Raw genomic sequence first — 72,089 nt, forward strand, 5'->3', positions numbered from 1 at the left:
GATCTTCGAAAGTTAAGGAAAATGGAGACATCAGTCGGAGCACATCACCAATAAAACATAGTGATTCGTGTTTTTTTTTTTTTTTTTTTTTGGTGACCCAGAGAACCCCGTACAGTCGGCAGCCGGTAGCCGCAAATAAACCCTAGGGTGACACTAAGGAAACCACCACCCTGACGCCACAAGTAGTCCACAAATGACGACGCTGGGATTCGAACTTGTTCCCGTCGTGAGAAGGACAAAGCCCGAACCAACGCCGCCGCCACCACATGGGGTGGTGTTATTCGTGTTTCTTGGTCTTTACTTTTTTCATTAATTTCTATATATCAGATTTTTTTTCCTTTCAAACTATGTCCTTATTGTGCCTATGGAATGAACAATTAAGGGTCGAACAGTTTTCTCTAATTATCCTGTCTTATGATTCAGAGCTGAACTCCTGAGGTACATTTACGCCTTATAAATCTCTAAGCAATGTTGGGATTTCTAGCAGTGCTACACTGCTACTATTTGTGTTCCAAGCATGTCTCCTCTAACGTTGATCCTTATGAGATGTCTCATGAGTATTGACCAGGAGGCTGCGAAATTCGTCAATGATCTCCCTATCCTATGGATGTCAGGTTCGATATTGGCTCAAGCTACTAGACCGAGTAAATCGGGGAATTGGCCAAATACCACTGGAACAACTGGCGTGTGAGATGGACAGGGATTAAGCCCAAGCACTTTGGCAGCCCCTGGTGCTTCGTTACGGCTATTGCTGCTTTCGTTCTCTTCGTTTTTAGCATCTTTAAGGCCTTCTTCACCGCTTATGCATATTATCATCCCAAGAACTAACCAATCTCAGGAACTCAATTTCAGAAACATATTTAGAAAAATCGTATCAAACCAATGAAATATGTGACATGCCTGGCTTCATTTCTTAATATTGCTTCGGCTGCTACTTATAATTGGTTTTATATTGCTTAAAACTTGCATCTTCATTGCAGCTAGATCATGGGCTACCACATGAAACTAATCCTTGACAGACGAAGAGCACCATATTGACGCTAGAATTTAACATTTTCAGAAAACTAACAAAATGTTATTGCAGCCAATAGAAATTAGCATACCATATTCTTCATCCAACATGATTGTGGACTTGCGAGTAGCAATAATCAGTGATCAGACCAATGATGAAGTGAACTAGTCAACCAGGTCCAATTTCAAGCACGTGAATAGAGCAAGAATTTGTAAAACTTTCAGGATTGAAATTTTCATACCCAAAAACTCCACGCAGCTTCTTAGAGCTGGGAAGATTGCACCTTTGGTCCTGTTTGGTGGGCAAACGCGTGAAGAATCTTTATTTTTATCTGAACATGAAGAATGTTTTTAATTGGAGGACTTTTTGAGAATAGAGAATTATGGAAAGAAAAGACAATTGAACTTACTCCAACAAAGCATGATGACCAAAGTACACGCGTTAGCTTTTAGTTGACTTGACTAGGGAATGCCACAATTTCGTTTTAATGGACCTCCCCATTCAGTGTTCTATAAAATTCCGTTGACGAAAAAAAAAGCAAATTTTTTCCTGTGGAAGGTAATTATATAACATCGACAAAAATTCAAAATACTGACAATGACATGTAAAAAGTGATCAATATCTAGTTAATTCGATTAGCATTTTGAAATTAGCGATGAAATAACAACTTTATCATTGACAAACTCAATGATATATTACCACTTGTTTTTAGATTTTACAAATGGACTCGTAAGTAAATGTTACAAATGAAGTAACAATTTTATTATCCACAAATATGGTAGTAGACTAATTTTATTTTTATATTTTACAGGCAAATGCATAATTGTTTGTAAGTTACCAATGAAATAACAATCTTACTATCTACAAACCCAATAATAGAAAACCATTTACCATGTTGTGATTAAGTTTTGAGTAGTAAATATATAACTAGAACATTTACGGTTATAAGTCACTAATATTGTTGCAAAATATCATCGTATCATTAACTTCTTAGTCCCTAAGCGCCGCTATCTTAAGCTGACCTGACTTATGAATGCAAATTCATCGTTCCCTGCTTTCTACAGTACAAGTTCCCTTCTAGAGAGCAGATATTAATATCTCCCATTTTATATCTACAAGGTTTATTGTAATCAGGACCCCGTTTTTCTATCTAATGTTCACTATTGGGAAAATAAGGAACTCAAAGATGGAGCTCACGGACTTGGTTTTCCTGTTACATTTGAACTGATCTTTGCGAATTAAGTTAAATGAAGACATCAATCCGAGGAGATCACCAGTAAAACAAAGGTGATCCGCGTTTCTTGGTCATTACGTTTGCATTCTCACACATGTCAGATTTTTCTTCTTTCAAACTAAGGTCAAGCCCTTATTGTGCCTATCAAATTTGCGATTGATTGTCCAACAATTCCTCTAATTATCCTATTTCACGATTCAGAGCTAATATCCTGTACGTTTTAGCCTTTGAGAATATGTAAGCAATATGTTGGGATTTCGAGCAGCAGTGCACTGCCACTGTTACCATTCTGAGCTCATCTCCACTAACGCGATCCTCATGAGGTTGCGAGATTCTTCAATGATCTCCCTAAAAATGTTAGGTTCGACATTGTCTCCACTGTTACCATTCAGAGCTAATCTCCCTAAAAAGGATGATAGGATTTCACCTTTCATACACAACATGATAGTTGACTATATTGGGTCAAGCAAGCACGTGAAAAACATTGAACTTACTCCGATCAAGCCTCAAATCAAAGTACACGCAATAGCATTTAGTTGATTTGACTAGAGAATGCAAAATTATCATTGCCTCCCCCCTCCCTAAAAGATAAAAGCACAAACTACACGTGGTAGCATTTAGTTGACTTTACTAGATAATGCAAAATTATCGTTGCGGTGTTGGGTCCCCCAGGGATGTCCAAATTCCCATTTTTTAATAAAACATAATTGCAGTAGGTACGAAATGTTGGTAATAAATTTGAAATGTCAATGATAACAAACTCAATCGTAGATTATCACTCATTTTTCTTTCTGTGAGTGACTATGTAAATGTTTATAAGTTACCAATAAAATTAAAGTTTTATCATTCACGAACTTAGCAGTAAATTGCCACTTATTTTAGTTTCTACAAGTAGACGCACTACTTTTTGTAGATTGTCAATTGAAATAACATTTCTACCTTCCACACAACCCAATAGCAATTACCACTTATTTTTTAGATTTTACTAGTAGACACGTAACTGTTTGTATGTTACCAATTAGATAATAATTTTATCGTCCACAAATTAAATTGTGAAATTAGCACCTTTTTTTTTTTTTAATATTTTACAAGAAGGCGCATAACTATCTGTCAGTTATCAATGAAATAACTATTTTACCATCCACAAGCTAAACAGTAAATATGTAGCGTAGGTGGTAAGTTATTAGAACATTGACAATCATAAGTTTGCACAAACAAGTCAATTTACTTAATCAATAGGTAGCAAGTTGGAAGATGAACCACCGTTTTATAAAATTTATGGATGGTGCTACAGGTTTATTATTGAATGGAAGCTATTATGTATGGGACGAACAGAATATTAGACATTGTCATGATTTTTAGACGATTCATCACGACCAAGAATAGAGTACATGGTTTCCATGGCATTTTCTTCGGTCCTACTGTACAGGGCAATTTATTTGATAGCCACTTTGCAATCTTCTCTTGTTTAATATTTTCTGGGCTACAAATAGGATCATGTTTTGGACAATTTCGGCCGTGAAACACAATATGGAACGGTATTCCATACTGTCGAATTTTTGTAAGAGTTTGCCATTTTAAGACCCCGATGGTAGCAAAAATTGACCGATGACTTGCTTGGTCTGTACGTTAGTAATGTACAATCACTTCTTCTTCTTTTTTAAAGTACCAGCTTTATTTGATTACTTGAAGTTAATTATAATTCTATAATTTACCAACACTTATTTTCTTAAGCCACTAGCCCGTTAGGCTCTGTTTGGTAACATTTCAAATTTTCAATTTTTCTATTCTTTCGTTCACTTGGAATAGAAAAAGAATCGAAATTCGTTTAGTAAAGTTAGTTAATTTTTTCTATTTCCTAAAATAGAAAAGTGGTTAGAAAATAGATTTGAAATAGAAACAAGAAGTTAAAAAAACTACTTCGTATTCTTGGGAACAGTTTTGGAATAAGTCATTTTCTTTCTTTTCTTTTTCTTTTCCCTTTTCTTCTTCCTTCTCTACTAACTAGTTGCCGTCACCTGCCACTAGTCGTCAGCGACCGCCGCTGATTGTTGGTCTTTGGTCGCCAATTGGTGGTCGCCAGTCGCCAGTTGTCGATCACCGGTCACCATTGCTACCACCAAGAAGAGAGGAAAAAATGAAAAATCTCAAAAATTATTAAAAAATTATTAAAAAATTATTAAAAAATTAAAAGAAATTATATCACAAAAAAAAATTTGTAGATCGTACAAAAGACATTATTTTTTTTCTATTATGGGAATATAAACTTTATATAGTTACCAAATACGTTCTTTTACTCATAAACTGCTCTTGGAATTGGAAATAGAAAAAGACTATTCTTGAAAAAAATGATTCCTAGAAATAGAAATGTTACTAAACGTACCCTTAAAGTTACAAATTTTCTAAACAAAACTACCAACCTTAATTTGAGTCACTTAGCAACATTCTTTTTCCGATTTACCAACCATTTCGATAGTTCATGAAATTTTGTTAAGTCAAATACAAACATGATAAACTTACCTCATAAAAGTTTATTATTCTTCTATAAGAGTTTAGTCGCGTGTAGATTGTAGGTTACTGAGACAGTTGTTGAATGCTAAATAATAAAATAAAGGTCGGTAATTTAGTTAAATAAAGTTAATAATTTCAGAAAAAAAAGTTTGTAAGTTTAAATTCCACTGATAAATTATTGTAATTACCAGAATCGTTGGTAATTTTGAAAAGAGTTGATAATTTCTCTTATATTAAACTAAAAGGAAGAAAAAGGAAAAAAAAAAAGGCAAAAGTAAAACGCTGGAAAATGGGCCTTATCTTTACTTAGAGGTATAAAGGATAGTATAAAGGAAAATAAAAAGAGGGGAAAATCTGGAAAGGTTTAAAATTAAAAGAAAGAAAAATAAAAAGGGAACTGTAGGCGCAGGGAATTGATCCATCTTTGCACATTGCACGCCAGACAAGTACCATGGCCCACCTCTACCGGTCCAAAGGATTATTACCGTACTTTCTCTCCCTTGTGCGACCTTCACCATACATAATGGAAACGCGTGTTGGTTGGTTAAAGGAGCATCCACGTTTCACCCATGACAAATTCTAATACTCACCCCCGGGTTTATTCTTTTTGTATTGCATATTGATATATTTAAAGGATTTCTTCCTTCTTTTTTGTTTCGGAGTGAGTTTTGCTATGTTAAGAGTGGTTTGATAGAATTTTTAAGCTTTTATTATTATTATTATTATTATTATTATTATTATTGATTGAGTAGTCAAGTACCCAGTTAACTTCCAATAAGACTAAAAAACCAAGAACATAAGGAGAGGAGCAAACTCTCTTCCTATCTAAAACAACACCCAATTATTAGATTTTTAATGTAATTAAATTGTCAAAATCTTACATTAACCGGAAGGGATCCTATTGAGTGATACATAAATGAAAATCAACCCTCCAATGAGCACCACATTGCTCTAGCTAATGGAAAGCTCTATCTTCTCTTTTGGTGCAAGATTTCGACAATGTAACAAGAAAAAATAGTTACAATAATATTGACAAGTGCTAAAGAAACATCATAAAGTTGACACCCCTTTTTTAGACAAACTTGATAAACTGAATAGAAATCCAACTTGATTGCGGCACCCTAAACTAAATCACCCCATGGCGCTCTACTTCTAAATGTTTGACTTAAGCGCTCACAATTGCCTAGACATTTGACAGTGACTTCGCGCGTCGATGATGCTCACAATTGAAAGAAAACTAAACACGTCTATGGTACATAAGTGTTGCAAATTGGAGCATTAATGCACCATAGAAAGCTCTATTTTGTGTTTTCCTCATTCGCAATTGAAAAGGACAAAAAAAATATAAAATAGAAATAAAATGAAAAAGAAACTAAGACCAAAACCAACAAAGAATTTTGACGAAATAGCAGAACCAATGACCACGATCAAGAAAGATGCGTGGATGAGTGAAGCTAGAGAAAAAAGAAGCTCGATTTTTTATAAACTTCAGCAGCACAATGATGTTTCCAACATGACTGGTGAGCCTCAGAGAAACGGCAACTTTCTCCAGCGACAAGGAAAAGACCATCGACTTGCAAGATCGGTTACTCTTAGAGAGAACGTGACCATATTTGCGACTATGACAAGCAAATGCATATGGGGCACTCTTGAAGACGATGACTCGAAAATGAAAATGCTGAAATGTTATATCTTTACTTAATAATTTATCTCTATAATGTGTTACAATCGAGGGTTATATATACCCGAAATATATAGGAAAGAAAGTAATCTAATGTAACAACCAAATTAGTTATCTTAATCTAATAAGGAAATTCTAGGAAATAATCAAATGTCAAAGCAATATTCCTAATATCTAATAATATCTGTAATAAAAATCTTTTAATAGGAAATTCTATGATATTCATCAATATAAAGCCCATAAAAATGAGGACATGTGAGAGGCATCCAGGAAATTTTGTTGCGAAATGGGCAATTTCAAGAATAGAGAAATGCAGGGGGGGAGGAAAACAGAGGATGCTTTGGCTTGGAACAAGGAGCAGTCAAAGTAAACGTCTGCTGGTGGGGACGATTCTGTCTAGCGTTAACGTAAGTAGCGGGACTGATGCTGTTACCTGCTCTGTGGACTTATGTGTCGGGACTAGGAGCAGAAATGCGTTTGTCTGTTGACATTTCTTTATTCGTTTGCGGATTCTTTGGTGTCAATTTATGTTACGCTGGCTAGACCAAGAAAAATCGAACTTCAGTGGAGAGGATATGACCAGCTCAGGGAATTGGTATATCAGCTATGGTTAATGGAGAAAATAGAGAGAGTTAAATGGTGGTGAAATCCAAATGGTGGTTTAGTATTAGGATGATTGAGACATTGCCCCCTTAGAAGCATTAGATTTTATGTTAGGTCCATTCTTGTCGCAGCCACTAAAGCCAAGATTGAATTAGAGATAGATATGGTTTTCATGTGAACGGTCCATTTTTTGGATTGGAGATAGTAGACATACAAAAGATTGCTAAAAATTTCACAAGTTCTTTGATAAAAGAAAGTACCTATTGTTCACTTGTTAAAGTTTGATAAATAATAGATAACGAAATTTTTTTCTATTGATTGATGATTGTTCTTTTGTTAATGTGTGCTTGTGTCTACTTAAGTGTTCCAACTATTTTAGTAATCTTGACTAGTAGGCAAATGATTCTTATTAGCAGACTTAATTTAATTATATTGTAATTGTATTGTAATTGTATTGTTTGTCTGCATTGGGAACATAGGCGCTGGGGTTGACCTCCATAGTAGATGTACGGTAATAATCCACGTCCAAATTTTATTTGCTTTACCCCACTAAGTAACGTCATTTTTCACAAAGTCACACCATATGCAAGATTCTCTTTGAATATATGTCCAGTGATGATCGAGACTGATTTCTTAGTGGTGTCGGGAAAAAATTTTAGCATGTACATAAAAGAGGTCTAGTTGATCAAATTGATATTCATATTTGAACTAGACTAGACTAAAAAAAAAAAAGATTAAATACTTGACTCAAACTCAATCTCATAGAAGCTCAACTTTTTCGGATTGAGTTTGACTCGAGATTTTTTTTTTTAAAAATAAACTTGAAATGACTCGGTTCAATTCGACTTGGGTTATTATCAACGAGTTTTTGTGGGAGCTTGATTCAAGCTTGAGATCAAATTCAACTTTCATAAATTTTGAATTGATGAGGTTCGGACTTGACTCAATCTCGCACTTGAATTTGTGAATAATTTAGGCAATTTCGAGTAGCTTGATTGGTTTGCACACGAAGAAGTAATTAAAACCTAATTTCAAAGAAGCAAGTGAGTGCTAGGAAAGCACATAGTCGTTTCAATCTTGAGTGCCGTGTATTTCATTCTAGTTGAGGCTTTTCTTCGAATTGGGTTAAATATATTTTCAATCCTCTAATTCATAATATTTGTGCGATTGTGTCCTTGAGAAGGCAAGCCATTACCACTTCGATGGACAGTCGGAGTACACCATGACTGCTCCTCCGTAAGTCGAGCCCGTGATAAGTTCTTCACATTTTCCAACCATCACCAATTATCGCTGGTGGTGGCTACGCCACGAAATCCTCCATCCGTTCTCACATCCCTCGCTTTTCTACCTTCGTCTTCTACATTTTACTTTCTTATTTTTCCTAAAATAAAACTAGTTTCTTTTTACTTATTTCACTTTGGAAGTTACTGAGAAAAATCACGACGCTGAGCAACAAAATTAATTTATTTAATTAACATAATTTCTCAATTAAAAGAAAAGGCTATGTCTTTTTTTGTAGAAAAAAATAGAGAAATAAAAGAAGTCTGTCTAAGACGTCGAGATTAGAACTTGACAACTATTAAAAATTCTTTCTGCTAATCTTATTTCAACATCATAAAACAATGACATTATGTGAATCAATTTCCTTTTGTACAGTATGGTATCGATGTAGACAATCTGTTAAAGGTAGATAGATACCACAACTTGTCATTGTAACACCAAAATGCATCTATGTCTGATTTTTGTTCATTAAATAAGTAGATGCAAGAAAATAAATAAATTGATATGTATATATTTGAGTGCAACTTCCATACGATTTTACGGAGTTTGTGAGTGAACCCATACAAGGAGGAGCTATGGTCTTATTGGGAGGCAGATGGACATGAACTTCCTTTTATGAGAGTTCAATGGAGCTGTGGTCTATAATTCTTATCACATCGTACCACTAATGCCTTGTCCCTACGCGCAATAATCTTAAGTTGACTTGACTTGCGAATGCGAATTCATTAAATGACTTGGTTGAGCCAGCTGTGGCGTTCATTGAATCTTGACTGTTGACGAAGAAGAGTCCGGAAAGAGAAAAACATCAGCATCTCTTTCCCTTTCTACAATACAAGTCCCTTTCTAGAGAACAGATATTTATCTCGCTCCCATTTTATCTCTACAAGGTTCAATTGCATTTGGACTGAACACCGGAAGTGAAGGAGAATGAGGATATCAGTTGGAGGAAGTGTAAAGAGAGACGGCCAGATGGTTCCCTCCAACAAGTTGTACCTCAAATCTAGTTTTACGAGGTTCGGAACTCCTTCCCATCGTGGGGATAACACGATATGTCTGAGATTCATGGACATATTGAAAGAAGGAATTGAACCCAATTAGATTAATATTATTTAAAGATCAGTCCAAAGTAAGTCAACTCCGAAAGGTTCCCCATTAAGGGGTCGATCCTTTGAAACTGCAAATAAACAATTCTAATCTCGACAAGTTTCTGAGATTACCCATTGAAGCTGGAACACTCCCTGAAATATACGTGTAACTGAAGACCAGAGTCTCAAGATAACCATCCTCCGGAAAATCGGCAAGGAAACCTGAAAATCAGCAATCACCCAGACCAAAATTCTCCATTTTACCCAACTTTCTTATTATTTGTATATTTTGAATGATCTTGGAAATTTTTTAAAAAAATAAAGACATCAGTCGGACGATATCACATGGAAGCCTAATTAGTCTGTGTTTGTTAGTCGTTATTTTTTGCATTCTTTCACATATATTACATAATTCCACTTTCGAACTAATATGAAGTAATTATTGTGCCTATTGAATTTAAATGGTTATTGGTGAAACACGAGAAAATAACCAAACAAGTCTTAAATCTATTGTACTTATATCAATTTAGTCATAAACATGTTAATAAGAGATAAATTTAACAAATTAAAAAAATTATCTATGTCAGGTCATGCGATATAAGATGACTTGTGTTGACTAGACCACTATGTCAGTAATTTTGTCTAATATTGGGCATAATAACTAACTTGACAAATCGTTAAAAGATTTATGATTAAATTATCCAAATTGAAAGGTTAAGGACTAAATTGACACGAATACAATAGGTTTAAGACTTTTTTTTGTAATTTCCAGGTAGAACACATTCTTTGATTATCCTCTCACATGATTTGTATCTAAACTCCTTAGGTACATTTCCACCGTTGAAATATTTAATAGCGATGTTGGCATTTCGAGCAGCACTTTTGTTACTGTTCCAACCTCAACACTTAGTTTCAGAAACATATTTAGAGAAATCTTATCAAACCAATGAAATTAGTGACTTACTGGTTCATTTCTTGACACAGACCTGCTCCATGACATAATTTATGGTACATGAAGAACATTATGTTAAATGCAGGATTTAACAATTCTAGAGAACTTACTAAACGCTAGCGTCGGTGATTAAAATCAGCAGACTTTATTTCTTATACAGCATGATTGTTGACTTCAAAGCAGCAGTAATCACTAATCAGACCATTGATGAAATCAACGAGTCACCCGGGTTCCAATGGCACACACCAAGCTTAAGAATTCCATGTACTTTGTTAGGCTAACCTTCCTAGCAATAGACATACAGGTCTTGAATTTCTTAAGTCCAATCATCTTCTACTAGATGCACATCCTCAGTTCTATTGACAGTTTATAATGCCCAATCATGGAGAGGTAAAACTGTGAACTTACTCTAATCAAGCATAACGACCGAAATTCAGTGAACATGATAACATTGTGAAAGTCTAAAAGTAAGTCATCCCAAAACTGATAATACACGCCTCCACGGCTGGATAAATATCAGCATATGGCAGAAAACCCAGAAGCCAACAACATATCCAAGTGGCATGCTCATGTAAAACGACTTCATGTCAATCCAGCCATTGTCCTCGCGTTATTTGGACCTTTGAGTAGGAACAGCATCTGCTTCTTCAGGGTTGACAGTTGTTGGGCAACTTTTGTCAAGTGCAAACCCACATAGTCCTTTGTTACCTTCAAACGAACCTTCTGAAAATGTGAGAAACTGTTTCCATGCTGGGATCATAACAAGAAGTTGATTATAGGAGAGGTTCAGGAATGAAAGGAAGTTCAGATCTGAAAGCTGCATTGGAATTATCCCATCGAGGTAGTTATGTGACAAGTCTAGGGACTCAAGCTGCTGTATTTTCCTAATGAGGGGGGGATAGGACCTGAAAGCACATTGTGAGACAGGTTGATAAAATAGAGCACTCAGAGATCTCCCAATGCTTCTGGTATTGGACCCTCCAATCTACTGCTTGAGAAGTCAAATGAGGTGAAAACAGTTAGGATCTTCACTAGTTCAATTTGCAGACCTTTGATAGTAATGCTTACGCTGTCCTGATAATAGAGCTTGCTCAACCCAAGAAAACGGATATTAAAGATGGTCAAAGTGAGAATTAACCTTCATGACCTCCCAAGACATCAGGAAATCTTCAGGAAGCATACTGCTGAAATTGTTGAAAGCTAGGTCAACAATTTGAAGCATCTTCCATGTGCCATTAGTGACTGGACAGCCAATTTGCCTGTAGAATATTCTGGAATGCAGAACAAGAATTCTCAGGGTAGATATGTTCTTCAAGTGGCACGGGAATACATCCTTAATCCAATTGTTTCCAATGTCTAGCACCTCTAACGTCGAACATTTTGCCAAAGAAATCGGAAGCTTTCCTGTCAAGAGATTACCATTAACATCCAAAGTCCTCAAAAGGCATGTGCCTTGGAATGCATGTGGAATTCCTCCAGTCAGGTTGTTATTCCTTATGTTCAACACCTATGCATTATCCTTGGCTAATGCCGAGTGCCCCCGAGACACTCCAGCCACTAATCTGAAAGGAAATCTAGCTCATTGGGTAGAGTAACTCTTTTTGGCAGTAGGGACTCAATCGCCGGACATTTCCTCTTTCTCCTGCCTCTGGGCCTAGATTGAAATTGCTCATCTAACTCCTCAAAATCACCCTGAAGCGAAGGAACCAAATTGATAAGTATTAGGATTGTCCAAATCTCATGTAGTAAAAAGCTGGATTTCAAAAGAGCAGTAAAATTGAATTTTAATATTTGAGAGAATGAGAGAATAGGGCTCACTGGAGTGTAAACATGAAGGCGCATAACTATTTGTAAGTTATCAATGAAATAACTATTTTACCATCCACAAGCTAAACAGTAAATATGTAGCGTAGGTGGTAAGTTATTAGAACATTGACAATCATAAGTTTGCACAAACAAGTCAATTTACTTAATCAATAGGTAGCAAGTTGGACGATGAACCACCGTTATATAAAATTTATGGATGGTGCTACAGGTTTATTATTGAATGGAAGCTATTATGTATGGGCCGAACAGAATATTAGACATTTTGTCATGATTTTTAGACGATTCATCACGACCAAGAATAGAGTACATGGTTTACATGGCATTTTCTTCGGTCCCACTGTACAGGGCAATTTATTTAATAGCCACTTTGCAATCTTCTTGTTTAATAATTCTGGGCTACAAATAGGATCATGTTTTGGACAATTTCGGCCGTGAAACACAATATGGAACGGTATTCCATACAGTCGAATTTTTTTAAGAGTTTGCCATTGTAAGACCCCGATGGTAACAAAAATTGACCGATGACTTGCTTGGTCTGTACGTTAGTAACGCACAATCACTTCTTCTTCTTTTTTAAAGTACCAGCTTTATTTGATTCCTTGAAGTTAATTATAATTCTATAATTTACCAACATTTATTTTCTTAGGCCACTAGCCTGTTAGGCTCTGTTTGGTAGCATTTCAATTTTTCTATTCTTTTGTTCCTTGGAATAGAAAAAGAATAAAATTTCGTTTAATAAAGTTAGTTAATTTTTTCTATTTCCTAAAATAGAAAAGTGATTAGAAAATAGATTTGAAATAGAAACAATAAGTTAAAAAAAAATTACTTCTTATTCTTAGAAACAGTTTTTGGAATAAGTCATTTTCTTTCTTTCTTCTTCCTCCTCTACTAACCGGTCACCGTCACCGCCACTAGTCGCCGGCAGCCACTGCTGATCATTGGTCTTTGGTTGCCAGTTGCTGGTCGCTAGTTGCCAGTTGTCGATCACCGATCACCAGTGCCACCACCAGAGGAAGAGAGGAAAAAATGAAAAATCTAAAAAAATAAAATTAAAAGAAATTTTATTTCACAAAAAAAAAATTGTAGATCATACCAAACACATTATTATTCCTTTGAATTGGGTTAAATATATTTTTAATCTTCTAATTCTTAATATTTGTGCGATTGCGTCCTCAAGAAGGCAAGCGATTACCACTTTGGTGCCGAAAGTCAAGCCTGTGATAAGTTCTTCAAATTTTCTAACCCTCACCAATCATCGCTGGTGGTGGCTGCAGCCACGAAATCCTCCACCCTTTCTCGCATCTCTCACTTTCCCACCTTAGTTTCTTTTGACTTATTTCACTTCGAAAATTACTGAGAAAAATCGCGACACTGCGCAATAAAATTACTAAGGATGTCAGGTTCCATATTGGCTCCAGCTACATGACCGAGTAATTTAGGCGAGTGGCCATATACCACTGGAACAATTGGCACATTAAATGGAGGGAATCGGGCGCAAGTACTTTGGCAACCCTTGGTGAGCTACTACTACTTACGTTCTCTTTGTTCTTACCATCATTAAAGCCTTCTTTGCTGCTTACATATTTTATCATTCCAAGAATTAACCAACCTCAACAACTCAGTTTCAAAAACATAATTAGAAAAATCTTCTTAGACCAATAAATTTGTAACATGCTCGGTTTCATTTTTTGATGTCACTTCGGCTGCTACTCGTAATTGGCTAGCTTGCTTAAAACTTGCATTTTCTTTGCTGTGCTGCCACAAGGAACTAGTCCATGATAGACGAAGAGCATCTTATTAACGCTGGGATTTGATATTTTTAGAAAACTTACAAAATGTTATTGCAGCCAATTGAAATTAGAGGACCGTATTTTTCAAACAACATGACAATTGACTTGAAAGCGATAGTAATCACTAGTCAAACCAACGATGCAGTGAACCAATCAAACCAGGTCCAACCTTAAGCCCATGAAATGGGCCGGAATTCGAAAACCTTTCAGGATTGAAATTTTCAAACCCAAAATTTCAATGCACCTTCTAAGAGTAAGAGCTGGAAGATAACACCTTTGGTCCAATTTGGTGGGCACTTGTGTGAAGAATCTTTATTTTGTCTGAAGTTGAAGAACTTTTCTGATTGAAGGACTTTTCGACAATAGACAATAACATCGAGGAAAAACAATTGAACTTATTCCAATAAAGCATGACGACCAACTACGTGCAATAGCTTTCAGTTGACTTGACTAGAGAATGCAAAATTATTGTTTAAGTGAGGTCCCCGATTCGGTGATTTATAAAATTCCGTTCCCGAATAGAACAAGCACATGCGTAAAGAATTTTAATTTTATCCAAATGTAAAGAATGTTTCTAATTGACAGACTTTTCAATAGTAGGCAATTATGGAAAGGAAAAACAATTGAACTTACTCTAATAAAACATAATGACCAAACTTCACGCAATAGCTAGAGAATGCTAAATTGTCGTTTAAGTGAGCTCCCTGCAATTTATAAAATGCAGTCAACTAGGTCCAACTTCAAGCCCGTGAACTGAACAAGAATTTGAAAATTCTTTCGGAATTGGAATTTTCAAACCGAAAATTTCCATGCACCATCTTAGAAAAAGCTGGGAAGGCCTCTGGTCCAGTTTGGCGGCCAGTACACGACGGGTACACACCTTCTTAGAAAATTATGGAGAGGAAAACATTGAACTTACTAACTACAATCAAGCATAACGACTAGTTGTTTTCAATTGACTCGACTAGGAATGCAAAATTGTCCTTTCAGCACAGCTTCTCAATCCGGTGATTTATAAAATTCTGTTGACGAATAAAACAGAAATTTTTCCGTGGACTGTAATTATGTAATGTTGATAATAAATTCAAAATACTGATGGTAAGTAAAAAGCTATCAATAATTTGTTGATTAGCTCATTTGTAATTAGCGATGGAATGACAATTTTACCATCGATAGACTCAATATTATATATCCACTTTCTTTTATTTATTTATTTTACAAATGGACGCGTAAGTATATGTTGCCAATGAAATAACAATTTTATTGTCCACAAATCTTATAGTTGATTGACGCTAACTTTTATATTTTACAAGTGGGTGCATAATTGTTAAGTCACCAATTAAATAACAATTTTACAATCCACTAACTCAATATTAGACAACCATTTACCGTGATGAGATTTAGTTTAAGTGGTAAATATATAACTAGAACATTGACAATTATAATTCACTAATATTGTTGCAGAATCATCAATATACACCGTTATTTGAAATTTCAGGAATGGTATTACAAATTTACTATTGAAAGGAAAATTATTCTATTTGGGCTAGACGTAAGGTTAAACACTTGTTTCTTATTATAAATGACTCATCATCGTCAGGAAACAAGAACACAGCCGCACTTCCCTTGTCTTGATGTAGCAAGTATCCTCTTGGAGGGGTAGTCGCAAGCTTAAAAAGCAAATCAATGATTTTAAAGTTGCATTTGTTCCACAGAAAATACAAAATTTAGAATACATTTTTTCGAGAAATAATATTTTGTGTTGCTTACAAAAATAAATAAACAAAATATATTTCTATCACAAACGAAAATAGTTAGGCATAGCTTGCTATTGATCATAAAAACATTTTCTGTTGATTAACTTTTCTAACTGATATAACAAATAATTTTTCAAAAAAATACATTTCACATATTGAATTTATCTTAAAACAAATGCATCTTGAATTTCAAAGAATATTACAGGCTCCGACGCCATTTTCCTTGTGTGCTACTTTACAGGGCATTGTTTGTGATAGTCCCGTTGCAATTTTCTCGTTTTCTGGGCTACAAAGAGGAAAAAGTTTTTGGACACCATCGCAACGCTCATGAGCGCAGTTGAAAACTCGGCTGAAACCGCTTTTAATCGTCACCGACAAGCCCATCCCCCTCGTTGCACACACACTCTCTCAGTCGAGGTATTGCTCGCGGCCGTGAGAACTCCTGTGGTGCGAGCCTAAAGCTCAAGGTGGCTGTGCTGCCCTCTGGGATAGAGCTCACATCCATTGAAGCTCTACCCGAACAGCTCGTGGGCATCCATGGCTGCAGCCATAGGACCCAATCTGGTCCACTGGTTGGGGTCGTCCAACCTCGATCTGGACCAGATTCCAGGCAGTAACCATCGCTGGGCTCATAATTGGGGTTTGGGTGACGCTCACGAAAGACTCTTCAAGAGACGATCTTAGGCAATGATCTGATGAAGATGATTCTATAATTCAACCATTTTCAATATTTTCATTGGCACTTAACAGTTTTTTCATCCCTTAAAACTCTGGTTTACTTTCCAACATGTTTTGGCCAAAAACACTTTAGTTTTTAATTTGTTATTTTTTATTAATTTTAAGAACAAATTAAAGCACCTGCATCATCCGCTATGGAAAAAGATAATGATGGTCACTTTCGTCCCCCGAGTAACTCCGTCATATGTTTGGGACATTTGGTGAGGTCATTTTTATCCCCTGGAAATGCGTACATTAGCTTTCTTGGGATTTAGCTTGACATTTAAATTAGAAGTAAGAAATTTTATGTGCTTAAGAGACATTATTTTTATAAACAATTATTACTTTTCTTTTAAAAGTTACCAGACAAGAGAGTACAAATCCGACTTCCAAGCCTTCAACAATCTCGGGAGGAAAAATATCGGCCTGGACTTTTAAACTGTTCAACAATAGAAATTGATCAAGTGAACAGGGACAGATTAGTATGAGACCAATGGTTCAATTGAATTTTACTATTGCATTTGCATGATTTACAGCTGACAGTAGCCCATCACAAGCATCTTTTGCTAAGGATTATTAACTCGCTCTCTTATCTCCATACACAAAACAATAGCAAGCTCTATCTACTAACTACAAACAGGCAACAGGAGGATGATGAGTGAATTTGTCACCTTTGCTCAGCCTATAAAGCCAAAAACCACAGCTCCTATACATAACCCTCAGCTGCTGCCAAGTGCTACCGAGAGACTCCGGCCACTAATCCTAAAGGAAATCTAGCTCGTTGGGTAGGGTAACTCTTTTTCGCAGTAGGGACTCGATCATTGGACATTTCCTCTTTCTTCCGCCTCTGGGCCTAGATTGAAATTGCTCATCTAACTCCTCAAAATCACCCTGAACCCAAGGAGCCAAATTGCTAGGAATGAGAATCATCCAACTCTAATGTGGTAAAAAGCCAGATTTCAACAGCAGTAAAATTGGATTTCAATATTTGAGAGAACGAGAGAATGGGGCTCATTGAAGTGTAAACATGGCAACCAGTTTTCCCATGATGGTCTCTCACGTGCTTATATGCAAACTTCTTGCCACAATCCTTACGGCCGCAAACAAATGGCCTCACCCCAAGATGAACAGCCTTCACATGCTGACGTAAATTTGATTTCTGTCAACAAGAAAATAATCAGCTAATGTACACTTAGAAGGCACACGATAAATGAGCTCACGTTTCAAAGTTCCAAAAGATTATAATCCATAACCAGCCAGAATCTACTTAGTAGGTGACTGCATCTTACTGTTGAAAAAATGCGGAGACAACCCTCGACTTCACATCTGAATGCTTCTGAATTCTCATGCATGAGGAGATGCTGTTGGATATTCTTCCTCAACTGCTTAGTCCCACATATGTCGCAATTGACTAATTGGTGAGCCGACCGCATGTGGTCCTTCAGACAATCAACATTGCTGAAGTATTTCATGCACTCACAACAGAAAGCCTCCACAGTCTCTAGTTTGACTGCAGCAGTTGAAATCATGTTATTATCGAATAGCATGTTAAACAGTTCATAGATATCATTCGGCTTCACCAAGACACCTTCATAATTAAGTGACTCACCATGAGAATCCTCATGCTTTCGCAACTTCGATGCAAACTTGAAAACCTTTCCACACCCAACCTCCGGACAAACATGCTGCTTCAGACTCTTACATTCACCAGACGTCGATGGTTCCTCATCATTGTGAATTTCATTCAAGTGCCTCTTCATGTTCCCTTGATATGCAAATGACTTATCGCAACCATCAACAAGACAGCTGAAAATCTTGCCTTTATGCTGAAGAAAGTGACAAGCCAAATGGTCTATTCTTCTATAGCTGGCAGAGCAATCCTCTACAGAACACTTGAAAGGCGTTTGCAAATGAATTTAGCATATTGACAAATAGATCCAAGCATGCCAAATCTCTAGACATCAATAGGAAAAAAAAAAATAAAAAATGAACGGTGCTTCAAACCTCAAGATAGAACATGCGTGACTGAGGTTGACTTGATGGATCTTCTCAGGTGGTCCCCCGACCTGATACTAGTCCAATCAAGATACAAGATTGCAGCTTCTTGCATTTTGGAGTTCTTTTCGATGGGATCCAATGCTTCACGCCATTATCATATCATAATCAGATGAGCCAACATACTTTATCCTGCAAGGTCTTGATTTCAGTATAGCCAAACTCGCAGTAGACAAATGGAAAGGAAGAAAACAGCTTCATTTTTCAACCAAAATCAAAACTTTTTTTATCATAAAATATTTACCTGTGAGACTAGAACACACTAAAAGATTGATGCTTTTTCAATGGTGCTTCCATTTTATGATGTTCCACAAGATTACAGCACTATATTTATGGGTAATCACCATTTGACGGGCCAGAAAATCATGTACATCCCCAACGATAAATATCCGAATTGCTGTTTCTGACGCCTCATTAGAAGTTACAAATGTGAAAATTTTGATGGCAAAGACCACAACCCAGCGTTGCGCATCAAAACCATCTGCTCAACAAGACCGGTGCGACCGTGATCAGAACCTGTCCACTTTACAAACTGTACCTCACAGTCGACCACCTCCATGACAGGTGTAATCTAATCGAAACTTGATTAAAATTTTCAAAGAACTTGCTTTCATGTTGCAGCATCAATAACAAAACAGAGAACTCAACATACCTCGAGCGAATGGCCCTGCATATGCTGCCTCAAGTACGCGGGTTTCTTAAAAGTGGCGCCGCATTCTTCGCTGGTATTATTAGCCTTCGCTCCCTTCTTCCCCTCGACACCCTGAGCCATTGCCGCTTCCACATCATCCTGGTAAAGACCGAAGCAACACGAAAACCACTTCACATCGGTCCCCATCGCGGCGTACATTCGAACCCGAGCATATTCCACAAACGCAAAACCAGCAATTGCCGATCGAACCAGTCAAATCGTAGCGCCGGAACTCGCGGCCCAAAATGAACCGAGCTGCTTGGGAAGCATCGGAAGGCAATGAAGGGAAGAGAACTCACCTCGTGGCGCGACTGGATGTGAGAAGCGACGAGGGACTTCCTGGACCTGCAGATCCCGCAGTGCTCGCAGTAGTAAAGCCACCAACTGGAAGAGACGCTTGGATCGGTGTTGTTCTGGGCCTAACTTGACTGGGTTCAAAGCTATGATCAGTTTGGGCCCAAATTAGGCCCGGCCCGGTAAGCTTTCCATCGAACGAAATTAGATCTGCGAACAGGAAGCTGCTTACTTCGCGATTGTTGCGCACATTATTAAATACGAGCATGAAGATGTATAGAGAGGGACCGTGAGGTTTCGTCGCAGAGATTGCAGAGGTAGATTTTCACGATGGACTTGGAGGTTGACGACGGTTTGGAAGCACAAGGTAACAAGAAGTTCTGGCACGAGGTACATTATTCTTGTTTTCTTTCATTCACTGATATTTGTCCTTCTTGACCATTTCCTCTTACAGATCAAGAACCACCAGATTATACTCAAAACACTACATGAGTTTCAAAGCTATGATTTGGGATCAAGACACCCAGACTCCAGGCTGCACATGGACAAACTTAGCCATCAACCTACGCAAACAACTTCAGTCACAATCCCCAGCCTCCGCCTTTATTATAATCTTCGTACAACTCGCAAAAACAACTGATTGAAGCCTTGGTCAAGAATGTCACCAGAGCTGAAGGTCGAGAACAATAACTCCAGATCATACACTCATCGCCCACTACCATGGAAATCGCCGGCAACGTAGCACAGAACGAAGAATTATAATGGTTAAGAAATGTATTCGGCCATTGTGAAAACATCAGAACTCATGCTTAAGTGACTTGAAAATCAATTACTATCACTCAATTTATGTCAGCATACTTTCGGATTCCGAAAAGGACAAAACTAATCCGATTGCCTAATAAACAACAGATTGCATCAACCGATTGGAGCAGATTTTTGCGATTTCAAACTCGTATTCGTGACCTTAGGCAAACGAAATTAACATGTGAAGTTCATAATCAAATACATGACTCTAACATGACCGATCCTAATCGAAGCCAAATGATCTTTTCATTCGCTTCACCTTCGTCAGAATCGCAGCATTATGGAGAATCGGAGATTACCTCATCAATGAAGCCAAGCTAAGTCGCTGTCGGCAGTCTGATCAACTAAGGGAGCTCTCATGATCGTCGCCGTTGGTTAAAATGAAGACCGGTAGAAGAGCTTCAAGCGAGTTCCGGCCACTTCAATCTTCACGGCCACGAAACAGAATTGAACAAGGGGCTTCCCGGGAGGCGGCCGTCCGGCGATGGCGACGTCGCCTGGGGCGGTGATGAGCTAGAAATGAGAAAGAAGTCTCTGGAAATCGATTCCTGAGGGAAATCCGAAATGGGCTCCGATTTGGAAATCGAGGAATGAAAGTTTATGGGTCAAGCGAGCCCACACGTTGAAGTCTTATGGGTCACATTCATGAGCAAATGGGTTTGGGCTTGAGTTGGGGTTTGGATCAAGCTATCGGGCCAAATTTAAACTCAATGATCGAATGGGCTTCAAAAATGATCTTTCTTCCTCTGTCTTTTCTCATCATCATCATCATCATCATCATCATCATCATTATTATTATTTTATTTTATTATTTATTTATTCTTATTATTATTATTATTAGGATTTTATTATTATTATTATTATTATTATTATTATTATTATTATTATTATTATTATTACTATTACTAAACTATTATTATTATTACTATTATTATTACAGTCATCACATCTCATATTATTTTATTATTATTATTATTATTATTATTATTATTATTATTATTATTATTATTAAAAATTTCCCTAATCATTCAAATGCACTTGAGTGCTATAACTTTTTTTTTTTTTTATTATTTGAATGTCATATAATTTTTTAATGGATTACTTGAGTGCTAAAATATTTTAAAAACAATCAATATAAGTGACATGCCACATTAGATTTCTTGCTATTTGGAAAATTTATGGCACTAAACTGGATGAAAAAAATTTGACACTCAAGTGAGCATTGTACAATGACATTTGTGGTGTGTATATCCCCAAATCTAATAGTAGATTAGCTCTTGTTTTAGTAATTCACAAGTGGACACATAACTATATGAAAGTTATAAAAGAAATATCAATTCTACCATACCCAATAATAGATTACCACCACTCATACCATGATTTAGTTTTATGTAGAAATTATAGAACATAATCGGTTAGTTATTAGACCATTAATTGTAGATCGTAACTTTCGTACAACACTAACTTAAGTGCCATAATTTTCTATTTTTTAAGTATCATTTTAGTGTCATATACTTTTTCTCACTTGAGTATCATGATTTTTTGAAGATATTCCTTACAAAGTATCATGTCATGATATATTTCCAATGCCTGCGTTAGGACACTGGACAATTGAGAGATATGGTACTAAAAAAGACCCCCTTTTTTTTTTTTTTGTAAAATTATGAAACTCAAGTGATTAATAAAAAGTTATAACACTAAAGTAAGTGTTACGCGAAAATTATGATGCTTATATTGTAATTATCCCAAAGTAAATCACTAACATTGCTGCAAAATCAAGTCAATATGCATTAGCAGTAGGTAGGAAGTTGCGCAATGTATTGTTGAATGAGCACGATATGTTTTGGAAATCAGCATGCGAGCAATATATTGTTGGAAAGTACACTCAAAGATGATTGTTTTAGTGCCTGAAAACTTAAGTCTTTTGAGTCCATATCGACCTCGAAACGAATCTGCCTCGTTGAATCAAAGAATTCACGAATTGTTCATGTAGAGGAGTCCAATTGTGAAGTCCAATCCTCCAATCCCAGTGTCCACACTCACGGTTGTGGTGTTCTCGAATGTCCATTCAAAGTGTTTTTAATCACCTTGAAATGCTATTGCGCTTTTTAAATATAGTTTCTGTTTTTCCGACACTTACAGTTGCTGAATTGATTTTACAATAGGAAAACAGATGGGAAAAGCGGACTCTCCATCAACTATTTGATGAACAGATTATGAATGACATCCTATCAGTACCCTTAAATGCTCAAACTCTTCAGGACAATTTGGTATGGACTATTACAAAATAATGGATTTTTACAGTGAAGAGTGCATATAATTGGATGTGAGCACAAAGAAAAATCACTCAACATCACAAGTCATTCCAGCTACCCCGCATGGAACCAAATTTGGCAATTAAAGAGCCCCCAAAAAAAAAAGAAGTCAGAATCGTACTGTGGGGCATTTACCAAAACGCCTTGCCACTAACGACAACTTGCTTAGGTGAAGAATATTACCTGACTTGGGGTGCCCATCCTATCACCATGAGAAGTTGAGACAATGGAGCACCTCCTTCTACGTTGCCCTTAGACTACTTCCGTTTAGACAAATCTTGTCATCCAAATCCATATTTCGAGTTATAGTGTCTCACAAATAGAAGGTTGGTTGTGTAATTTTCTCAAACATTTAAAAACAACTCACCTCCCTTTGACACAACCGTGGCTACTTTGCTGGTGCATCTGGAAGCGAGAAACAACTTTGTATTCCAGCTTTAAACAAATCCAAAAGCCTTAGTTGACTCAACCCTCAATATAATCAGCAACTTCAGAAAATGGAACCCCCAAGAAACAATTTCCAACTCGATGAACAGGACTTATCTCATGCTTGGCTCCCACTAAGGCAGAATACTCTGAAGATGAACACTAATGCTTCTTACATGATGGGTTTCTAACGGAAACAGTTTCATGCTTGATCCAAGATGATTTGGGGTTTATTTGTGATGGCTCTGCTAGATCTGTCCAGCTTCATCCCCTGTTCAACTAGAAGCCCTATATCTTTTCAAGGGATGAAGCACATGCAAGAGAGAAAAAGTGAAGCCTTGAGTTTGAGTTAGATTGTTTGGAAATAGTCAACCCCATCAAGTACTCAAATAAGAATTTATGGGAAGCCACTGCTCTTATCTTGGAAGCTCGCGACTTATTGGGCCGACTTCCTAACACTACCGTAGCCTATGTGGGGAGAAGTGCTAACCAAGCTGCAGTCTAAAGCCTAGAGACATAATACCCTTTTCTCAAATTGGGCTATCAATCCACCTCAAGACCTTAGGAATTTACATTATTTTGATGCCCCTTCGATGGGCTCTTTTGTTTTTAGGACTCCTTAATTCAATAAAATTTGCTTTTCGGACCCAAAATAAATAAATAAATAAATAAATAAAATCCCTTACACCTAGGAATTGAATTTCCATCTAGTCTTGAGCACATATTCATCTATTCGTGTCCATGATCCAATTGCATGTCTATGGCCAAGTATTGATCATGATTTACGTTTAGGTATTATTGATTCCATGTTTGTCCCTAAATTTCTCATGTTAATAGGATTGAGAGATTACCATGTTTCGATTCCCCCATGCATGAACTTAATCAGAGAAAGGTCACATCTTTATTACTTAGATTAATCTCTTTTTGCGTGGATTTGCCCTTGATAGAATCATATGGATGATCTTTTTGCATGTTAACATTGAATCGGGTCGGATTGATGATTCCTTTGCATGTTGTTCATGGCCGGTCCCCTTGGTGCTCTTGATCGTGCCCCCTCCTCGTTTGATTGCATGTGGGGTTTAATGTCCCCTTGTGCTCTTGATCATGGCGATTGGCCCTTGACTTTAATTCCTTGCATCTAGGTTAGGCTTTGTCTCGCTTGGAAGAATTTTGATCATCTGTTTTGCTATGATTCATGGAAAATAATCTAAAGCTTCGACCTTTGATCAATGCTTCTCACGTCAAAAAGACACAATTTTTTTTCCGGGAAAGATCAAACATTTACTGCTTTTTATTCATGCATAAAGGATACAGTTTGCTAGTTCATGTAGATTAGTGAGAAAAAACAAGAACATTGTAGCACTGATGGCACACTGTAGAAAACACGTTTGTTTGTTTGTTTGTTTGTTTTTTTAATTGAAAAGTACATAAACAAGAACAAGAGAATAAGACAAAACAATCGAGGATAAAGTTTGATTTTATGGAAAAGCAGAACCAATTATCTCAATCGAGAAGGATGCACGATGGAGTGAAGCTAGAGAAAACAGCTTTGTCTTTTGGCAGATTTCACCAGCACAAGGATGGCAGCGATAAGATTAGGTCGCAATGAAATGACAACTTCCCGTGAGGATAACGAAGATACTCACGACATAGAGCTGCTCTCAAAGACAACTAGAGTAGATCCGTGACTGCGACGCGCTGTGGCCGATAATGATTATCTTGAAGACAATTGGTTGTGGCCACTCTCGAGGATGAAGATAGGTGGACAATAAACAGAGGACTTGGACCGCCGAACGGTGGTGGTCTTACTGACAAGATGGAAACAACGATGGCAGAGACAAGGCTTTTGTTCTTCAAGACTAAGGCAAGAATAAAGATAAAACTATATTACTTTTCTTGATATTCTATTACATTTAGATTGTGTAAATATTCTACGATCTTCAAAAGAGAGGGAGAGATCAAGGGTATTTATATCCGAATAGTATGTACAGGTTAGGAAATAATCTAATCCAACAATAGAATAAGTTATCTTAGTCTAACAAGGAAACTATTTGTTTTAAGAAATCATAAAATATCAAAAATATCCTTAATACCAAATAACATTTCTAACAATATTCTCTAATAGAGATTTCTCAAATCTCAATAAATAAACTTAAAACAAAGCCTTAGACATGATGATCTGTGAGAGAGGATCTGGAAAATTTTGGTTGAGATGGGCGATTTAACAACAGAGAATTGCAGACAGGAGGAGGAGAAAAACAGGGAATGGTTCAGCTTGGAAAGAGGGAGCGGTAGTCAATGGCAAACGCCTCCCGGTGGGGACGATTTTGTCTAACGTTAACGTTAGTTGTGGGACTGACGATGTTACTTTCTCTGTGGGCCATGCGTAGGGAATAGGAGCAAAAACGCGTTTTTATTTGTCGGCTCTTTATATTGGTGTCAATTTTTCTTAATTTCAGACGTTGGCCAAACCAAGAAATCAAAACTCCAATTCGATTGGACATGACCAGCTTTGGGAATTTGGATCTAAGCTAGTCAATGATGAAAATAGAGATGGTAAAATTGATGCCCATAATTAAAGAGTGTTTTAGTGTTAGAAGGATTGAGATTTGCTCATCAAGATGCGTAAGTTTTTATGTTTGGTCCATTATCATCGCAGCCATTGAAGCGAAGATTGAATCGGAGATAGATTCGGTTTTCATGTCAATGGGCCTTTTTTTTTTCATTGGATTGAAGATAAATTCAGTTAATGAACAAAAGGTTTTTGGAAATATCACTTGATCTCTAAAATAAAGCACCTTCCGATCACTTATGTTGTACTTGTATTGTGGTTCTAAAAAGGGAATCTTATCGCTGGGCGGACTTCCATGGTAGATGGAAGGTAATTTACCATATCCCAATTTTCTTTCTATGTCCCCACTAGGTAATGCCATCTTGCACAATGTCCTGACCTTGTGCAAGATTCTCTTAGAAGAATGTCCAGTGCAGACCAAGACTGACATCTAAATAGAGTTTGGAAGATTTTTCAGCAGGTACTGAAAAGAGTGCTGTACTCAAGCCTCGTCGAGTTGATGTAGTTTAATTTTTGAATCGAACTGGAATCTAAAATCCAAGACTGGACACTCAGACTCGAACTTGATCTCCATGAAAATCAACATCTCTGGATCAAGTTTGGCTCGTGAATTTTAATCTTTTTAATATTTTGTAATCTCTAGATGAACTCACACATACCATAGGCCTACCATATTAGTTAGAAATTTTTTTGGTTAGAAGTCCTAAATTTGTATAAAAATTACAATCAAATCGAAAAACTGTCAAAAAGTAAAATGTGGGGGAGGGGGAATTTTCTAATAATATAAGCATTCCATCTTAGTTATAACAATCCTCACTAAAGAATTTTCTTCATTGCACTTTTCTTCATTTCAGAACTCCAGGAAAATAGTTAAATAGTTATGTCATATTCTTATTTCTATACCTACTTCTATTTCTCCCATTGTTAAGCAAAAGTTCTATAGATCAATAAACAGAATCGTCATTTTAATAGCGAGGAAGAAATATGAAGAGAAGAAAGGATGAAAATATTCTTATTCAAGTTCAATAACTAAGATACGGTGGAAATCTTCATGGACATGAGTGTTTGAACAGCACTATATCCCAGAATCGATAATAAGCAAACCTCCATGATCTGATAAAGACTAATGGACCACAAAATACCCAAAAGCCAACAACGAATCCAAGTGACATGCTCATGTAAAACCACATCTTCTCACCGTCATCATTATTGCGATCGTCACCAGCTTCTTCCATCCCGTTCGTGGTAATTGAGCAACTCTTGTTGAGCATAAGGCCACACAATCCGAGGTTTCCTTCAAAAGAACTTTTGGAAAACGTGAGAAATTGTCAGCTTGTCGGGATGCTTCCTACAAGTTGATTGTTTGAGAGGTTCAAGAACGAAAGAAAATCAAGATTCACAAGCTGAGCCGGTATGCTTCCATTGAGGTAGTTCCATGATAGGTCCAATGACTCAAGTTGATGCAGATTTCCCAAAACAGGAGGGATTGAACCCGATATTGCATTATGTGATAGGTTCAAGAAATAAAGTGCTTTGAGATCTCCAATGGTGTCTGGTATTGGACCTTCCAATCTATTGCTCGAGAAGTCGATTGATGTGAAAACAGTCAAAATCTTGACGAGTTCTACCTATAGACCTTTCAAGGTTACACTCATCGTATCTTGATAATAGACCCCACGCATTTGGGAATATTGATATTGTAAGTGATTGAAGTCTACATTAGCCTTCATAGCCTCCCAAGATGTGAGGAGACTGGCAGGCAATATGCCACCAATATTATTTGAAGACAGGTCAATGATTTGTAGCTTTTGCCAAATGCTAGGACTTTGTGGACATCCAATTTCCCCATGCAATTTGTTGGATCGTAAAACAAGGACACAGAGACTTGATATAGCCTTTAAATGGCATGGAAATGTCCCGTCTATCTTATTGTTCCCGATGTTCATAACCTCCAACATTGTGCAACCTGCCAGTGACAATGGAATTTGCCCCTGCAACAAATTCTCACTCAAATCCAATGTCTTCAAACCGCATGTTCCTAGGATGTTTTGCGGAATATCACCATTCAACTGGTTGTTCCTTAGATTCAATACATTAAGGGATGCCATCATTAAACAATCAGGAATAGTTCCGTTCAGATTGTTATGCGATAAGTCAAGCACTTCAAGATAATGAGCTTTGCAAACTGACTTTGGGATGGACCCATGGAAATTATTCTTTGAAAGAGAGAAGAACCCCGTCATTGATAAGTATCCACCGATGTTATCCGGAATAACGGAAGTAATGTTGTTACTTGAGAAATCCAAGTACAAAGCGTATGATAGCAAGGGTAGCACATTTCCTCTAAGCATGTTTGCATGGAGGTCGATGACAGACAGAACAGAAGTAAGATTGCTCGGAGGTGTTTCGAAACCTTCAAAGAAATTAGAGGAAAGGTTAAGAAATTGAAGATCTTTTGGTGTCCATATCCATTGTGGTATCTCCCCTCGAAAATAATTGTGCGAGAGGTCGAGGTAGACCAAATTGGACTGGTTAGCCAAAAACTGAGGCAATGTCGTCAACTGACAGGAAGCCAATTTTAACGAGAAAATCAGGGAAAGAGGATGTAATAGTAGAAGCAGATGGCATAGCATTAATGGACAAGCCACTATATGATAGATCAAGATAAGTTAAATTTCTGAATCCCTCTAGTGCATCAATATTTATTGTGCCACTGAAATTATTGAAAGAAAGTGAGAGGTAATTAAGCTCTTGTAATTTGAATATGGATGCTGGTATTGACCCTTGTAACTGATTGCTGCCCAAATCAAGAAAGTCCAGTTGATATGAAGAGGCATTCAGATTTATGATAAGCTGACCAGAAAATGTATTGTGTGAAAGCATTATTGTCTTCAATCGGGGAAGTGTAAATAGAGCTGGGGAATGTGGCCTTCCAATGAATTGTTTCGCGGTCCAGAAATTCAAGATTCAAAAAATCTTCCCAGCCAACAAAGGGGATCTGACCCGTTAAAGCATTATTGGATAATATTATTTGGGTCAGATTTCTGGATGCGCCGTATGGCGGAACTAAACCAGTAAGATTATTCCAAGACAAGTCCAAATAAGTCAGCTCCGACAGGTTCTTCATCGAGCTTGGGATCGACCCACTCAACTTGCAACGAGACAGATCTAATCTTGACAATTTTCTTAGATTACTGATTGAATCTGAAGCCTCCCCCGAAATATTCGTTTTACTCGGACCGGGGTCTCAAGAGAACTATCCTCTGGAAAATCGGGCAAAGAACCCTGAAGAAGTTGGTTAGATGAGAGATCAAGGGTTTGAAGTGTTTGTACCGGAGAACTTTTTGAGGAAATTCTCCCCACAGGCCACATTCACGCAGGCTCAGTGTTTTCAAGCTGGAAAAATTCGGTAAGAAACTAGGAACTGTGGTGGAAAAGTTGTTACCATCAAGTTGAATGACCGACAAATTAGCAAGACTCATAAGAGAAGTGTCAATAGGATTAGATAGAGAACAGAAAGACATGCTTAACACCTCAAGTTTTGGCACTCAAGAGGACAACGTGTTGCACCACTCACTTCCCTCAGCGGACACATCGACTTTATCAAGGTACAGCTCCCTCAACTCTCCCAAATTCCCAATCAGCGACCGTAAAGAGGGCTTCTTCAGTTTCAGCAAAGGCAGTTCAATGAAATATAGACCAGAAAGATCAAGAGTACGTAGCTTCGTCAGGCGTGATAGATCAACTGGAATTTGCCCGGCGAATCCTGCATAGGACAAGTTGAGATGTACCAAGCGGCTGAGATTCGCGAGGCCGAACGGAATTGCTGAAGAGTCGAAGTCGTTGAAAGCCAAGTTTAGGCTCCGAAGGAACTCAAGCTTGAAGAGACTCGACGAACCGTTGATTCCCCCAGAGATTGACTCATTGCTCAAATCGAGACCGACGACGAGGCTGTCCTCGCACGTCACGCCGCTCCATGAACTGGCGCTTCGGTCCCACTGTACTAGCTTGGAAGACTTAGAGGCATTGAAGACGAGGCTTTTTCTCAGCTCAAGCAAGAGCGATCTCTGATCAACGCTGAGACACTGGGCTGAAGCTGAAGCTCCAACAACGTCGAAGTAGATGGAGATCGTGGATATTGCAAGAAGCCATGAGATGATGGAACCGTTCATCGCAAGAGGTTGAAGAGGAGCGTGAGAAGTGGGAGCAGGGAAGAGGGAATCAACTGAAAGGAAGCTTCACATGGGAGTGGTCTCGTCGCCCAACTTTTAAGTGCATTCTAGCGTCAATTTTCGGGACGTCATTAGTCACCAAATTTGACTTATACCACTTTTGAAAATTCCAAGAAAAATCAGCAACATTGCGCAACAAAGTGACATTCTTTTTTATCATAATTTTTCAGTCGAAACAAAAGACCATATTTATGTTTTCTAAGAAAAAAAGGAAAAATAAAAGAAATATGCCTAAGATGTTGAGACTAGAACTTGAGATCCCTTGAAAATGCTTTTGGTTCACCTTATTTTAAAATCATAATACCAATGTCATGATGTGATCAATGGTGTCTTCATACATCAACATAAACCATGCAGAGAACGGTTAAAAGCAACAAATATAGATATTATATCCAACTATTTAATTAAATATGTAGATTCAAGAAGATAAATAAAATGATTTACTTATATTTGAATTTTATTTGTAAAATTTTATAACATTATGAAAGAAGCAAAAAAATATAAACTCTAGAATTGTATCAATATTAGGATTTCACCTTTTATATACAACATGCTAGTTGACTATATTGGGTCAATCAATCACATGAAAAACATTGAACATATTCCAATCAAGCCTAAGCCTAAGACCAAAGTATATGTAATAGCTTTTAGTTTACTTGACTAGAGAATGCAAAATTATCATTGTGGAGGTCCCCTCACAAAATCCCATTTAAAATAAAAACAGAATTTCGTCTCCAGATGGTAGATGCGTAATGTTGGTATTAAACTCGATAAAAAAGGAAGAAAACGGAAAAAAGGCAGAAGTAAAACGATAGAAAATGGGCGTTGTCTTTACTTGGAGTGGTATAAAAAGTAGTATAAAGGAAAATAAAAAGAGGAAAAAAATCCGAAAGGGTTTTAAATTAAAAGAAAGAAAAGAAAAAGCGAAGTGTAGGCGTAGGAGATTGATCCATCGTCCACGTCGGACAAATACCATGGCCCACCTTTTCCCGTCCAAGTGATTATTACCATACTTTCTCTCCCTTTATGCAACTTATACTATATTCGATAGAAATGCATGTTGATTGGCTAAAGGAGCAATCGACGCATGGCAAATCCTGCCTAGACATCTGACAGTAACTTCGCTTGTCGATGACGCTCACAATAGAAACAAAAACTTAACACGTCTATGGCACGTAGTTGTTGCAAATTGGAGCATTAATAGCACCATAGAAAGCTTTATTTTTGTTTTTTTTTTCACAATTGAAAAGGAAAAAACATAAAATTGAAAATGAATGAAAAAGAAACTAAGACCAAAACCAACAAACCGATAGTAGTTTGATTTTAATGAAGTAACAGAGCCAAATGACCACGATCAAGAAAGATGCACGAACGAGTGAAGCTAGAGAAAAAAGAAGCTCGACTTTTAATAGACTTCACCAGCACAATGATATTTCCGACATGACTGATGAGGCCTTAGAGAGATGGCAACTTCCTCTAGCAACTAGGGAGAGACCATTGACTTGCAAGATAAAGCTACTTTTAGAGATAACGTGACCATATTTGTGACTATGACAAGCAGATGCCTATGGGGCACTATTGAAGACAATGACTTGTGGTTGCTGTCGAAAATGAAAATACTGAAATGTTACATCTTTACCTAATAATTTATCTTTATAATGTGTTATAATTAAGAGGTTGTATTCCCAAACAATATATACATGAAAGGAAGTAATCTAATGTAACAAGCAAATTAGTTATTTTAATCTGACAAGGAAATCCTAGGAGATAATCAAATGTCAAAGCAATGTCCCTAATATCTAATAATATGTCTAATAAAAATCTTTTAAAAGGAAATTCTCTAATATTCATAAATACAAAGCCCATAAAAATGAGGGCACGAGAGAGAGGCATCCAGGAAATTTCGTGCGAATTGGGCAATTTCAAGAATAGAGAAATGTAGGGGAGGAGGAGGAAAATAGGGGATGCTTCCGCTGGGAATCATGGAGCAGTTAAAGTAAACGTCTGCTGGTGGGGACGATTCTGTCTGGTGTTGACGTAAGTTGTGGGAAATGATGTTACTTGCTCTGGGGACTCGTGCGTAGGGAATAGGAGCAGAAACGCGTCTGCGTGTTGGCTTTTCTTTATTCGTTTGTGAAATTTTTTGGTGTCAATTTAGGTCCTGCATGTTTTCATTTCTCAAAGGTGTTTAAAAACAGATTTTGTGTTTTTTTGTTTCTAGAAAAAAAAAAAACGCGTTTGTTTGCGTTTCTATTTTTTTTTTTTTTGTTTCCGAAACAAAATTGAAACAAAAAAAACATTCCAAAAAAAAGTTAACACTTCTAGAATCCAGAAACACTTCTTTTTCTTTTTTGAAGCCCTAAAAAATCGAACAAAAACAAAAAAAGAACAAAACTGGAGAAAAGAAACACTTCTTCAAAGCCAAAAACAAACGCTCTCTTCTCTTTTCTTCTTCTTTTTTTTTTCCTTTTTTTCTTCTTTTTTCTTTGGCCGGTCGCCGGCCTCGGCCATGGCCGGCGACTGCCGGCCTCCGGCCCCGGCGAGGCCGAGCTTGCCCAGCCAAGGCGAGGCTCGGCCTCGCTCGAGGGGAGATCTTCGGCTAGGGTTCCGACGAGGGGCTCTGGAGGACGGTGCGACGGCGGCGCGGCACTAGAGGCTTCGGGATCGACATGGGGCGACGCGGGCAAAGACTGGCGGACGGCGATGCGAATGGCGTGGTGAGATCGGGACGGCGTCGAGCTGCGGTCTTCGGAGCGCAGGTGCTCGGCTCCGACGGCAGGGCGGCGAGGCTCGGCCTCGCCCGCGCCAGCGACGTCGAGCCTCGCCTTGGCTGGGCGAGCTCGGGCTCGCCCAGATCCGGCGAGCCTGAGCCTCGCCATGGCTGGGCGAGCTCGGGCTCGCCCAGATCCGGCGAGCCCGAGCCACGCCCAACCACGGCGAGCCTCGCCGTGGCTGGGCGGGCTTCCAGCCCCGTTTTCGTGCCCTTCTCTTTCGTTCGAGCTCTGCCTTTTCCGGCGTCTCTCCCCGGCGCCTCCCACTCTGACTCTCCGGCGCCTCCCCACTCGGCTGACTCTCCGGCGACTCCCCACTCCGCTGACTCTCCAGCGCCTCCCCACTCGGCTGACTCTCCGACATCGACAGGTGGTGCTCCTTCACCGGCTAAAGCTTCCGAATCCAGGTACGCTAGCAAATCTGAGCCACCTTCTGCTGCTCCTCCTTCTCCGTTCGACGAGGGCTTCGGCGAGAGCCACCCCTCGCAAATCTGAGCCACCTTCGCCGACAGCAGGGACGCTCGCTCGAGCGACAGCTCAGCCTCAGCGAGCGTTGCTCGCCCAAATCTACGGCGGCGGCGACGGCGTCGGCAGAGACGACTTCCTCGGACTTCAGCACCGTCCCTCCCCTCCGTGTTCCCTCCCTCCACCACGATGGCCTCGACCGTCTCCCACGGCCACCGCCACCACATCATCCCACTTCACCTCCCTCTTCCTCGTCTCCGTTGTCGCCATCGTCGTCTTCTTCCTCGCCTACTCCTCCTCTTAACGGGACAGAGATTGAGCCGCCGCCGTCGCCGCTACTGAGCCGTCCGCCGTGCGGAATCCTCTGGTCCGGCGTCCGCGGGATTGCTTCGAGAGTCCGCCACTGCGCGCTCGTCGCGGGAGGTTTCTAGTCGTTCGGCTCTGCTGCGGCGGCGGCCGGAGTGGCGGCGGTAATCCTGCTGTCGTTGGCGTACGCGAGAATGCGGAGCAGGAGGAGGCGGTGGTGGTGGAGCAGGGACAGAGTCCCCGTGGCGGAGGCGAGCGAGAACCCCCTCCTCCTCCTCATCAGAGACAAGGACCAGGTAACGGACGGGCACTCTCAATTTCTTGGTCACTCAGCTAGTTCTTGATTCGCATGGTAGAGCTGATGATTCGGAGCTAAAAGAATTCACCTGGGTTCGCCCCTGTTTCTAGCTGTAATTGCTTTTCTCTTTTGGGTTTTTCAAGGCTTACACAGATTCATGTGCTTCTTCAGCATGTAGAATGAGAAAAGGAACTGAGCAGAACAAAACAAGGGAGAATTTAGCAGGCTTATGTCGTCGATGGTCTAGAAAATTGTTGGCGAGGGTGGGAATTGAAAGACGGTTTAGTTGTTTCTCAAGCACTAGAGCTTTCAATGTCAGAAGATTCAGACAACCTTATTAGGGTCCTGAGAATTAGGATCCTACTGGATTTTGGAGCAAAAACAATGTCAGAGGCAGCAAAACGATGTAGATCCATATAAACTTATGAGAAAATGCTACTTTGGTTTGTCACTCGTGCAAAGCCGATGCGTGTTCGATTAGAATTTGTTCTTCTGCAGAAAAAACCAAAAAGGCTTAACTGATCAAACGATGCAATTCGAAAAACAGAATACGAGTAAAAGGGTACAGAATATCTCATGTTGAGCATGTGAGAACTCGTATCTGTCCGGTTACTGATGTGCGGTAGGATCCCCGGATTCATAGTATCTACTCGCGTAGCTATCACTCAAAATGAGAAGTCAAGAACTGTGTATCGCTTTGTTGAAGATTCGAGTCGATGTCAATAGGGAGTTTTCGGTTGTACAAACGACACATTTTTGGATGTTCAATATTGCAATTCTATGGTCTGTTTCGCCTTCCTGAACTCTTTCATTGTTTAGCATGGCTTCTCACATCTAGTTGTACAGAAGCATCTATCTTCTTTACGACCACTGACTCAGGATTAATCTTTTGGACTGCGCAGAAGATCAGTCAACTCCTGCATCAAATTGCACAGATGAACGAATTCATGTTAGCTCGGCGGTGGGTTCAGGTGCTTCGAGTCGATCGTTAATGCTTTTCATCTCTCATCAGTCGTCTCTCTGCTGCAGTCGCTCCTTAAAGCTGCTCCAACCGGCACAAGAATGGACGTGAAAATGCGAGAATTTTTGGCTTCTGTTTATACATATATGTATGGAGGGAATACACTTGAACTGCCCAATGAGTACTGATTCTGTAAAGACAAATGGTGACTGCACCAATCTATTATTCTATTAGTTTGATATGTGGAAATTCCATCATTTTGCTGTGCCTTTCAGGACTACTATTTAAGAAAATGGTGACTGCACCAATCTATTATTCTGTAAAATGTTTGTCTTCACTCAAAATGAACAAAATAAAATTAATGAGCATTTCATAAGAATGAGAATTCAATATTAAGTTTAAACAAAGAAAAGCATTTTTTTGAAAAATTTAAAACATAAATTTTGTGTCATTTACCAAACGTGTTTCTGTTTTTTTCTATTTTAGGAACATAAATTGACTGCATTCTACCAAACGTGTTTTTATTCTTTTTTTATTTCAAGAACAGTTTTTTTTTTACACTTACCAAACGCGTTCTTTTGTTCAAAAACTGTTCCTCGGAACAGAAACACATTTTTTTATTTCTATTCCCTGGAACAATTTTTGAACAGAAACGTTACCAAACGCGCCGTTGTGCTGGCCAGATCAAGAAAAATCAAACTTCAATGGAGAGGATACCACAAGCTTAGGTAATTGGTATATAAGCTATGGTCAGTGATTAAACTAGAGATAGTTAATATCATGTCTTGAACTCCCAAGGGCACAAACATTCCTCCACGATCAATCAATTGCAACATCCCAAGACGCGTTACCAACCCATTCTTTTAATCTTTTAATTGAACACGAGCAAAAGCATTATATAAATACCCCGTCGAACATAATAATAGGGATAGCCAAGAAAAAACACAATAACATCAAATTATTGTTCTCGCCTTCCTTTCATGGTGCAGCAGAGCAACAAATGTCAAAGGAATTGGAAGAGACAGTTCCACAGCCTCCTGTCACAAGGAATGGTCTTTCTCATCAGGATGATTCTCCGATGAGCGTGATGAACTGCAGGAATAAGTAAGAAACTCGATTCTTGAGATGTTTCTGTCTCATATCGTTTACTTTTTCTCCATTGCGTCAAACATAGTACCTACTCTAGTGATTAGCTTAACTTTTCATTTCAATCTGAAAGCTACTTACCTACATTTATAGGATTCTTAATATAAATTACCTGCTTGTGCACGCTATCTTACTTGGGGAATTCTGTCATTTGCACTAATTTAAATACATGCATCATTCGAGAGCGCAAGTGCCTTTGATGGCTTGTGGCCTGAGGCATGGCGTAAATTGTTTTTTTGCCTCGTCAAAAGTGTTGCTTCAGAGGACCTGAATATTCTTTTGATAGGAATCGTCCATTTAGATGATCAAAATTGCTACCATTGGTAGAACACACTACCAATAACAACATGATAGTCGCGGTGTGCATTCTAGTAGAACAACGTAGTTTCAACTTCGAGTTGTGATGATAACTGTGCTCGCACTTGTGGTTCTAAAATGTTGATGAACAGAGCTGAATCTGACAAGCTACTGGCCATTCCTGTCGGTTTTGTTGGATCAGAAGAGGCGGTAAGGTCTGCTCCACATCTTGTACCTGACGGTAATCTTGCTTGTCTTTCATTGGAAGAACAAGGAATGAAAATAAATGCTGCATTAGACGCTGCATATGCACCAATTTCTCATCTCTCGAACCTCATTGCCGACGGCCACCGGGCTGCAAACTTCAGGGGACCTTTCCAGCCATCGGACTTTTAATGGCTCGAAGCTTGAGCCACTTGGATTCATACCCTATCCCTTACTTTCTCTGAAGGTATTTATGATATTTAACACTTAGCTCGACATTTTGCATCGTCGATCTTACTTGGTTTGGACTACCTACTGGCGAATCTCTTCATGTAAAGGTTTGGCTTGGAATATTACTTGTCAGCATAGTTGCATTGACATGGCGGTTCTGTTCTTTTACCCATCAGTGTATTCAACTCGTGGTGCAACAATCTGAAAAAAGCTTTTAATATGCTATTGGAGAGTCAGCTTTCAGCAGTGATCTCGAACAATTTCGTGTTCTCCAAACCGAGACTTGTTCAGAGTCATTGAAAGCCTTCAATTTCTGACCTTGTACTAGGAAGGTCCTTCCTGCTTTATCTGTTTCTAGATACTTCAAAAACCATCTAAAGTAATTGAAAAGACCATGCGGAAAAAGTTAATTGCTGTTGTACTTGGCGAGGCAACCCAGGTTTAAGTAGCAGCATGCACTTTTGCTACTTCTCTATGTATTCTTACTCCTGATGAGTGGCGTTGTTTGTAGCTTCCATTCAGGAGTACCTTGCTAATTCGGCATCAGGTCAGGGTTCTCTGTCTGCAATATCCGAGTGAAGTGGATATCACGCGTTCCTTTTCAACATCAGTGTCTGGTGGAATGTTTGCTAAGCAAGAAAACTCATGTGCAGGGGACAACAGTGAGGAATATAGTACTTGTTCGGAAGAATGTAAGGCACCATCTCATGACTTATCATCGAGTGAATGCACAAATTCTTACTGCATTGAGATATTGTGCTTTTGTAATACATCACATCCTCTAACATGACATCACGTGTTCAATTTCTATTAATCGTAAAGGCAAAAATTGATAGCCACAATCATTCATCGGTTAGGCTAGGACCCATTTAGAAATAAGAGGTCGAAGTCAGAGATTGCTTGAGCAGGTAGCTGATGTCAAGCTGGTTGATCGAGCGGGGGTTGAAGGGTGGGGGTGAGAGCTTTTGAAGGAAAAAAGAGAGATTCGTTGCTCAAAATGCAAACATTAACATGAAGAAAAAATTACATTGTTATTCCAAAAGGATTCACACGAAACAAAAATTATAACGAATGCCATACGGCATTCATTGTCATTTATAAAATATGGACATAATGAGTTTAATAGAAAACACCGATGCTATATGAAAAACATGTAAAAGCTTCAGAGATTACATTATCAATGATGGTACATGCTGATAGTGTTAATTATATATCGTATCTCATTTCTACAAGAGGAGAACAATCACACAATACATGATTTCATAAACTCATTATTGTGGTCAAATTGGTAACTGCCAGAAATAATTGGAGCACTTGATGAAGATGAGACCATTTCAAGTTCTATCTCATTGTTGTCATCATCAATTGGTGCCTCTGTCGGATATAAAAGCGGTTTTGGAGGTAGTTGCAGTTTATCAATATCTCCTTCAAGCATATCTAGAACTTTCCTCATCGACGGCCGATCATTAGGGCTCAGCTGTATGCACCATAGCGCAATGATTATCATCTTCCTTGTTTCTCTTTCCTCTTCTATGACTTCTACCCTCTCAACCTCCTTTTCTTTGCTGAGTTGATCATAAACCCACAAAGGAAAGTAAATTTGACTTGAATGCTCTGCATGTGCATTTATATTTCTCCTTCTACCGGCCATTTCCATTAACATCATCCCAAAACTGTAAACATCGGCTTTATAAGAAATGCCACCAATGTCTTTGTAGAATAGCTCAGGCGCCATATACCCCAAGGTTCCTCTTGCTGCAGTTAACGATACTATGCTATGACCGATGGGATAAAGTCTTGCAAGTCCAAAATCAGAAATTTTTGGAGTGAAACTTTGGTCTAGGAGAATGTTGTGAGGCTTGATATCAAAGTGTAGAATTTGCATATCACATCCCCGATGTAGATACTCCATCCCTCTAGCTATGCCAAGAGAGATCTCATGCATTTTCTTATAATCAAGAGGATCATCACCATTCTTATTCGAAATGTGTTTATCCAAAGAGCCATTCGGCATGAAATCGTAGACCAGAGCTTGTTTGGAGTAATCGAAGCAAAAACCAACAAGTTGCACTACATTGATGTGGTGGATCCTTCCAATTGTGGCCACTTCACTAATAAAATCTTGGCCATTAGATTCTGGTTTGTTCAAAATCTTAACCGCAACTTCATTGCCACTTCTAAGGATTCCTCTATACACAGAGCCATATCCCCCCTCACCTAATTTGCATTTGAAATTTTTTGTAATCTTCTTGACATCCGAGTAAGAATACCTTATGGGCGAAAAGTTGTTGTGAACTTGTAGGAATTCTTCAATGTTTGCGTCGATCGCCCGATGCCTTCTCATCCACTTATAGATTAGAAATATCAACACACATGGAGCTCCGAGTATGAATTTGTATGCGACGTAGTTGGCTACATAGAAATTGTCCATAGATTAGCACAGTGCAATAAACTTTTTGTAAACATAATTGTTTTTAATCAGAGTACTTGAGATCATGATAGTTGTGAGGAGCTATGTAGCACCGACACGGATACGCGACACGCAACATGACACGACACACCGACACATTATTTCTTAAAAATAGAGAATTTCGACACGTTCCGACACGTTATATATTAAATAAATTTTTATATATAAATACATAAATAATAATAATAATAATAATAATGATGATGATGATGATGATGATGATGAATGATGATGATGATGATAATGAGCCTAGAATTAATTTACACAAAAATATTAAATAATATCATTCATTATTTTAATTTGTTACAATAATACATAAAATTTAGAGGAAAAAAACATTGTTTAAAGAAAAATACTGAAATGATATTTTTAAATTTATTTATTTATCATATATAGCATTTTTTATTACTTCTTTCATAGTAAAAGACTTTTAAAAAAACTAAAACAATTTTAAAAAAACAAAATTGAAAAAAAATAAAATTGACCCATGCGTGTATATTTATAGCAATTTTATTACTTCTTTTGTGTATATTTATATTTTGACCCATTAGAAATTTTTAAAATTGACCTCGTGCATGTTGGAATCGCGTGTCGGAATTCTGGACTCGCGTGTCGGAGCGTGTCGGAGAGAGTTGATCACGTGTTGGATTTTTCGACACTCGTTGACTGCGTGTCAAGACGTGTCGGAGCGTGTCGGATACATACCGGAGTGTCGGACACGACACGAAGGCTTCTAGAGAGTGTCCGTGTTACATAGGAGAGGAGAAAAGGCCCAGCAGTCATACCCAAGAAAAAGGCGAGGCGCGAACCTGCAAGTTCCGCGTACCAACGCTTGGCCCGCGCAGAAGTAGGGGTGACTGCAACAGATTAATTAGAGTCGGTGATCAATCAATGAAGAATTAAATTTATCATTTTAGCAGTTAAACATAAATATAATTTACTCTCCTTGACAGCGCTCAGATCACAGTTAATTCAATTCACCTAGGGAATCCATGCCATCGTAGCATGATATTTTCTCTTGAAGAAAAGCGATCTTGCTTTTGTTCACCAATATATACCAAATGATTCATAAGTTCACGTCTCGCTACTCGTAATTCTAATTTACAAACGTCATTCAATACGCGTGCAGTTTATTTAACCGCATAACAATAACAGCTGTGCAAGACACGAGCAACAATTAAATCAACCATTTTTCCCCAAACAAAAATGAAGTAACAATGTCAAATCCAGAAAAGCTCCAAGATTCGTAAAATAAACGAGAGCAGTGCATGCCGACTCTACTAAGAAATCTATTTAAACTTTTCAACTTAAGTGATGTGGCAATTTTTTCTATTATGTTTTTAAAGAAAGTAGTGTCTTAATGTGTGCACTTTATTAAAAATACCCAATTAAAACCTGCCACGCCACTTGGTAGGTAATTTTGATCAGATCTCTCAGTGAAGCTAGCATTTAAGGAAAGGAGGAGGAAGAAGAGAAAAAGAAAGAACAGCTTAAGGGAACGTTGCTTACTGATATAATAGCCGCAGTACTCCCTTCGGAATCCAAAACCTAAGAAGTGACATGGAAATAATCTTTTCCAAGAATTGTCGGGCGGATAGGAGAGATTGAATCCCTCGACCATCTTGTTGTGGAGGTCCTTGTATGGTAAGCTCCCATACTGATCCCCTTTCCACCTTGAGATTTGATCCGATGCGAATGCCATCATGGTTACAGTGCAAGAGTCCTTGATATCCCCTACTTGTAATTGCTGTACAGCGTATGAGTACACCTTCATTTGGGAAAAATATGGAGGCGTGTCGGCAGAGTATGCGCCCTCAATACATGGTTTGGTATCAATATACGAAGTAGAAGTAACAGGTTGTGAGCACTTCATGAAGGCCACTTCGGTATTGGCATTTCGAAATCTATATGGATAAAAAATACTGAAGTTGGAGGACGCTAATGAGTAACGAGGAAGGGAAGAGCAATCACCCTTTTGCAGTCCATCATCAACCACCGTGATATCACCACTGAAGTTATATTGGTCAATATAGGAACCGTAATGAATCGACTTTACATAATATCGACCAGCATATAAATATAGAACAGTGTGGTTATTTTCACAAGCTAGCTCATACCGAGAGTTGCCACAGTCTTTTGGATCACCTTTCAATCGAAAAGGATAACTTATGTTACGGATTTCACCGCAAGATGAAGGAGTGCACAGATGATTCTTCTTCGCATCACAGTTCGTCCCTAACAATAGCAGAACATACGATATGAGAAGTAAAACAAGGAGCATAAATATCGAGCTGCGAGAAATAACCATCTCTTTATTGTTTGGTCTGATGCAATGGAAGTTTTAGCTCACTTGGTAATGTGAGGGATGCTTAATAAAGGGTTGGGAGTCATCGGTCATCGAAATGTCCAAGTCAACCCTAAAACAAAGTCTAGCGAAGAAAAACTTAAAAAGTATCGCCCCGCAAAAACACGATCCCAGTGATAGATAGCTTTCACATTCATTAGGGAGGAAATTTATCTGCATTTTCCAGATTTGATTTTTCTTGGCAAATTAATTCTCTCTAGAAATTTATTTTAGTATCTTAAAAAAGAATCGGTTTTAATGTTTTGTACCCTAAACTCAATCAAAATCCTTTCAAATGAGGCATTTGGTGTTCTATTTTATTTTCAAGGCCAATATTTCATAAGTATCGCTTTGTTAAATTTTGAAAACGAAAAGGAAAAGGATGATGTATTTCATCATATAAATATTTTCATTTTTGAGAAAAAAAATTAGGATAATGTTAAATAACGGGTACATAGATTTTAACTTTTATAATGTCGACAAATTTACCCCAAACTATATTTTTTGACCATGAAAAACCCCAAAAACAAATTTACCCCGACCAACCAGAAAGAAAATAAATAAAAATTAATACCACAAAAAATCAAAAAAATTGTAAACTATGATAAACGGGCGCTTTAACTTGCTTATAAATGATGTGAAATTTTATGAAAAAAATAGTTTGAAAGAAAGTCAATATGGTAAAATTCTCAACTAGTGATGGGACCAACACATCTCGATTAGAAACTCATTTGCGTCGTCGTGGATCGACACACACAAGGACTATAGATGCAACATTTGAATTCACAAAAATAATGTGATGTTTACTTATTCACTATGCTTAAATTTTAAAATCACTCTATTGTAATTGTGCTATAATTATGAATATAACCATCGTCTCTTTTCCATAATTGAACCACTTAATGAATGAACTGACTGATCTCAACGAAAAAGGTAATACGATAATTTCTCAACCAACGATCAATCGATGTGGGTCTCGATTAGAAATTCACTTGCTTTGTCATTCTCGACACACGCGAAGACAATAGGTGTAATATTCACATGCACAAAAATCAACTAATACTTACTTATTCACTGTCAATTGAAATATCATTCTTGTGGATCAGTCAATCACTCACCTATAAAATAATGTCATCTTTTTCTTGCAATAAATTGAACTGACCTATTACAATATCCAATTGAAATGCGCCACATCACTCAGTAAGTAAATTTTTATAGGATCCCTCAGTAGAGCTAACATTTAAGAAAAGGATGAGGACGAAGAAAGAAACAAAGAAAGAACTGGGAAAGTGAGCTTTCGGGAATCATGGTGTCTGCACCTCTCCCTTTGGTATCCGAAACCTAAGTAGCAAGACTCGAAACTTGTTGGTGTCAAGAGTTTATAATAGGAGATAGTGAATCCCTTGACCGTCATGTTGTGGAGGTCCTTATACGGTGAGCTCTCACGATTATACCGATCCTTTTTCCACCCTGGGATAAAAGGCGGTATTAAAGCCTTTATGGTCATGATGTAAGTATCCTTGATGTCCCCTACTCGGAGATCAAACCCATGTACATCGTATGAGTACACCATCATTTGGGAAAAAATAGGGGGCATATCGGAAGGATATGCTCCCTCAATACATGGTTCAGTATTGACTTACGAAGTAGAAGCAAGGGGCCGTGAGCACTTCATGAAGACCACCGGCACAGCTAACGAACCGTATGGATCATGATCACTAAAGTTAGAGGTCGCTAATGAGTGAGGGAGGGATGAACAATTACTTTTTTGCCGTCCATCGTCAACCACCGTAATTTTGCCATCGAATAAATATTTGCTAAGATAGGAACGGTAATAAATCGATTTTCATATAATATTGGCCGGCATATAGATATAGAACAATGCGGTTATTTTCATAAGCTAGCTTATGTTCAGAGTGGCCGCATCATTTTGGATCGCCTTTCAATCGAAAGTGATAGTGTATGTCGCAAAACTTGTTGCAAGATGAAATGGTGCACAAATGATTCTTCTTCACACCATAACTCGTCCCTAATAGCAGCAGAACATACAATATGAAAAGCAAAACACTAAACAGGCTTATGGAGCTCAGAGACTTAATCATCTCTCTATCATTTGATTTGATGCAATGAAAGTTTTTGCTAATTGGTAACGTGATAGTGTATGTCATGGATCTCGCCGCAAGATGAAGCGGCGCACAAGTGATTCTTCTTCACATTGTAAATTGTCTCCACTAGCAGTAGAACATGCAATATGAAAAGCAAAACACGGAACATGCTCATAAAACTCAAAGACTTAATCGTCTCTATCGTTTGATGTGATGCAATGGAAGTTTTTTTTAATTGGTAATGTGATGGAGGCCCAATTACATGAATTAAAAGAGTGGGAGTCCTCGGTGATACAAATTTCCAAGTCAACTAATAAAATAAAGTCTAGCGAAGAAAAAATGGGTCTTACGTTGAAATTGCAGCCCTTGCTTTTATGGTGACAAAACACAGAGTTGGAATTAGTTATGCATAGCTTTCACATTGATTAAAAAAGAAACTTCTCTGCAGTTTCCATATTGACTTTTCTTAGTACCATTTAAAAAAAAAAAATCAATTTTAAACCAAAAGAAAAAAAAAAAAGAGAGAGAATCGATTTGTATGTCATGTACTCTAGAGCCACAATGAACCCACTCGACACATTGGCGACTTTTGGTTGTCGTGAAAATCTCGAAGATCTAAATACGGACACAAAGTACCAAAATGACAGTAAAATAAAACTAGTGCCGGTCGACGAAAATTTTCTAATTTAGTGGAGTCACCAATGATCGGCCACACATCTTAGTCGAACCGACTTATCTCTAATCTCAAATTGATTTTTAACTATGCCGTAATGGCTTCTAAAGATGAGCACGGTTGAGAAACCGATTCCTGATCGAATTCTCAAGTCTATTGCCTTTAAAATTCCTTAATGGCTTCCTTGGGTAGTCTAGGTATCTCGAGGGTGATCAATTCTGAAAACAGCCCTATAGACGCTTCGATAAAATGCCCGATTAATTCAATAGAAAACAGAGTTGAAAATCTGGAATGTCACAGGTGGACTGTCACGTCTTTGACTAGAACCTCACTAACTTCGTTGTCACACAAAGATTATAGATGCAAATTTCCAAGTCAACCATCAACAACACAAAGTCTAGTGAAGAAAAAGTGGGTCTCAGGTGGAAATTGTAGCCCTTGCAGTTAAGGCGACAAAAACACGATGTTGGAATTATTTATGGTGTGGCTTTCACATTGATTCGAAAAGAAACTTCTCTATAGTTTTCAAATTTAACTTTTCTTAGCAAATTGACACTTTAGGAATCAATTTTAGTTCAGTAAAAAAGAATCAATTGGAATGTTATGTATTCTAAATTGAATCAAAATCCTTTCAAGTGAGGCATTAGCATTCAATTTTATTTTCAAGGCTAATATTCCATGAGTGTTGGTTCGATAAATTTTGAAGATGAAAAGGCAAAAAAAATGTCATATTTCACTGTATGACCTTTTTAATTTGACAAAAAAATAGGATTGGTAACAAAGATAGACTATTAAAGGGAATATTAACTTGTATAACAAAAATGAAAGGAAAAACAGGAGTTAGTGCTTCTTGGATGGTGTAACACATTATGAAAGAAAGAAAGCAATTCGATAATTTCTAGTGATGGGACCGATGCGCATTGACTAGAACCTCACTAACTTCATCGTTGCATAAAGACTATACGTGTAATATTCAAGTTCACAAAAAAAAAAAAAAAAAGAAAAACAATGTTTACTTATTCACTATCAACTTGAATATTGCAATCACTCTCCCGTAATTGTGTTAGATCTATGAACAATATTATCATCTCTTTCCCATAAGAGAACCACTTAATAAATGAACTGATCTATCACTATCGTTCAATCAAATGAAAAAAAAAATGTTTATGTCTGTTTTTGACATCTAAATTTTGCCATTCTTATTTAGGACTTAGTCATATAGACAATTATGGATTAGTCTCTAAAAAAAGTAAAAAGTAAAATAAACAATTTTCATCAAAATGCATCACGTTTTCTTTAAATTGCATCTCATATAGACATTAGGAACATTTGCATTACTAATATTAAAAATTCTAAAGAAAAATTTAAATTAAGATTAGAAAAAAATTTAACAAAAAATAGAAACGCAGCCAGGCCGGGCTAGGGGCCAGCCTTAGCCCAGCCAATCCTTTTTCCCTTTCTTTTCCCCCCTTGTGGCCCTAGCCCGCTTCTGTTCCTTCTATTTACCCTCGCGGCCCACCTTTCTTCCTCTACGACCCAGCTCGCTCTTCTTCCTCCTTCAATCGGATTGATTCCAAATTCCGAGACAGACTCGGACTCGGAAATTTGAGGTAAGTAACTTCAAAATCCCTATTAAGGTTTCAAAGTATATTGATGAATTGTGTTTTAGTCTTAAGACTTCTCTTAAAGAATTTCCGAACTCAAGAAAGAAAATTCTGCTCTAAAACAACAGCAAGAATGTTTCTTCTCTTAAAGAAAGTGAAGATAATTTGTTAAAAGAAAATGCATTCTTGAAAAGTGATATCTCAAATATTTCCAAAAGATTTTCTATAGGATCTCGAGAAACTAAAAATATTCTTTCTATTCAAAGACTTTATTTCAATAAATCTGGGGAATGACTCCTTTAATAGATTTTCCTAAAGTGAAGGAAAGAATCAAACAAAGACCCACAAGAGATGCTTACAAAAAAATCATTTTAAAAGGATCTTTGTAAAACCGCTTAATCGCAATGCTCGATGCTAAAAGTGTGCAGATCATTTTGAAAAAAAAAATGTCCCATGATTTGGAAACTTGTTAAGAAGGTATGGGCGAAACCGCATATCATACTAACAACAATGGACCCAAGAAAATATGGGTACCAAAGAAGGTTTGAGTTTTTTTAAATGCAGGTCACTATCAAGAAAAAGGTAAAATGGTGAAACAGAGACTCAAATTACTTCATAAAGCTTGTTCGAGTAAATGGTGGAAAGTCTCTTTTAGAAACAAGAAGGAAAAATTGTGGGATTTGGAACTCAGAAAGATTGGAAATCTCAAAATCAGCAATGTTTCCTTAGTGGAAGGGCTCAATTACAATTTGCTCAAAAGATTAGTCAGCTATGTGATACCGGTTTCAAAATCAACTTTCAAGAGGGAATATGTTCGAATTAGTAAAGATTTTACTCGTCTTCATGGGTCTGACATGGAAATATCTACCTCTTAGATGTGAAACTAGATGAATCACAATGTCTAATCTCAATCCAAGACGAAGCAAACTTATGGGCAGGCTTGGGCACGTCAACATGAAGCAAATCCTCCTTCCCTCGCTTGGACGTCAGCTTTAGGACAAAACAGAGAGAGGGTCCTTGGTCGAAGGATGCGAGGACGCGAGGCTGCGTGCAACGTTCGCCCAGGAATGTCACGCGGTACGAAGCAGCTGGTCTCGTCCTTGAAGAAAGGGAGAGAAATGAGATAAATGGGAGAGAAAGGCAGCAAAGGGAAGGGGGGTCTTTCTAGGTTTTCTTGGGTTTGTTCGGCCGAGGAAGATAAACCGAGAGAGAGAGAGAGAGAGAGAGAGCTGGTGAGAGTGAGAAGGCGAGCTCAAGAGAGAGAGAAGGAGGGAGCCAGATAAGAGAGGAAAGAGAGGCGACTATGTTCTTGAGTTCTGGCAACTATGTTCTTGAGTTCTTCCGGGGAGGCTGGAGACATTGAGAGCAACAAAGAGAGTGAGATACAACATAGTGAGCGGAGGGATGGACTGAGAGAAAGCGAGACCCAGGAGCCAAACTTCGTTCTCGGACAAGCGTTCCCCGGCCATCCCCAACATAAACCGTCGTCGCCAAGCCGGAAAGGGATATTCGCGGTCAAACACTTCTCTCTGGGAACTCCGGAACCGAAACAATAGCTGGGTCTCGTTTTCCCCTGTCCGCCAGCATGCTCGGTTTAAACAAGCTGTCCCTTTTGTCGAGTTTGAGCATTACTTGATATTCTCTTTTGAGTCTGGACACGAGCTAGAGTCTATAATGGAGGACCATTTTCACGTGGAATTTCACGATCACTAAAGAGATTAAGATTGTTAATTCTTTCCATTTTCTACTTTTTTAGCATCATTTTTTATGCTGCTTTATTTTGATAATAATAAAACTTAAAATTTATAATTCTCTTTCTACAAACTCTAAAAGAAGTGGAGATCTCGTGTTCCTTATGAATATCGGTGTCTCAAGGAATGTTTGCTTAGTAGGAAAACTCATGTGCAGGGGACAACAGTGAGGAATATAATACTTGTTTTGAAGAATGCAAGGCACCATCTCATGTCTTATCATTAAGTGAACGCACAAGTTCTTACTGCATTTAGGGATTGAGCTTTCGTAATACATGATATGCTCTAACATAACATCACATGTTCAATTTCCATTCATCATAAAGACAAAATTGTCAGCCTACTCTGTCTTTACTCTGACATGTGCTGGTCATTCATCGGTTAGGCTTGGACCCATCCCATGACATGAGGACCAAGTCGGAGATAGCTTGAAAAGGTAGTTGTCTTCGACGTGGGTGATCAAACAGAGGTCGAAGGGTGGGGATGAGAGGTTTTGATGGAAATGAGAGAGATTCATTGCTCAAAATGCAAACATTGACATGAAGAAAAAATTACCTTGTTATTCCAAGACAATTCACATGAAACAAAAATTGAATGAATGCCATACAACATTCATCATCATTTATAAAATATGGACATAACGAGTCTACCAGAAAACACTAGTGCCATATAAAAAAAACATGTAAAAGCTTCACAAATTACATTTTGAATGATGATACATGTTGATAGTACTATTTATAATTTTTGCATCTCATTATAAGGGAACAATCACACAATACATGATTTCATAAACTCATGGTCATGGTAAAATTGGGAACCGCGAGAAACAATCGAAGTACTTGACGAAGATGAAATTATTTCAAGTTCTATCTCAGCGTCAACATCAATAAGTGGTGCCTCTCTCGGATACAAAAGAGGTTTTGGAGGCAATTGCAGTTTATCCATATCTCCTTCAAGCATATCTAGGACTTTCCTCATCGACAGCCGATCATTAGGGCTCAATTGTATACACCATAGTGCAACGATTATCATCTTCCTTGCTATTTCTCTTTCCTCTTCTATGACATCTACCCTTTCAAGTTCCTTGTCTTTGCCGAGTTGATCATAAACCCACAAAGGAAAGTAAATTTGACTCGAACGCTCTACATGTGCATTTATATTTCTCCTTCTACCAACCATTTCCATTAGTAACATCCCAAAACTATACACATCTGCTTTGAAGGAAATGCCACCAATGTCTTTATAGAATAGCTCAGGAGCCATTTAACCCAAGGTTCCTCTTGCTGCAATCAGTGATACTATACTGCGATCAGTGGGATAAAGTCTTGCAAGTCCAAAGTCAGAAACTTTCGGAGTGAAACTTTGGTCTAGGAGAATGTTGTGAGGCTTGATGTCAAAATGTAGAATTTGCATATCACATCCCCGATGTAGATACTCTATCCCTCTAGCTATGCCAAGAGAGATCTCATACATGTTCTTATAATCAAGAGGATCATCAACATCCTTATAAGAAATGTGTTTATCCAAAGATCCATTTGGCATGAAATCATAGACAAGAGCTTGTTTGGAGTATTCGAAGCAAAAACCAACAAGTTGCACCACATTAACGTGGTGGATCCTTCCAATTGTGGCCACTTCGCTTATAAAATCTTGGCCATTAGATTTTGATTTGTTCAAAATCTTAGTCGCAACTTCATTGCCACTTCTAAGTATTCCTCTGTATACATAACCATATCCCCCCTCACCTAACTTGCATTTGAAATTTTTTGTGATCTTCTTGATATCCGAGTAAGAGTACCTTATGGGCAAAAAGTTATTGTGAGCTTGTAGGAATTGTTCGATGTTTGCATCGGTTGCTTGATGCCTTCTCATCCACTTCAAGATTAGAAATATCAACACACACGGAGCTCCAAGTATGAATTTTGCTGCTAGGAAGTGGACTGCAGAGAAATTTGGCCATCGATTAGCATAGTGTGATAATTTTTTTTACACATACAATTTTTGTTTGTTAGAGTGCTGAATGAGAGCTTCATAGGTGTGGAGAAAAGGACTTATCATACCCAAGACAAAGAAGAGATTCCATACGGCAATTTGACCAAAATTGTTCTTATTACCACCTGTAGATAGTAAGAGAATTCGTGAGAGATTACTAGATATGGTTAATTAGAATTAACGACCAATCAATAAAGAACTAGATCCATTGTTTTAGCAATTAAATAATAAAAGTAATTTACGTTAAGATATACCTCAAGTGAAGGATAACTTTCATTAGGAGCATTGGTCTAGTCTCAATTGCAACTTGGCATCCAGACCCCCACTGGATATTCAATGAATTGGGCATCGTCTCGCATATTCAAATGTATTAAGACGAAACCATTACCTTGCATAATCATATGCATCAGAGTCATTTTGTAATCACACGAGCACTCAATCACTTATGCCAAATTTCATTTCTCATCAATAAGCCCAATGCAAGCACAATTCGTGCTCATACAACAATTTACTACAACTTTAACACATAAAATGCCGTAAAATATTCACGCATGATCTTGTATGTAAAATTTACCCATCAAACTTTGTATGCTTTTAATTTTAAAACCCCCTTACCCCAATTGACACATAAAACATGATATTTGAACATGACGCCTCACAATTTACCATTCACATGCCAAAAAAACCTTTTCTAAAAATAACAAGTTAAGTTTCTAAATTGGGAAATTATTCTCATGGCATAACAAGCTTCAATCAACATGAATTATGCACAAATTGATCCAATAATTTGCGCATAAGTTGCATATAAATTCCACTTATCGACTAAATAGTCATTAATTAGCACTAATCATCATTAATTAGTGTCAACCATCAATAATTAAGACTAATTGTCATTAATTAAGACATCTATAATTAACTAACACTAACTGCAATTAATTAAGACTAAACACAGTTAGCCTTAATCTAAACCATCCTTAAACGTGATTAATACTGACCCGTCATTAATTAGCACCAATCGTCGTTAACTAAGACTAAGACTAAGAGTTATTAAATAAGATTGAGCCTCAATTAACACTAAACCATTGTTAATTAGCACTAATTGTCCTTAATTAAGGCTAACTATCATTAGCCTTAATCTAATCCATTATTAAACGTAATTAGCACTAAACCGTCATTATCTAACACTAACCACCATTAACCATAATCTAATCCTACCCTTAAACACAACTAACTCCCTAATCAAAGATTAGGAGGTTAACTCACGGTTTACGGCGGTAGCAAGCTCATAGTGATGGTGGCGCAATGGTGATGAGGGCATGATGTTTGCGGCTCGAATGGCAGCACCATGGCAGCAATTCAACAAGGGTTCATGGCTAAGGGGGACTCGGCTTGCTTGGCTTGATGGGCGATGGCTGTGGTGACTTGCAGTGGTGAGAGTAACGATGGACACGACAGCAAAAGAGGGCGGCTATGGAGGAAATGAAGGAAAAGGAGAAGAAGAAGAGAGAAAAATGAGAGGAGATGGAGGAGGGTGGTGGTTGGCCAAAGGGGCAAATTGGTCTTTTCACCATCTTTAGCAAAAATTTCAATTTTGCCCTTGGGCCCATTTGCTTGGATAGGCTTGAATTGGGCTCGGCTCAGCTCGGCTTGATTGGCCTAATTAGGCCCTCATGGTGAACTTAAGGGGTGTGAAGCCCATTGGCCTTCGCTTGGCCCGGCTTCTCTTTCCGACTCCCAATTTTTGACCGATTAGTCTTTATTCGAATAAAGCCTACTAACAAATCGACGGACAAATAAGGCGAAATCCAATAGGTTAGTCTTGAATCCCTTGAAAGTTCAATACCCAAAATTGAATTAGAAATTCATAATTAAAATCGATCAAATGTGATTTTAGTACGACCTAAATTATCGAGTAACTTTAGGGATTTCGCATGGTTAACCCATGTTCGAAAATTTGCAATCCATATTTGTGCCTCTTCAAATCACAGATAACCTTTGTTTGTCATGTAATCGCGAGAAATCAATTATTAACGCTAAGTACAAGATCAATAGAAAATCGATTTACTGTCGTTCGTAGTGAGTATCGTAATTGTGCTGAATCACCTATAAACCGACTACGTACTCCTATCGAATCAATTTATATCCGTTCGTCGATTAACTTATAACAGCGTAGTATTGTCCTTTGTCAATCATTATGGTCGAGCGGTCTATCCCTAATTGAATTCTCTGGTCTTTCGCGTTTTAATCTTTTATGGCATCTTCCAATTGATTAGTTAACTCACGAGTGAGCAATTCAAAATAAATTCAACTTTCAGTGCATTGATAAAATAATTATTTCATATATTTCAGAAGGGGTCGAATTTTAGCATATCACAGTTAAATGGTGCCCAAATCCAAAGGGTGGCTTAGTATTAGGATGATCTAGATATTGCGCTTCTAGAAGCATTAGATTTTATGTTTGCTCCATTCTTGTCGCAGCAACTAAAGGTAAGATTGAATCGGAGATGGATTTGGTTTTCATGTGAATGGTCCCGTTTTTTTTTATTGGAGATGATAGTCAACGAACAAAAGGTTGCAGAAAATTTCTCAAGTTCTCCGATAAAAGAAAGTATCTTTTGTTCACATGTTAAAGTTTGATAACTAATTGAAAACAAAAAAAATTTCTATCAATTGATGATTGTTCTTTTGTTAATGTGTGCTTGTGTCTACTTAAGTGTTCCAACTATTTTAGTAATCTTGACTAGTGGACAAATGATTCTTAGACTCAATTTAATTATATTGTAATTGTATTGTGTGTCTGCATGGAAATGTATCTACTAGGGTTGACTTCCATAGTAGACTTAAGATGATATTCCATGTCGAATTTTTCTTTGCTTTACCACACTAAGTAATGTCATCTTGCACAAGGTTGCAATCATATGCAAGATTCTCTTTGAATGAACATCGAGTGATGACCGAGACTGGTTTCTAAGTGGTGCCGGCAATATCTTTTAGCAGTACACAAAAGAGGTCTAATCGATCAAATCGATATTCATATTTGAACTAGACTAGACAGAAAAAATATAAGACTAGATACTTCACTCAAACTCATCTCGTAGAAGCTCAATTATTTCAGATCGAGTTTGACTCGTGAATATTTATTATAAACTTGAAATGACTCAGTTCAATTCGATTTGGGTTATTATAAGTGAGTCTTTGTGGGAGCTTGATTCAAGCTTGAGCTCAAATTCACTTTTCATAAAATCCAGACTAATGAGGTTCGGGCTTGACTCAATCTCGCACTTGAATTTGTAAATAACTTAGGCGATTTCGAGCAGGTTGATTGGTTTGCACATGAAGAAGCAAATAAAACCTAATTTCAAAGAAGCATGTGAGAAAATGATAGGAAAGCACATAATCGTTTCGATCTTTAGCGTCATGTATTTCATTCTAGTTAAGTTTTTTTCTTCGAATTGGGTTAAATATATTTTTAATCCTCTAATTCATAATATTTGTGCCATTGCGTCCTCAAGAAGGCAAGCTATTACCACTTCGATGGATAGTTGGAGTCCACCATGACTGCTTCTCCGAAAGTCAAGCCTGTGATAAATTCTTCAAATTTTCTAACCATCACCAATCATCGCTGGTGGTGGCTGTGGCCACGAAATCCTCCACCCATTCTCGTATCTCTCACTTTTCCGCCTTCGTCTTCTACGTTTTACTTTCTTATTTTCCTAAAATAAAACTAGTTTCTTTTGACTTATTTCACTTTGGAAATTACTGAGAAAAATCGTGACGCTGCACAATAAAATTACTTTATTTAATTAACACAATTTCTCAATTAAAAGAAAAGGCTATATTTTTTTTGAAGAAAAAAATAGAGAAATAAAAGAAGTATGTTTAAGATGTTGAGATTAGAACTTGACAACTAATGTAAATTCTTTTGGCTCATCCTATATTAACATCATAAAACAATGACATTATGTGTATCAATTTTCTCTTTGTACAGCATAGTAACTACGTAGAAAATCTGTTAAACGTAGATAGATACCACAGCTTTTCATCGTAACACCAAAATGCATCTATCACGTCCTACTTTTGTTCATTAAATAAGTAGATTCAAGAAAAGAAATAAAATGATTTACTTATATGTAAGTGCAACTTCAATACTATTTTACGGAGTTTGTGAGAGAACACATACAAGGAACAGTTGTGTTCTTATTGGAAGGCAGATCAACATGAACTTCCTTGTATGGAATTTCAATGGAGCTGTGCTTGGTCTATACTTCTTATCACATCAAATCATTATTATCTTGTCCCTAAGCGCGACAATCTTAAGTTGACTTGACTTGTGAATGTGAATTCATTCAATGACCTGGTTGAGCCAGCGGTGGCCTTCAATGATTCTTGACTATTGATGAAGAAAGGTCCAGAAAGAAAGAAAAAAAAATCAGCATCTCTTTCCCTTTCCGCAGTACAAGTCCCTTTCTAGAGAACAGATATTCATTTCGCTCCCACTTTATTTCTACAAGTTCATTAAATAAGTAGATTCGAGAAAATAAATAAAATGATCTGCTTATATTTGAGTGCAACTTCCATACTATTTTATGGAGTCTGCAAGTGAACACATACAACGAGGAGCTGTGTTCTTATTGGAAGGCAGATAAACATGAATTTCCCTGTATGGAAGTTCAATGGAGCTGTGCTTGGTCTGTAATTCTTATCACATCATATAATTAATATTTTTTCCTAGGCGCGAGAATCTTAAGTTGACTTGACTTGCGAATCCTAATTCATTAAATGACTAAGTTGAGCCAGCAGTGGCCTTCAATGATTCTTGATTGTTGATGAAGAAAGGTCCATAAAGAAAAAAAAAAACATCAGCATCTCTTTCCCTTTCTGCAATACAAGTCCCTTTCTAGAGAACATATATTCATTTCACTCCCATTTTATTTCTACAAGTTTATTAAATAAGTAGATTCAGGAAAAGAAGTATAAAGATGTACTTATATTTGACTGCAACTTCAATACTATTTTACGGAGTTTGTGAGAGAACACATACAAGGAGAAGTTGTGTTCTTATTGGAAGGCAGATGAACATGAACTTCCTGTGTGGAATTTCAATGGAGCTGTGCTTGGTCTGTAATTCTTATCACATTGTATCATTAATATCTTGTCCCTACGCGCAACAATCTTAAGTTGACTTGACTTGCGAATGCGAATGCAAATTCATTCAATGAGTTGGTTGAGCCAGCGATGGCCTTCAATGATTCTCGACTGTTGATGAAGAAAGGTCCAAAAAAAAAAAAAACATCTGCATCTCTTTCCTTTTCTGAAATACAAGTCCCTTTCTAGAGAACAGATATTCATTTCGCTCCCATTATATTTCTACAATTTCATTAAATAAGTAGATTCAAGAAAATAAATAAAATGATTTACTTATATTTGAGTGCAATTTCCATATTATTTTAGGGAGTCTGTAAGTGAACACATACAACGAGGAATTGTGTTCTTATTGGAAGGTAGATGAACATGAATTTCCCTGTATGGAATTTCAATGGAGCTGTGCTTGGTTTGTAATTCATATCACATCGTATAATTAATCCCTTGTTCCGATGCACGACAATCTTAAGTTGACTTGACTTGCGAATGCTAATTCATTGAATGACTTGGTTGAGCCAACGGTGGCCTTCAATGATTCTTGACTGTTGATGAAGAAAAGCCCAGAAAGGAAAAAATATCATCTCTTTCCCTTTCTGCAATACGAGTCCCTTTCTAGAGAACCAATATTCATTTCACTCCCATTTTATTTCTACAAGGTTCATTGTACTTAGAACCCGATTTTGTGTAAACCATTGCGTAAAAAAGGATATTAACAATGGAGCTCTCAGACTCATTTTAATGTTACATTTGGACTGAACACCGAAATTGAAGGAGAAGGGGACATCAGTCGGAGGAAGTGTAATGAGAGAGTCCCGAATGGTTCTCTCCAACGAGTTGTACCTCAAACCTAGTTTTACAAAGGTTCAGAAGTCCTTCCCATCGCAGGGATAACATAACATGTCTGAGATTCTTGGACATACTGAAAGAAGGAATTGAACCCAATTAGATTATTTAAAGACCGGTCCAAAGTAAGTAAACTCCAAAAGGTTCCCCATTAAGGTCGGGGTCGATCCAATCAAACTACAAATAGACAATTCTAATCTCGACAAGTTTTTGAGATTACTGATTGAAGCTAGAACCCTCCCTGAAATATACATGTAACTCACGACCAGAGTCTCAAGATAACCATCCTCTGAAAAATCAAGAAAAATCCTGTAAATCAGCGATCACTCAGACCAAGAGTCTCCATTTTACCTAACTTTCTTATTATTTATATTTTTTATTGATCTTGATAATTTTTATTTTTTTTTAAAAGTCGACATCTAATTTTTAGTCAACACATCATTAAAGATAAAAACTCAAGATTAGCATTTCTGATCACAACATGGCCTATTTCTTCAATCAAAATTGTCATTTTTAGTTTCGTTTTCTTTGGCCTATCATTTGCAGGTAATTTCCTACTCCTTTTTAACAAAAACCCAAAAATCAAAAAGTTGATTTTAGAGTTGACTTTTTTGTCAACCCTTTGATCAAAAGTTAATTCCGGATAGAATTTGGCTTTTTACACAAAAAGTTCCCAATTGGTCTTAATAAATTTGGCCATAAAATTTTTGAAAATATTCAAAGTTTTGATCATAAAATTATCATTTTAGTAAAAAGTAATTTAAAGTCCTTTGACCAAAAAAATTGAAAAATGCAAAAACTCCAAAATCATGTTGTTTTAGCTTTAATTTGACTCTAGCATTGAAGATTTTGCAAAAATCGATTAAGAACCTCTTTTTTTTGAAATTTTTGAGTTTAAGTTCGAATCGGCCAAAAATAAAATTACTTCATTTCCAGTCGTATTTTGACTTGGTTTCTTTTACAACATTTGATCAAGAGGCCATTCTGAAATCACTCGTGTGACCATTTTGGTGGTTTGGCATGTCAAGATAAAAATTGCCATTTGCAACCCTAATTAGGGATCCAAATCAATTCTTCATGAGTTGCATGCTCGCACTTCAAATCAATCCATTTTCTTAAACTCAATCCAAATTCAAGGTCAATTTTAGCAAATTCATTTGCGAACTTTCCAATTTGATGGATTTAGCTCACTTGAATTTTAGAAAATTAAGTTAATGAGCTTTGATTGGTGCAATTCAAGTTAACCCATTCTAGACTAAGGTTTAATTTAAGGGGTTAAGATTCAATTTCATCATTGGCCCTTAATCTAACTTGGAAATAAAATCCATGCCACTGTTTTAGTGTCAATTTGGATGCATTAAGCTACTATTAACATGGGAAATCGAACCGATTGATATTTTGTTGCATCAATTAGGTTTAATTTGGTTTTAAAAAGAAGGAAGTGCACAAATTGGAAATTCCAATTTCAATTTGAGTATAATTTTCAATATTTCTGGGTTAATTAAACCAATCAAAGTCAATTGAAATGTTTTTGAAAATTTTGGTTGATTCAATATCGGCGATCTTGGACCATTCCTCCTCAAATTAGCCCATTTCAATTCAAATTGAACAGGAATTCCTTACAATTAAATCCTTGACCTAACTGCATAAAATTTTGAAAAAAAAAAAAGCAGCCAAGGCCAAATCAGAACTAACCAAACCGTTTCTGACTAGTTTGGGCCGATCCAATTGGTTTTCAACAGAATTGGCCAGTTCCGCCATTTTCCGACATACAACCCATGACCGGCAGCCACCACTAGCTAGCCCATGGTTCAGCCGACCTCCTCTTGTCCTTATCACATAAAAGTTATAAATTTCCCCATAGTGAAATTACAAAATTACCCTCGGATTTTTGAAATTACAAAAATGTCCCCGATTAGCCTTTAATCCTAAAATTAATCATGACCATTCATTAAAAATCCGTCCTAGCCATTCAAATTGACATGTGCACATTATTATCCAATCACAAGCAAGCTTAATGCTTAAGTAAGTTAGTTAAGCTAAGGAGATCAAATCCTAGCCCTTGCCAAGGGGTATATAACAAATTTTCCCTCCAAAAATGCAAAGGGGGCCTTAAATTTCAGATCCTCTCTCTCTCTCCCACCATTTCTCGCCTCCTCCACTGCCATGCGCTGGCCAAGCTCCGATCATCTGCCACTCCACCGACATCAACCAGCTTGTTCCCTAGTTGGTGGTGGTCGTCGACCACCCTAGGCGCCATAGGTGACTGTTGATCAGCAGTTTCTTCCCACGGTGAAAAGCACCAGTTTTTAAGTCGATGAAGAAAACCGGCCATCCCAATTCCTATTTCGGCAATCGACAACCATTCCTTGCTGTCCAACCAGTACTGTGGTGATCCCTAAGGAGTTGCTCAATTCACAGTGGCACTGGTTCCTTCGATTCTTCGCTGGAATACCTTAGAATCGGCGGCCTCTTCTTGATTGGTTCAAAAAATTGAGCTCAGTGACGACGAAAATATCTGGTAGCTTAGGCAGCCACTCCAGAGCTATTCCGGCAACCTTAGGCATTCTTACCTAGTGCTGGACCTCCCTTGGCATATCCTAGCCTTCGGTGTAACTTGATTCAAGCTCAATCGAGCTTATTTCGTGGAAATACACAAGGTAGTACACTCTTGATCTTGAGCTCAATGAAGTGAGATTGCCTTACGCAATCAGGGCTGGAGCTCAACCCTAGGATAATCTATTATGCTTATATGGATGATATGCATGGTTTAGGATGATCTTATGATGACTGATGGTGAGGTAATATTTGGATTGATCATGATTGCTTATTTGGTAAAATCGTAGGCTGATTGGACTGACTTGATAAACATCTTTATTTGAGCTAGATAATGTCGTTTTTAGGTCTTGAGTTCTCGATGAGATTCGTAGACGACTTCACAAGCTTTCCAACGATATATTGTATGCATGATTTTGACATTGTTTGCTATGTCAGAGCCTGTTTGAAAGCTGGTGATCTGTTCTAGAATATGTATGTTCTTCTGCTATGGTTAACGTCAACCCACCGACTGTTGATTTTGTATGATTTTTTACATTTCGATTTTGGACTGAGTGTCTTCGTGAAGTTTGATCTTGGCATTTAGTTTAAGTCGTGTAAAAATTTCATAGGATTTGCAAATCATTTAGTTGGATCAAAAGTTGGTGATCTGTTCTAAAATGTGCACGTTCTGCTGCTATGGTTGAGGTTAATCGACCTACTCTGTTTCAGATTTGACCTATTCGCTAGCTATCATCGTTTGAGCTGAAAAATAATCTTGTTTGCATTTGAGGTCTTCTAGAGATTTGTAGGAGACATCTTAAGCTTTCTTTTGAAGTCTTGTTAGCATTATTTGGAGATCGTTTACTAGGTCTAACATTTTCTACAAAACTGAACTTAAATCTGGAAAATTTCCCTGTTCTGTTTTCATGTCCGGTTCTGTTGACCTCTGCTGTTTGCCATTTTCATATGATTTTTTGTGCATCAAATTTTAAGTCAGTATCTTCTTGAAGTTTGTTCACAACACGTAATTCTACAACATATAAAAATCTAAAATGTTTGAGCATCATTTTGTAGGGTCCATGGGTTGTAGATTGAACGTGTTCCTTGCTGCCATTTGTGTTACTGATTGACCTGCATTGATTGCTTGATTTTTATAAATTCGTATGTTGGAATCTGGAAATGGTTTCTTCATAAAAATTATTTTTCATACCCCTGTGAACATCGTATAAAATTTTCATGAGAATTGAACATTATTAGGATAGGTCAAGCATGCTTAAACCGAGCCTTCTATTGTTGAGATTTGCTTGTTCTGATTGATACATGCTTGTTCAATGATTTTTATAAATTCATGTGAATTGAATTGGTCTTGTCTCCATGAAAGTTTTAAGAAATTGTATGATTTATGTGGTGTATAAATTTCAGATCTAATAGACCATTTTTAGATGATGAAAATGGTTGTGAGCTGTACATGTATTCTTCTGCGATGCCCTATTTCCAGAATGATGTGCTCGAGTTGTTTGATTTTTAGAAATTCGTGCATGCTGAATCTACTATGGATTTCTTCTCGAGAATTGTTTGTCACATATTAAACTTCATTGTCACAAATTTCGGAAAATAAAAACTTGTTTTGGTAGTTTTGCCAACCCTTCCTAAGTTGCAGGGTTTCTGTGAAAACATTTTGCTGAATTGACATTTGCTTGATCTGAAATGATTACAAATTCATGTAATGCCAATCTTGAAAAGCTTTCTTCAACAAAGTAGTTTTGGTATTTCCTACACTTCTTTTTTTTATACCAATTTTGTTGATTTGACGTTCGTTTTATGGTCTAAGGAGTTCGATCAGTGTGCCAACTTTATCCGCACTCGGGTTCCGGAATCCATCTCCCAAGGACATCAAACTTACTCAGATTTCTACAAAATTGTTATCCTTGCTTGCCAAATAGCTGAAACTTGCAAATTGCTTTTCTTAGGACTTTTTTGTAAATGTGCAATGTTTATGTCATTCTTCGCTATTTTCTTGAACTTGAGTCCTTTGCAAATTGTTCACAAACTCAATTTAGCATCACATGAATCACATTTCCCTTGTCCAATTGTCTTTGTTTGTCATTGTTATGCGTTGCATGATCATATCACTTGGTGTGTGTGATTATTCAATTGATTGAATAAGTGATCCATTTCGGCTTACTCACTTGATTGGTTGATTGAATATGAAAGTCAACATGGCCTAAGTGCATGCTTTTTCCTATCAAATGCATGTGATCTTTAGATGTATGGATTAGGGCCGGTGCATGTTTGGCGAATCCTTGGGATCACCTAGACCCAAATTAGGACCATTCGGTTTTGATTACCGCTTGCGAACACAATTGATAATTAACTATCAACGGTCATGAATTTAATTGATTAGATGTCTTAAGAGGGGACAACGCATGCAAATCAAAGGCCGATCCCAAGGCCATGTTTGCCTGGTTGAGTGCACTTGTTCAATTCATTGTGTTGATTGTTTTCACTTGATTTCACGTTGTTCGTCATGCAATCTTATATGCTAGTTTAGCATTTGAATAGAATTAGAATAGGTCTCAAAAGCGTTCCTTGGAGGCGGTGGCCAAAAGAATTCGAAGATGGTGATATGGTGGATTTCCAATCACCCTTATCTTTTGTATTAATTCATTTCCCAACATATGTTTTCTTTTTATTGTATTAATTACCCGACAAGTTTTGAATTTCTTTTTTTTTTTTTTTTACTTTGAATTTGAATTGTTCGTTACTTCCTTTTTTTATACTTTATTTTCAATTGCCTTGGGTGTTTACTTTCCCACTTTGCAATTTATATTACTTGATTGCCTTTCCTTTCTTTTTCATAGTTAGCATAGAAATGACACGAACAAACCATCCGTGTGTGATCACCTATCTCTAGACTTATACAAAAATATAAGAAGGCTGCATGACCACTTTAGATAACAATCATACTCATAGGTACCAAAAGGGCGCTAATAGAAATTTTTAGTGTAGCTCAAATCCCCGAACCCACGAAATCTCTAGTTCCATGGAAATGGTGGTCTCTCGACCCTTGATTGGGTTTCTAGCTAGCCCCAAACAAGAGGCTCGTGGCGACTCCTAGATTCATACTTTAGGTTGTCTAAATAACTTTAAAATAAACCGTTGTCACACAAAGCATGAGCTTGAGAGGACTCACATTTATAGCTGCCAATCCGTTTGCGAGTTTAACAAATTGGAAGACTCATTTGAGGTCACCATTTGTATGTACTATTCAGATTTTATATCTGTTTGTGGGGTTGTTCAGTGACTCTATTTGAGATTTCCATTTGTACAAACCCTTTGATTGTCTTTATAAACAAATGCTTCTAAACCTATTCCTCGAGATATGATCGTGAAGGCCTAGAGGGATATAGGTCGCGACAATAAAGACATCAATCAAACGATATCACATGGAAACCTAATTGATTTGCGTGTTGTTGGTCATTATTTTTGCATTCTTTCACATATATTGCATATTTTTTTCTTTCAAATTAAGGTGAACTAATTACCATGCCTATTGAATTTAAATGGTTATTGGTGGAACAATAAGAAATTACCAAAAAAGTTTTAAATTTATTGTATTTATGCCAATTTAGTCCTAATCATATTGGGTGGTGAGGGCAAGGAGGCCCTCGCCCAGGTTAGACCGGGCCTAGCCTATGGCTAGCAAGGGTTGTAGAAAAATAAGTTAAAAAATAATAATAATAATAATAATAATTGTCCACATCAATACCAATGATGCCGTGTAGGATGGCTATTGCTCATGTCAGTAATTTCCATCCAATATTGGCTAGAATGACAAACTTGACAAATCATTAAAAGATTTATGATTAAATTATCCAAATCGAAAGGTTAAGGACTAGATTAGCACAAATGCAATGAGTTTAGAACTATTCTGGTAATTTGCCAGTGAAACACATTCTTTGATTATCCTCTCACATGATTGGTATCTAAACTCCTCAGGTGCATTTCCACCGTTGATATATTTAATAGCGATGTCGGCATTTCAAACAGCGCTTCTGTTACTGTTCCAACCTCAACAACTTAGTTTTAGAAACATAATTAGAGAATAGTTTTAGAAACATAATTAGATAAATCTTACAGACCAATGAAATTTGTGACTTACGGTTCATTTCTTGGTAATGCTTTGACTGCTACTTAATTTGTTTTTAGATCACGTGTAACCACATGGAACTACTCCATGACATAATTTATGGTACGCTAAAACATTACATTGAATGCAGGATTTAACAATTCTAGAGAACTTACTAAATGCTAGCGCCGGTGATTGAAATTAGCAGACTTAATTTCTTAGACAGCATGATTGTTGACTTGAAAGCAGTAGTAATCACTGATCAGGCCATTGATGAAGTCAACGAGTCACTTGTGTTCCAATTGCACACCCGAAGCTTAAAAATTCCGTGCACTTTGCTAGGCTGGGAAGATGGCGGCCTTGGTCTAGTTTGGCGCAGTACATGCATGAAGAAATTTCATGTTATTCAAGCTTGGAGAATTTTCTTTATCCAAGGACTTGCCTAGCAATAGACATACAGGTCTTGAATTTCTCGAGTCCAATCATCTTCTACTAGATGCACATCCTCAGTTTTATTCAGGGATAAGTACACTAATAGTGCCATAAGTTGTGTACGGCGCTCATTTTGGTGCCACAAGTTTCCGTCGGATCATTTAAGTGCCAAAAAAATTAAAAAAACGTTCACTTTGGTGCCAATGCCAATCTGATCAGCCGGAAATCCAACGTGGCCTTTTTTTTTATTAATTTTTTAAGCTGATGTGGCTCGTCGGAGGGTATAGTCAGCATTTAAACAACAAAACGACGCTATTTTGTGTCTTTCCCCCATATTCAAAACCCTAAATCCCAAAACGACGCCGTTTTGTATCGTCTTCTTCCTCGAACAAATCCAACAACACTAACAGCGCTGAACCAGCAACACCAGTAGTGCAGAACCAGCAACACCAGTAATTTTCCAGAAAAGAAACCACGCATTCGCCTCTGTCCTCCCCCAGTAGTTTTCCCCCATTTTCAATCACCTTATCAACCTTTCAAATCCCCGAATCTCATCTCCACCACTGCCTTTTCCCAAGGAATATCATTGGGGCGAGCTCGAAGAATCTCCAAAAGCACAAGCGATCCGGCCAATGGTAGCCGCGAAGATCTGGAACGCCATGGAGGTTGTCAGCGAAGCCAGCTACGACGAAGGCGGTGGCCGTGGCCCCCGCCATCCCCTCCTCCGCCCTCATCGTCGACACCTCCCTCTCTCTAGGGATTTTCTATTCGTTTTTTTTTTCTTTTGTCTTGTCGTGGCAAGCAACTACAATGGAGGTCAAGGGATGGCGGCCGAGCGACGGTGGCCAAGTGATGGTGGCCGAGGGATGGCGGCCGAGCAGCAAGCAATGGCGGACAAAAAACCCTAATTCCAATCTCCAAATAAAATAAAATAAAATAAAAACGGCGTCGTTTTTGTGAGGCTATCCATGTAGGACGGCAAAACGACGTCGTTTTCTTAAGGAAGATGGAAAACGACGTCGTTTAAAAGGCTTCTCGATTTTTTTTTTAAATATAAAAGTCACGTAATCATTTTGGTCGGAATCTGTCGTTGATGGCACCAAAGTTATCGTTTTTCCTCCGATTTGGCACTTAAGTGATCCGGCGGAAACTTTTGGCACCAAAGTGAGCGCCTTACACAACTTATGGCACCATTAGTGTACTTATCCCATTTTATTCATGAACCATTGACAGTTTGTAATGGAAAATCATGGAGAGGTAAAACTATGAACTAACTCCAATCAAGCATAACGGCCGAAGTTCAGTGAACATGATAACATTGCAAAAGTCTGAACAGCAAGTCCTCCCAAAACTGATAATGCACTCGCCTCCATGGCTAGATTAATATCAGCATACTGCAAAAAACCCAAACGCCGACAAGTCCAAGTGCCATGCTAATGTAAAACGACCTCATGTCAATCCAGCCGTTGTCCTCACAATGTTTGGACCTTTGAGTTGGAACAGCATCTGCTTCTTCAGGATTGGTAGTCATTGGGCGATTGTTGTGAAGTGGAAACCCTCATAATCCTTCGTTACCTTCAATCGAACCTTCTGAAAATGTGAGAAAATGTTTGCTTGCTGGGATCATTCCGACAAGTTGATTATAGGAGAGGTTCAGGAAGTTCAAATCTGAAAGCTGCACTGGAATTTTCCTGTTGAGGTAGTTCTGTGACAAGTCTAGGGACTCAAGTTGCTGTATTTTTCCAAATGACGGGGGGATAGGACCTGAAAATAGACTGCTCAGAGATCTTCCAATGCTTCCGGTATTGGACCCTCCAATCTATTGCTCGAGAAGTCAATTGAGGTGAAAATGGTAAGGATCTTCACTAGTTCAATCTGCAGACCTTTAAAAGTAAGACTAATTGTGTCCTGATAATAGAGATTGTTCCACTGAAGAAATGGATATTGAAGATGCTCAAAGTCCGAATTAAACTTCATGGCCTCTCACGACATCAGGAAATCTTCAGGAAGCATACCGCTGAACTTGTTGGAAGCTAGGTCGACAATTTGAAGCATCTTCCATGTGCCATTATCGACTGGAGAACCAATTTGCCCGTGCAATTTGTTGGAATGCAGAACAAGGACTCTCGGGTAGATATGTTCTTCAAGTGGCACGGGAATACGTCCTTAATCCAATTGTTTCTGATGCCTCTCACCTCTAACATGGAACATTTTGCCAAAGAAATCGGAAGCTTTCCTGTCAAGAGATTACCTTTAACATCCAAAGTCCTCAAGAGGCATGTGCCTAGGAATGTATGCAGAATTCCTCCAGTCAAATTGGTATTCCTCAAGTTCATTGTTCAACACCTTGAGAGTCTTTAACATTAAAAATTGAGGTAGTTAAGTCCTCGAAGTTCAAAAACATAAGCTGGTATGGGCCCCTTAAATTGTTGCTGCTCAAATCAAGCACGGTTAGTTGATAGCAAGTGACATTTAGAGACCCATTCAGCTCCCCAGAAAACTGATTGTTGGACAGATTTATGATCTTGACTGAAGGAAGTATAAGGAGAGACGGGGATGCTGCCCTCCAGTGAGTTGTTCTGCAGATCTAGATCCAAAAGGTTTAGAAGTTCTTCCCATCAGGTGGACTTAATCTCTCATGTTAGAGCATTGCGGAACAGCTTAATTTGTCTCAGATTATTTGGACTTACTGAACGAAGGCACTGAACCAGTAAGATTAATTTAAAGACAAGTTCAAATAAGTCAGCTGTGGCAGGTTCTCCGTTGAGCTAGGGATCAATCCACTCAATCTACAATTAAAAAAATTCTAATCTCGACAACTTTCTTAGATTACCGAACCTGGAAGCCTCCCCGAAATATTCATGTCACGTAGGACTAGATTCTCACGAGAACTATCCTCTGGAAAAATCGGGCAAAGGACCTAGGAGAAGTTGGTTCAATGATAGGTCAAGGGTCTGAAGTGTCTGCAGCTGGAAGATTATACGAGGAAACTCTCCATACAACCTACAATAACTCATATGCAGAGCGGTTAGATTGGGGAGTCTGGCGAGGAACTCGGGAACTATGGCTGAGAGGTTGTTGCCATTGAGTTGAATGAATGACAAAGGATGAAGATTTGTGAGGGAAGAGTCAACAGGACCAGAGAGAAAGCAATCAGACATGCTCAGCACCTCAAGTTTTTGCAAAGAGGAAAATGTACTGCACCACTCATTTCCCTCGGGGAAAGTACACTGAAAGTGTCAAAAGTTGTGTATAAGTGCCAAAAGTTTATGTCAGATCACTTAAGTATCAAATCGGAGAACAAACGATCACTTTGGTACCACTGACAAAAGATTCTGGTCAAATTAATTACGTGGCTTTTATATTTAAAAAAAAAAATTGGTGGCTTTTAAACGACGTCAATTTCCACTATCCTTAAGAAATGGCATCATTTTGCCGTCATACGTAAACAGACTCACAAAAACAACGCCGTATAGCTCATATGATGACTAAAATTAGGTTCTTTGTCAATTCCTCGTCCAACGTTGACTGCCATCGCTTGGCCACCGCCGTTTGCCCACCGTTGCTTGGCCACCATCGTAGTTGCTTGACTAGGTGAGCGAGGAGAGGCTAAGGTTGTTGCTCAAGCAAGAAGTGGTAGGAAGAATAGGAGGTGAGGGCGGCGTAGGAGGAGGAAACAAGGGGGTCGAGGTGCCATTTTTGGTGTCGTTGCTAGTGTTGTTCTTTGGGGAAGAAGACGAGGAGGAAGCTCATGCTCTCTCTCTCTCTCTCTCTCTCTCTCTCAAATTTGGGGATTTAGGGTTCTTACTTGGGGGAAAGACGCCAAACGACACCGTTTTGTTGTTTCGATGCTGATTGTACTCTCCGACAAGCCACATCAACTTCAAAAATTAATAAAAAAGTATCACGTCGGATTTCCGGCCAATTAGATCGATGTTGACACTGAAATGATCGTTTTTCAAATTTGTTGGTACTTAAGTGATCCAAAATAAACTTTTGGTATCAAAAGGAACACCGTACACAACGTTTTGCACTTCTAGTGTACTTACCCCCATTTCCTTCGAAAGATAAGTCTACACATCAAGACATAACTCTATTAGCTCCGTAAGGTTTCCAATCAAGTTCTTCAAATTGGGATTCTTGAGCTTTAATGTATCAAGTCTAGGAAAATAAAGAAGAGAAAGATCAAGAATACAAAACTTCCTCAAGCACAATAACTCTATTGGAATTTGCTCGGAGAATCCAACATTGGACAAGTTTAGATAAATCAGGCCACGGAGAAGTTGGAAAATTATTTAAAATACATGAAAATAATTATTATTATTATTATTTGGAATACATCAAAAAAGATTAGAAAATAAAATAAGATGCACTATCCTTAAGGATAATTTCTCGGAGTACATAACACGGTGCATAAGGCTTTAGCCGCTATCCTCTCAAAATGCAACAAACATTCTCCTATACTTTGCACTAAATATTACTAGGAAACAGAAATAGCATCATATCATGTCATATATGCATATCATCATGCCATAGGTCATCATCATCATATCATGTCTGCCTCCATTATGTTGTTGCTAGCAAATACCACTATTTTTGGTTTTGGATCTTCCAAATCATTCCCGCAGGAGATCTGGACCCATTTTTTTTCTGATCCTTCGATAAAAAGATTCATTCTCTTCATAAAAAAGAGGAGGTAGAACCAATAAAGATTTATTTTTCGATTCATCCCTGGAGTTGAATACCTCATTCAAGAATTTTTTTTGATCCAATATGTAAGAATCCATAGAAAAGGCAAATCCCTTATGATACACCAGATCCGGCTATATGCATATCATCATGCCATAGGTAATAATCATCATATCATGTCATATATTCATATCATCATCCCATAGGTGATCATCATCATATCATGTCATATATGCATGATTCAATTTCCACTTTTAATTTTCAATCCGATCACCACATCACTCTTTCTTGGGATCATCAATTTTATCCCATACTTTACACTCGCACCCCATTCTGGCATCGCGAGAAAAACCTCCGGCATTCAGCCACTTAAGGCTACTGGGTATCCGGCACCCCCACATTCCGGGCATCTTGCATCCCAACTGACATCACGAGGCATCCCCTCGGGCAAAGACCTTCGAGGCTTCCGGCACCCAACCATTTCGGGCATCCCGATACTCCCAGGGCCATCCGGCCATGTATCTCTATACATTCCGGGCATCCGGCACCCCCCATCCCGGGCATCCTGATACTCTCAGGACATTATCATTCGCCACAAACAATTTCCTCATTTATCATTGTTCATGTTTACCGATTTAGGTCGCAATTTAGCATGGCATATGATGTAATGGCAAATAAAATCACTTTCATCCTTTGATTTATACATGCATCATCAGTCATCATCATATATGCAGCAAGATGCGATCATTCATAAAAATAAAATCTATGGAATACATACAATTTAGGATAGTCCATTTATCATGCCCTTTTTTTTTAATTTTATTTAAATTCCAGCTTGTACCATTTTTGAAAACATTTAAAATAAATATCCATATGATTCCCAAAAATCATGAAATTAAGGCATGTGATACATAAGACAATAAGTTAATGATTTCATGAAAAACACATGGCCAATAAAGTTCCACACAAAAGACATCATTCACACAATCACAGCATGCAATTTCGGATAAAAACAGAATGTGCAGTTTTGAAATAATTCGATTAAAATACCCGAACGACCTCCGAAAATTATGAAATTTTACCAGGTTATAGGTAAGAAAATAAATTATATTTTTCATGAAGACTTCTAGGCCAGGTTCGTTTTAGATAATTTCATATAGTCGTCCGAAGCTTCTGGTTCTCATACCGAAACGTCCAGTGTAATCATCTCCGAAATACCGAGTTTTTACCCACTTATTCTTCTTCTTCTTTTCCTCTGAAATTTGGATATTTTTTACTTCACGAGGTCCCCTACAACTTCCATTAAGGGATCTAAGTCAAATTTCCAAAGAATATTCACCATATGGGTCCATGATGTCTCGGGTGTCCAGTACTACGTCTCCAGATTTACCGTCTTCAAGAGTAAGTCGATTCACTAGGCTATACTTGTTCATTTTACTTCAAATTTGAGTATGTTAGTATTTAAGATGTTCTCTACAATGTTTATGAAGAAGTTGAAGAGAGATTCTTGATAAAAATCAACATGCAACCACAGATCTACAAAAAGGTCAGCAAAATCGTTCCAGATCTAGTGTCTCCGTAGGATGAGAGTTTGACCCCTTAAATCTCCACCATTTTGCACCAAATTTTATTATGTTGTAGTTTAAGATGTTGGATACAACTTTCATGAAGGATTAAAATTCAAAATCGAACTCCAAATATGCATGCAAGCTCACAAGATTCTGGCTCAGGCGGTTCATGCGAAAACAGCAACACCACTCAAGAACAAGTCATCCTAGCTTCGGTTTACCCCTCCTAATCACCCAAAATTCGACATTACTCCAAACATACATGCAACACACACATGCAAGAGTAGTAAGAGGATCCTAACTTACCTCTAAACCGAGCTAGCGACGAGCACACGGCGGCGAATGGGCGGCAAACGGGCGGCAACGGCTCCTCCTCCTCTCGGTTCCTCTCCTCTTGGCGCCCTTCTCTCTCTCGCAACCCTCTCTCTTTCTCTCTTTCTCACTTGGCCGAATACCACCAACCGGCCACTCTCTCTCCTCTTCTCCCTTTTATTCCCCCAAATCTCCATCATTGGCAATGATTACTTGCCACTCCAATTGGCCAATGCATGCAAGTCCTCCTTGCCACTTGGCAAGGCCCATGCAATGGGCCGGCCACCCTCCTTCTTGGGCCGGCGACAGCCTCCGTGGGCTTCTATTGGGCCGGCCATTCGGCCCACCAAAAATCCCCCTTTGGGCCTAAGGCCCAAACCTAAATAAAATTAAATTTTTCCCTTTTTATTCTTTCTTCTATAAATTTTAAATTTTAAATCCCACATGGCCAAAGTCCTGTAACATTTTATTTATAGGAATTTAATTTATGAGGTGCATAGCCAAGCATAGATTATTCTCATTAATTTATCCTATAGTCCAAATTTCAAAAATTCATTAACACAAGCATATCACTTAGCCTTAAGAGAAAACTAATGGTTAAAGCATAAACCATAGGTTATTTCATTACCTAATTATGAGCTTTAGTACACCTTACAGCTTGACTTGAATTTTTGGGATGCCATAGGCAAGCAACTACAATGGAGGTCGAGGGATGGCGGCCGAGCGACGGTGGCCGAGAGACGGCGGCCAAGTGACGGTGGCCAAGGGATGGCGGCCGAGCAACGAGCAATGGCGGACAAAAAAACCCTAATTTCAATCTCCAAATAAAATAAAATAAAATAAACGGTGTCGTTTTTGTGAGGCTATCCACGTAGGATGGCAAAACGACGTCGTTTTCTTAAGGAAGATGGAAAACGACGTCGTTTAAAAGGCTTCTCGATTTTTTTTTAAAATATAAAAGCCACGTAATCATTTTGGCCGGAATCTGTCGTCAATGGCACCAAAGTGATCGTTTTTCCTCCGATTTGGCACTTAAGTGATCCGGCGAAAACTTTTGGCACCAAAGTGAGCGTCGTATACAACTTATGGCACCATTAGTGTACTTATCCCGTTTTATTCATGAACCATTGACAGTTTGTAATGGAAAATCATGGAGAGGTAAAGCTATGAACTAACTCCAATCAAGCATAACGACCATAGTTCAGTGAACATGATAACATTGCAAAAGTCTGAACAGCAAGTCCTCCCAAAACTGATAATACACTCCCCTCCATGGCTGGATTAATATCAGCATACTGCAAAAAACCCAAACGCCGACAAGTCCAAGTGCCATGCTAATATAAAACGACCTCATGTCAACCCAGCCGTTGTCCTCACGATGTTTGGACCTTTGAGTTGGAACAACATCTGCTTCTTCAGGATTGGTAGTCATTGGGCGACTATTGTGAAGTGGAAACCCTCATAGTCCTTCATTACCTTCAATCGAACCTTCTGAAAATGTGAGAAACTGTTTGCTTGCTGGGATCATTCCGACAAGTTGATTGTAGGAGAGCTTCAGGAATGAAAGGAAGTTCAAATCTGAAAGCTGCACTGGAATTTTTCCCATTGAGGTAGTTCTGTGACAAGTCTAGGGACTCAAGTTGCTGTATTTTTCCAAATGACTGCGGAATAGGACCTGAAAATAGACTGCTCAGAGATCTTCCAATGCTTCCGGTATTGGACCCTCCAATCTATTGCTCGAGAAGTCAATTGAGGTGAAAATGGTAAGGATCTTCACTAGTTCAATCTGCAGACCTTTAAAAGTAAGACTAATTGTGTCCGATAATAGAGATTGCTCCACCGAAGAAATGGATATTGAAGATGCTCAAAGTCCGAATTAACCTTCATGGCCTCTCACGACATCAGGAAATCTTCAGGAAGCATACCGCTGAAATTGTTGGAAGCTAGGTCAACAATTTGAAGCATCTTCCATGTGCCATTATCGACTGGAGAACCAATTTGCCCGTGCAATTTGTTGGAATGCAGAACAAGGACTCTCAGGGTAGATATGTTCTTCAAGTGGCACGGGAATACGTCCTTAATCCAATTGTTTCTGATGCCTCTCACCTCTAACATGGAACATTTTGCCAAAGAAATCGGAAGCTTTCCTGTCAAGAGATTACCTTTAACATCAAAAGTCCTCAAGAGGCATGTACCTAGGAATGTATGCGGAATTCCTCCAGTCAGGTTGTTATTCCTCAAGTTCACTGTTCAACACCTTGAGAGTCTTTAACATTAAAAATTTAGGTAGTTAAGTCCTCGAAGTTCAAAAACATAAGCTGGTATAGGCCCCTTAAATTGTTGCTGCTCAAATCAAGCACGGTTAGTTGATAGCAAGTGACATTTAGAGGCCCATTCAGCTCCCCAGAAAACTGATTGTTGGACAGATTTATGATCTTGACTGAAGGAAGTATAAGGAGAGACGGGGATGCTGCCCTCCAGTTAGTTGTTCTGCAGATCTAGATCCAAAAGGTTTAGAAGTTCTTCCCATCAAGTGGACTTAATCTCTCATGTTAGAGCATTGCGGAACAGCTTAATCTATCTCAAATTATTTGGACTTACTGAACGAAGGCACTTGAACCAGTAAGATTAATTTAAAGACAAGTCCAAATAAGTCAGTCAAAAGGTTCTCCGTTGAGCTAGGGATCAATCCACTCAATCTACAATTAAAAAAATTCTAATCTCGACAACTTTCTTAGATTACCGAACCTGGAAGCCTCCCGAAATATTCATGTCGTAGGACTAGATTCTCACGAGAACTATCCTCTGGAAAAATCGGGCAAAGGACCTAGGAGAAGTTGGTTCAATGATAGGTCAAGGGTCTGAAGTGTCTGCAGCTGGAAGATTATACGAGGAAACTCTCCATACAACCTACAATAACTCATATGCGGAGCGGTTAGATTGGGGAGTCTCGGCGAGGAACTCGGGAACTATGGCTGA

General features: G+C 38.1%; 3 protein-coding genes and 1 long non-coding RNA gene across 5 annotated transcripts; 1 reads left to right on the forward strand and 3 right to left on the reverse strand.

The window, feature by feature from the left end:
• Positions 1-16,935: 16,935 nt before the first annotated feature.
• On the reverse strand, positions 16,936-20,870 carry LOC104424623 (transcription factor IIIA). Of its 2 annotated transcripts, XM_039310741.1 has the most exons (8): positions 20,594-20,861; positions 19,779-20,025; positions 19,496-19,700; positions 19,158-19,295; positions 18,455-18,637; positions 18,060-18,354; positions 17,740-17,960; positions 16,936-17,609 (listed from the first exon to the last, which is right to left on the reverse strand). In XM_039310741.1, the coding sequence occupies exons 5-8, from the start codon at positions 18,467-18,469 to the stop codon at positions 17,364-17,366; spliced, it is 777 nt and encodes a 258-aa protein (XP_039166675.1). In that variant the 5' UTR covers positions 18,470-18,637; positions 19,158-19,295; positions 19,496-19,700; positions 19,779-20,025; positions 20,594-20,861; the 3' UTR covers positions 16,936-17,363. The 2 variants fall into 2 exon arrangements, with proteins under 2 accessions (XP_039166675.1, XP_039166669.1); XM_039310735.1 differs by lacking the exon at positions 19,779-20,025 and having other exon boundaries at positions 17,740-17,963; positions 20,594-20,870.
• A 6,065-nt stretch (positions 20,871-26,935) lies between these two features.
• On the reverse strand, positions 26,936-29,779 carry LOC104423738 (receptor-like protein 43). Its single transcript, XM_039317615.1, has 3 exons — positions 29,185-29,779; positions 27,326-28,020; positions 26,936-27,235 (listed from the first exon to the last, which is right to left on the reverse strand). Exons 1-3 carry the CDS (start codon positions 29,777-29,779, stop codon positions 26,936-26,938), a joined length of 1,590 nt encoding a protein of 529 aa, XP_039173549.1.
• A 3,462-nt stretch (positions 29,780-33,241) lies between these two features.
• On the forward strand, positions 33,242-34,907 carry LOC108959204. The gene is made up of 2 exons (XR_005550272.1): positions 33,242-33,677; positions 34,582-34,907. It is a non-coding gene; the product is annotated as an uncharacterized LOC108959204 (long non-coding RNA).
• Positions 34,908-37,580: 2,673 nt separating this feature from the next.
• Positions 37,581-41,311, reverse strand: LOC104452985 (rust resistance kinase Lr10). Its single transcript, XM_018871063.2, has 3 exons — positions 40,498-41,311; positions 39,774-39,845; positions 37,581-38,930 (listed from the first exon to the last, which is right to left on the reverse strand). The coding sequence occupies exons 1-3, from the start codon at positions 41,294-41,296 to the stop codon at positions 37,762-37,764; spliced, it is 2,040 nt and encodes a 679-aa protein (XP_018726608.2). The 5' UTR covers positions 41,297-41,311; the 3' UTR covers positions 37,581-37,761.
• Positions 41,312-72,089: the final 30,778 nt, after the last annotated feature.

The sequence above is a fragment of the Eucalyptus grandis genome, chromosome 1 (genome assembly GCF_016545825.1).
Source record: "Eucalyptus grandis isolate ANBG69807.140 chromosome 1, ASM1654582v1, whole genome shotgun sequence".
Classification (NCBI taxonomy): Eukaryota; Viridiplantae; Streptophyta; class Magnoliopsida; order Myrtales; family Myrtaceae; genus Eucalyptus; species Eucalyptus grandis.

Bases quoted from the DNA above. Each gene is read 5' to 3' on its own strand.
- LOC104424623 (XM_039310735.1), bottom strand. The intron at 17,964-18,059 runs GTGAGTCACTTA...TTTCAACTGCTG, and splicing joins AAAGCATGAGGATTCTCATG to CAGTCAAACTAGAGACTGTG. The intron at 17,610-17,739 runs GTAAGATGCAGT...TCTTGTTGACAG, and splicing joins GTCTCCGCATTTTTTCAACA to AAATCAAATTTACGTCAGCA.
- LOC104423738 (XM_039317615.1), bottom strand. From the start codon at position 29,779: ATGAACGGTTCCATCATCTCATGGCTTCTTGCAATATCCACGATCTCC. The intron at 28,021-29,184 runs GTGAGTGGTGCA...ATTTCTTTGAAG, and splicing joins CGATGTGTCCGCTGAGGGAA to GTTTCGAAACACCTCCGAGC. The intron at 27,236-27,325 runs GTAGACTTCAAT...AAAGGTCTATAG, and splicing joins GGGAGGCTATGAAGGCTAAT to GTAGAACTCGTCAAGATTTT.
- LOC104452985 (XM_018871063.2), bottom strand. From the start codon at position 41,296: ATGGTTATTTCTCGCAGCTCGATATTTATGCTCCTTGTTTTACTTCTC. The intron at 39,846-40,497 runs GTAAGCAACGTT...AATCTGTTGCAG, and splicing joins GTACTGCGGCTATTATATCA to TCACCCCTACTTCTGCGCGG. The intron at 38,931-39,773 runs GTATGACTGCTG...ATTTCTATGTAG, and splicing joins GCGCCTCGCCTTTTTCTTGG to CCAACTACGTCGCATACAAA.